Source organism: Brachyistius frenatus, unplaced genomic scaffold (genome assembly GCF_029030835.1).
Source record: "Brachyistius frenatus isolate BFR_SWC_R1_liver_20210118 unplaced genomic scaffold, ASM2903083v1 Contig_255, whole genome shotgun sequence".
NCBI lineage: Eukaryota > Metazoa > Chordata > Actinopteri > Embiotocidae > Brachyistius > Brachyistius frenatus.
The window spans coordinates 118,175-187,575 of record NW_027210854.1 but is presented as its reverse complement, the minus strand read 5'-3'; the positions used below and the strand labels follow the sequence as shown (position 1 = coordinate 187,575).

The 69,401-nt window shown below is 40.1% G+C and overlaps 10 protein-coding genes and 1 pseudogene across 14 annotated transcripts; 8 read left to right on the top strand and 3 right to left on the bottom strand.

Annotated features, from left to right (window-relative positions):
• Positions 1–15,738: 15,738 nt before the first annotated feature.
• Positions 15,739–17,775, bottom strand: LOC138634264 (gamma-crystallin M2-like). Of its 4 annotated transcripts, none has more exons than XM_069721040.1 (3): positions 17,767–17,775; positions 17,098–17,348; positions 15,739–16,003 (listed from the first exon to the last, which is right to left on the bottom strand). In XM_069721040.1, the coding sequence occupies exons 1-3, from the start codon at positions 17,773–17,775 to the stop codon at positions 15,739–15,741; spliced, it is 525 nt and encodes a 174-aa protein (XP_069577141.1). The 4 variants fall into 4 exon arrangements, with proteins under 4 accessions (XP_069577141.1, XP_069577142.1, XP_069577140.1 ...); XM_069721041.1 differs by having other exon boundaries at positions 15,739–16,011; positions 17,106–17,348; XM_069721039.1 differs by lacking the exon at positions 17,767–17,775 and adding an exon at positions 17,704–17,721.
• Positions 17,776–20,416: 2,641 nt separating this feature from the next.
• Positions 20,417–21,199, bottom strand: LOC138634268 (gamma-crystallin S-1-like). The gene is made up of 3 exons (XM_069721043.1): positions 21,191–21,199; positions 20,812–21,054; positions 20,417–20,689 (listed from the first exon to the last, which is right to left on the bottom strand). The coding sequence occupies exons 1-3, from the start codon at positions 21,197–21,199 to the stop codon at positions 20,417–20,419; spliced, it is 525 nt and encodes a 174-aa protein (XP_069577144.1).
• A 3,293-nt stretch (positions 21,200–24,492) lies between these two features.
• LOC138634254 (gamma-crystallin M2-like) lies at positions 24,493–27,584 on the bottom strand. The gene is made up of 3 exons (XM_069721028.1): positions 27,559–27,584; positions 25,228–25,468; positions 24,493–24,768 (listed from the first exon to the last, which is right to left on the bottom strand). Exons 1-3 carry the CDS (start codon positions 27,582–27,584, stop codon positions 24,493–24,495), a joined length of 543 nt encoding a protein of 180 aa, XP_069577129.1.
• Positions 27,585–27,916: 332 nt separating this feature from the next.
• LOC138634256 (gamma-crystallin M3-like) lies at positions 27,917–29,889 on the top strand. The gene is made up of 4 exons (XM_069721030.1): positions 27,917–27,998; positions 28,930–29,012; positions 29,182–29,421; positions 29,614–29,889. The coding sequence occupies exons 1-4, from the start codon at positions 27,917–27,919 to the stop codon at positions 29,887–29,889; spliced, it is 681 nt and encodes a 226-aa protein (XP_069577131.1).
• A 1,512-nt stretch (positions 29,890–31,401) lies between these two features.
• Positions 31,402–33,485, top strand: LOC138634251 (gamma-crystallin M3-like). Of its 2 annotated transcripts, none has more exons than XM_069721022.1 (3): positions 31,402–31,425; positions 32,416–32,664; positions 33,204–33,485. In XM_069721022.1, the coding sequence occupies exons 1-3, from the start codon at positions 31,402–31,404 to the stop codon at positions 33,483–33,485; spliced, it is 555 nt and encodes a 184-aa protein (XP_069577123.1). The 2 variants fall into 2 exon arrangements, with proteins under 2 accessions (XP_069577123.1, XP_069577124.1); XM_069721023.1 differs by lacking the exon at positions 31,402–31,425 and adding an exon at positions 32,318–32,326.
• A 3,036-nt stretch (positions 33,486–36,521) lies between these two features.
• LOC138634263 (gamma-crystallin M3-like) lies at positions 36,522–37,280 on the top strand. Its single transcript, XM_069721036.1, has 3 exons — positions 36,522–36,536; positions 36,672–36,914; positions 37,002–37,280. The coding sequence occupies exons 1-3, from the start codon at positions 36,522–36,524 to the stop codon at positions 37,278–37,280; spliced, it is 537 nt and encodes a 178-aa protein (XP_069577137.1).
• Positions 37,281–42,734: 5,454 nt separating this feature from the next.
• LOC138634262 (gamma-crystallin M3-like) lies at positions 42,735–43,465 on the top strand. The gene is made up of 3 exons (XM_069721035.1): positions 42,735–42,752; positions 42,839–43,081; positions 43,190–43,465. The coding sequence occupies exons 1-3, from the start codon at positions 42,744–42,746 to the stop codon at positions 43,463–43,465; spliced, it is 528 nt and encodes a 175-aa protein (XP_069577136.1). The 5' UTR covers positions 42,735–42,743.
• Positions 43,466–49,124: 5,659 nt separating this feature from the next.
• On the top strand, positions 49,125–49,842 carry LOC138634259 (gamma-crystallin M3-like). Its single transcript, XM_069721033.1, has 3 exons — positions 49,125–49,139; positions 49,222–49,464; positions 49,570–49,842. Exons 1-3 carry the CDS (start codon positions 49,125–49,127, stop codon positions 49,840–49,842), a joined length of 531 nt encoding a protein of 176 aa, XP_069577134.1.
• Positions 49,843–53,710: 3,868 nt separating this feature from the next.
• LOC138634261 (gamma-crystallin M3-like) lies at positions 53,711–54,505 on the top strand. Its single transcript, XM_069721034.1, has 3 exons — positions 53,711–53,785; positions 53,884–54,126; positions 54,227–54,505. Exons 1-3 carry the CDS (start codon positions 53,753–53,755, stop codon positions 54,503–54,505), a joined length of 555 nt encoding a protein of 184 aa, XP_069577135.1. The 5' UTR covers positions 53,711–53,752.
• A 2,443-nt stretch (positions 54,506–56,948) lies between these two features.
• Positions 56,949–57,708, top strand: LOC138634258 (gamma-crystallin M3-like). The gene is made up of 3 exons (XM_069721032.1): positions 56,949–56,978; positions 57,082–57,324; positions 57,433–57,708. The coding sequence occupies exons 1-3, from the start codon at positions 56,949–56,951 to the stop codon at positions 57,706–57,708; spliced, it is 549 nt and encodes a 182-aa protein (XP_069577133.1).
• Positions 57,709–61,940: 4,232 nt separating this feature from the next.
• On the top strand, positions 61,941–62,862 carry LOC138634270 (gamma-crystallin M3-like; annotated as a pseudogene).
• The last annotated feature ends 6,539 nt before the right edge of the window (positions 62,863–69,401 follow it).

Here is a 69,401-nt window from a genome sequence, read left to right as displayed (position 1 = left end):
TAATGTGGTGGAAATTCCTAACCGAGGCCCAGCTTCCCTGGTCCCTTCACACCACTCGCAGTTGTCATAATCAAACAGAGTCTTCAGAATCTGATGCAATGTAGGTTTATTGAAAATCGAGGGTCTCAACAAACTGAGTGATCTCATGAGAGTAACTGAAGTGGAACTGTTGAGTGCTGCCTTATAAAGTGTTTAGGTCCCATGTTGTAGTATGGTTTTCCCTGGGAGCCACAGGCCATCACATGTCATTAATGGGGTCCTATTCCCCCCTATCCCCCCCACCCTCCCATGTGCCTGCTGACCCCTGACTCGCTCATGACTGATATTTGGTACTGTGACTCACTTAAAATCAATACTCCTACTGACTAGGCATTACAATTAATAGTTGAGTACACATATGTGAGTATCAAAATTATCCACCACACTACTTGTTATGTCTCCAAATGGCATAATCTTTGGAAACTCCTGGACATGCCCTCACAAAAACATGTGTAACACCTATCGAGACTCTGATAACAACTTTCATTTTACGGGTATGCCTTGACAAGACGTTTTTAAATTTGACTGGAAGCATAAATTAAGAGGACTTCTCTTTGACCTGGAGTAGCCAAAGGAGTAGCTTCCTTTGGAAGCCTCATCTAAGAGGGAGTACATCTTACTCATTATCTTAAGCTGTTGCTGTTGTTGTCCTGCACATCAATAGCTTGGATTAAAGCAGCAACAACAGACTGTCGTCATCAGTACCGCAACTACACAAAAAGAGGCTGAGACAGACTCAGGAGGAGACAATGAGAGAGCTGGGAGAAAATGTTGGCTCCCTGTAAAGGTAATAATTGGGTTCCCGTTTCCTTTTTTTTTCTCACTGAATTGGATGCACTAGTGTGTGCCGCTGCCTACACACCATAGGAATGGAAAGACCTGACAGCAGCTGCCAGGTTTTTCTCCAGGATCGCTGCGTCTCGGCAGTTTTTAATTAAAATGCTCCATTTGTGCCACCTAGCCCAGCTTCCTGGGAGAGAAAATAGAAGAGAATAAATTACTGCGTCCATCCCTGCTGGCTACAGCTTCACAACAATTCATTAGAACTGATATGCAACTTTTAAATCAAGATCTGAGGGCTTGTTTACTTACAGTTCGACAGTAAATGTAGCTAACGTATTAATTTGAATTTTCAAAGAAGTTGGAAGATGAGGGAATGTAAGTAACAAGGTATAAAAACTGATGTCATATTTCAGTGTCACACCCATTCTGACAGTACGTGCTGTCATCTGCTTGATTGCATGCACTACATTACAACCCTGAGCCTCAATAAGAGTCTTTGGGTTTAACCTTGATGTGTTATTTTAAGCCATCGCAGCACTTTAACATATTAATGAACGTCTTATGATGCAGAATAAGTCATTTTGCAGCCGCAGCGGTAGTGATGGGATGATGAGCCAATAACCTGTCCACAATGTTGTTTGTGATTACTGTTACTGGCAGGGGAGACACAAGTATTTCTGGTTGGAAGACAACTACAAGAACAGTGGTATTATCCTCTATTACGAGAGAGCCCACCAGGCATTAGTCAAGAGCGACCTGACGATAAAAAAGGGAGCATTCACATTATCTGGAAAATTTCCGGCTTGTACAAAGACATACTGCTTCTCTTCAGGTTTGACTTCAGGCCGGTTATCTGGTGCCTCATCAGCTCAAACGTTTTCATTGTGATCTAAGTTCTCTCAACAAACCACAGTGTGCTGCTTTGGCGCAAAATTCTGTTTATATTTCCAAAAAGAGAAGTTGCAACTGCCATGTAATTCACATCTAGTGCATTTTCGTGAAGCAGAGTTTCCTACATTTCTATAAAAACATGAAGGAACCGGAGGGCTGAGATGAAAGGTTGAAGAAATGAAAACATACCAGTTCATCCCAGATATGCCAGTTTTCCACTCCGTGAGGGCTATCAATAGGCCTCGCTTTGGGAACCTCGGATTCCATCATTGGCTTGTTTGGCTGTTTTGTCGCCATGACAATTTCCCTTCAAGGAAAACGGTAAAGAGAAAGCTAATTTTCAAAAATATCCACAGTGAAGCAGCGGGAGTGACGAGGCGTATAAAGATAAGTGTGCATTAACAAACAAACATGTGCCTTGTCAGCCAACATTTATATTGCACCAACAAACCAAAAGTACATAAACAAAAATAAAATAATAATAAAAAAACAATAGAAAACACTTCTCAGACATGAGGCCATGTTTTTACATCAATCCGAAGGGCATGTTGAATCTAACAATTACATCATTTCAGATGGTTTAAACAGACCATATTGCGAGGTTTACATCATCTCATTCCTCCTCTTCATCATCGGTTAAATTGATGTTTCACCAAAGCAGTGAATGGTCCCCAGAGCTTTTCAAACATGTCTTGTTTTCCTTTCCGTCTACAAGTCATTCTTTCTAGAGGGAAGGTTATTAACATTTGTGGAACCCAAATGTAACATTTGGCCTGTTAGTCTTTTTCCAAAACATTGTAATCGATTTTCTATCTCGTAGGAGACACATATCTGTCATTATTCTTTCAGTTTTGGCATGTTTTGGTTCTTTTGGGTGAAGCCCTAAAATAAATGGACCCATTGGAATTTCTTGGAATATAATTTTTTTTATTTACCCATCTTCCCAAAAGGATTTGATTTTACTACACTGCTAAACACAATGAAATAGAGTCCCCCTTCAACTCACTACAGTTTGTGAAGGGACATGAATTTAACCTTACTGGAGTGATGTTTTCATGAGCCATTTGCATTGTAACAGCCTTCATCAGGTATCGATAGATTTAGTATAGGCCTTCTTCAGGGGTTTTTCTCCTTCTAGCTCTGCCCTCCATGCATCCCATTTGTCTCAAGCGTTCTCAGGTGAATTTGACATTACGAGGTTGTGTAGTTCTGATGTAGCACCTTTGCTTCAACTATCCTTAGACACCCTGTTTGAGGGTGACTGTGTGGTAGGAGTGTCAGGCTTATGCAACGTGTATATAGGGAGTGCGTCTGCTGCCGGTTTCATCCGTAGCTCAGTGTATGACTGGATTTTAACAAACCAGCATTACTGCACAGTTCTGTGCTGTTGCTTGCATATCATGGAAATGGAACATTTTCTCCAGACAGCAGTTCTTCATTCTCTTGCTGGGAAACATTCCGCAAAAAGAAATGAAATGAAAGATAGGTGAAAACATTTGTGCTTTTTGGGTGGATTTAAGAACCTACATGGATTTTCTCTGCTTGTGTGAAGCAAACAGAAGGTGTTGTGCTGCCATCCGCTCATCTCTTCATTAGAATGCAGCACCAGCCTGCAGCTGCACTCAGAGCAGAGACTGATGATGAAACCAGAGCTAAAAATAGCTGCCTCCCAGGATCCCCCTCACTGTAAACACTCAGAGAGCCACTGACAAGCAGCACCAGCGCTGTGTGTGTGTGTGTGTGTGTGTGTGCGCGCGCGCGTGCATACAGGGCTTAGGTGTGTGTTGGAAACATTGCAGCCCTATTCGCCCCCCTCCACAGTCATAAAGCAGTGTTTGGTTTGGCAGGCATGCATTATGGAGCTGCTGTGCGACCAGAGCCTTCTGTGGGGTTTTTACTTGAACAAGTGGAGGGAACGTCTGCAGCTCACAGCTGCACAGCACAAACACAGCAATCACGCCGATAAATCAAAGCTCAGGCCACACTCACATTATGAAAGTACATGTTGCTGTCAGGTAAAGAGCAACATTATGCAAGCATACAAATAGTTTCAGTTTGCCTTTGTTTGACAAACCCTGAAGGTCCAATCCTGAAATAATCATTTAATATTCTGGATAAAAACATCTTTAATCTGTTGATATATAAATATGATTTAACTATCTCAAGATGCACAGTCGTAACAACCACAGCTTGAATTTCCCCTCGATGGAGAATGAAGTGCAACACCACTGAGGGTCGCTGGATACAAACTCCAAAAAAACCTCGATTCCTTTTCAGGGTCAACTTCCCAGGAAATACTGATTCAATAAATTCCTGAGGTAAGTCAAAGTCACTCCTGATCTGTGCTGGTCATCAAAGTTCAACTCGGATGTGACTGGCTTGATGGACATGCTGGTCTGGGCCATTTGGGCGATGTGGCCAGGAGGGTCAATTATTGTCTTGATTTTTTTTAATTGAAAATTGACAGTTTGTGTAAATCAGTGCTTTTGTTCACCGTAACTACGGCATGGTCTTTGGTTAATTGAACAACAACAGACCATCTCTCATTGTGATATCCAGCTTGTTGTGTAGGTACATGTTCTTAATGATTGTTATCTATCCCTAAAAAGAGATAATAAATCAGAAGATTATTTCTCTAGACAGATCCTATCCAACCACAACTTAAAAATGAAGATTACATTCAATAGAGTAAATCTGATTCCTCCCGTTGCTCTTTTTCTTCATCACTTCTGCTTTCCCACTATGTCAAGTCTCTTATTCTCAATCTCGTCATCACCGTACTTCACCAATGACCTCTCTCCTGCTTTTCTTTTGAAAGTTTTTCGCCCTTGTTCTTTAAATACCATTGCAGTTCCATCGTTTTATCTTTCAGACAAGGCTCCTCCTCCCCATCACCACTTCATCTCGCTGGTTTTCCTTGGAGCTTCAAGTAAAGTTTCCATTAGTCATCTTCACTTTTCCCTCACCCCAACCGGTCGAGACAAATGACCAGCCACCTCTGAGCCCGAGTTGAGTTTTTCTTTCCTACGGTTGAAGGTTTTCTTCCTGTTTAGAAATATTTTTTCTTTCCTACGGTTGAAGGTTTTCTTCCTGTTGAAAAGGAGTTTTTATTTCCTACTGTTGATGTTATGAGGTGGAGTTTAACAGGACCCAAATGCAGGCTCACAGACTCGGGTATCGACAGACAGAGGAAAACAGGAATCCTGACAGTTGAAGGTTTTCTTCCTGTTTAAAGGGAGTTTTTCTTCCTGCAAAAGGAGTTTTTCTTTCCTACTGGTGAAGGTTTTCTTTCAGTCCAAAAGTAATTTTTCTTTCTTACGGTTGAAGGTTTTCTTCCTATTTAAAGGGAGTTTTTCTTTTCTACTGTTGAAGGTTTTCTTCCTGCTAAAAGCAGTTTTTCCTTTTCTCATGTTGAACGTTTTCTTACTGATAAAAGGAGTTTTTTCTTTCCTACAGTTGAAGGTTTTCTTCCTGTAAAAATTTTTTTTTTCTCTCCTACTGTTGAAGGTTTTCTTCCTGTTTAAAGGGAGTTTTTCTTTCCTACTGTTGAAGGTTTTCTTCCTGTTTAAAAGTTTTTTTTCTTTCCTACGATTGAAGGTTTTCTTCCTGTTTAAAGGGAGTTTTTATTTCCTACGGTTGAACGTTTTCGTCCTGTTTAAAGGGAGTTTTTCTTTCCTACGGTTGAAGGTTTTCTTCCTGTTTAAAGGGAGTTTTTCTTTCCTACTGTTGAAGGTTTTCGTCCTTTTTAAAGGGAGTTTTTCTTTCCTACTGTTGAAGGTTTTCTTCCTGTTTAAAGGGAGTTTTTGTTTCCTACGGTTGAACGTTTTCGTCCTGTTTAAAGGGAGTTTTTCTTTCCTACTGATGAAGGTTTTCTTCCTGTTTAAAGGGAGTTTTTCTTTCCTACTGTTGAAGGTTTTCGTCCTTTTTAAAGGGAGTTTTTCTTTCCTACTGTTGAAGGTTTTCTTCCTGTTTAAAGGGAGTTTTTATTTCCTACGGTTGAACGTTTTCGTCCTGTTTAAAGGGAGTTTTTCTTTCCTACGGTTGAAGGTTTTCTTCCTGTTTAAAGGGAGTTTTTCTTTCCTACTGTTGAAGGTTTTCGTCCTTTTTAAAGGGAGTTTTTCTTTCCTACTGTTGAAGGTTTTCTTCCTGTTTAAAGGGAGTTTTTGTTTCCTACGGTTGAATGTTTTCGTCCTGTTTAAAGGGAGTTTTTCTTTCCTACTGATGAAGGTTTTCTTCCTGTTTAAATGGAGTTTTTCTTTCCTACTGTTGAAGGTTTTCTTCCTGTTTAAGTGGAGTTTTTCCTTCCAGTTTTTGCTCATGTGGGAATTGTTCAATTGCTGGGCTCCTTTTTTAAGTTCCCTGCTGTAAATTGGTGCTACACCAAACAAAAATTGGCTCCAGTGTCTGGGCTCAGGGGGTCATATCTGATCTCCAACATCTATTTCGGACATCGCTTGGTGAGACTTTGCACCGCCAGAGTACAACCTAGTATGTGATTGCATTTAATTCCAGTGATTAGACGTCTCATCAGGACTGTGCAGGTGTGAACAGCTGAAAACATCTTGGTTATTGTACTATTTAGAACAAGGGTTGGTGGTTAATGTGGCCGTTGTTTGTGTTGGAAAACAGCCAGGAATCACTTCAACTTAGTGCTTGAAGTCGGTGATGCCTTGGTTTTCATAAGTTTGTGCACCTATAAATGGGACTCAGCCTCAGTTACACTTCAAACAGGCAATAAAATCTATTTATGTGGCAGTTTGTCTCTAAAGATAAACAAAGATTTTCTAACATTGTAAAATTGCTCCCGTCCACTCGTCCTTTCTGGATTGTGTCACTTTCCACAAAGATGCTTTCCTTTTGCGCATGTCAGTGCGATATTACAGCTTTCCTGTTTTCAGATTCAGGATGAATCAGAGATCATAGAGGAACTGAGGGAGATAGGTTTCCATGGCAATACTATTTCTCTTTCCTTCTCCCGAGTTTGACGTCACTTCAGGATTCCTGGTAAACCTTTAGCTCAAAGGTGTGTGTGTGCACAATGGGGGCAGAAGAGGGATACAGCACTGCAAAGATCCACATTCATGGTGAAGATGGTCATACGAGGTGTGAATCATCTATTGACTGGTCTGCTCGCCATGTGTCTTACATGCGTCTTATCCCACATGTATTTCAAATATATATATATATATATTTTTTTGTAAACATATATATACATATATATATATATATATATATATATATATATATATGTATATATGTGTGTGTGACAGCTGTTTTTATGACAGTAGTGGTGCAGGTCAGTCAGCACAGAGACGTTTTATGCTTGTGTAAAACAAGCACTATCCTCCTTTAATACTCTGTGTATGTGACATTCTGCCACCTCGTGGTTTCCTGTGATCCTTGTACATGTGGCTCAATCAAGCACAGTACATCAGATACTCCAGACAACAAAAACTCTTAAAACTGCTGTAAAAACACAATAATCCCTCTGATATTTTACTGTTTTTACTGACATCATTTACTAAACTGTGACTGTTTTAATCGATCAATTTCAAAGGTTTTTTTGGATCTTTGATAGAGATTTTGATTTTTTTTTTTAAAGGATAAAACATCCAAAGAAATTATTATTGTACTTCACTATACTATGTTATTCTATTAAAAGTAAATTAAATCATGGAAAAAACATGTGTATCATGTACTTATATGTTAGAATGTGCATGCTCACACGTTTGCATGTATTTATGCACAGTAGAAGCATGAATAAATGTGTCATGTTTTTACTGATTAATTATTATAATGCTTGTTGGACTCAGCTGTATTTGAGTCACATCTTCATGTTTTTTTTACTTTGTGCTACTCCAGTACAGTATCATTAATAATTATTAATGATTATTAAACATCTTGCTAGTACAACTTTAACAGTTAAAAATGTTATAAATTGTGTGTTATGTGTTCATAACACACAATTTCAGCTTAATAACAAGTTACTTAATAACAATTAAATCGTAAAAGTTTAATATTATTTTACAACTTCTGCTGAGGTATTTTTTAGTATATCAAAGTAAAGTGCAGACATACACATAGTATACAAAAACATAGTCATATTTACATATTATTTAAATTGTATTAATTATAAATACACTGTCAATAGGCTATTTGCCTTATAGTTCATTTAGGATTTCATTTAAAATATAATTTCAGATATGGTAATTATTTAAAAATGTACTCAAATGGGGTCTGTTTTCATGGCTCTTGAGTTGTAATGAGCATTTTTATCATTCTGACTTCATTTTGTTTTCATTTCTGGTGATTCTGTTTAAACGTTATCACATCATCTGCTGTGAGTTTCTAACTGAGCAGATCAGCGACTTTGTTGAAGAGGCAGTTTAGTTGCATTAGGGGAAATAAAAGTATAAACTCTGGATTTTTAGGAATATCAGTACCATAAAAAGATAGATAAAATATATAATATTCCATTTTGTATATGCTGCATAACACCAGTCTTCTAAAAATAATCAGTAGGGATAAGGATGGAAAATAAAACTAAATTATATGGAGGAAACAGATCAAATCTGGCTCATTGTTGTTCAAACATGGTGAGATTCTTTTCCTACGAAGAAGTCCAAATTTAGGTCCCAGCGGGTCCACCGGAGTACCAGCTGCACGCTCCAAAGGTGTAAACAAAGGTGCATGTGTTAGTTTGAGTGGCAGGTGTGTGATAGAATATTGGCTGGCTGAGGGTGTCGTGGGCAGCGAGCCACAACAGAAATACATAACCTCCCTGCAGGGGGTCTCCTCAGAGGACGAGAGGTGACAAGAGACCGAAAGCAAATTTATCTGGTCTGTCTGCAGCACGAGCTGATTCAAGAAGATGTAAAGGCTCGAGAGATTTTAACCACAGACTGGATATAAAAGTGTTCGTAGCTTCCAGGTCTGAAAAATGGTTCCGATGCAGAAGTGTCTTCAGCTGCAATACCAGCGAGTGCCACTAGAGGTCGTCTCCAAAAAGCCTCCGGCTCCATAGACTCCCATTCAACTTCTCTCATCAAATCCAAAGTGAATAAAATGTGTCCATCAGTTATCTCGGTGTTGTTAGCTAAAGTCATTCCTTCTTCTTAGTTTTCTGGAGGTCCATCTGAAAATAATCCCTCATTCATTAGAAAAGAAGATTCAAGAAGACCTGTTTTTGGGGGCGTGTCTGTTTGATTGACAGGCCTGTGGTGCAGTCAGGTTACAGCTATCGGTGGGCGGGACGTAGTATTGTCAGGTTTCCAATCAGATCGGTCAGATCCACCGCTGGCTCCTCCCCCAGCTCGTCCAAATATGGTCACTTCCTGCTCCAAACCACTCTGAACTAGCAAAGATGGTGACGGACAGAATCTGAACTGGAGGCTTCATAATGTTTACAAAGCAACGGGTGACGTTGCTGCTGGCTGCCACTTGATTTTAATGTTAACTTGGTTATGAAGGTGCTGTTTCATTGGCTGTCAACAAGCAAGCTTTTAAAATGATTATTTGCTTGTGTTGCTTCTCATATTTTCATTTCTTAGAGGACTTTTTCCAGGCAGCCATAGCCAGTTAACACTTCACAATAGAACAAGATTATTTAAAAATATAAAAGTACCTGGTTAATTTTCAGTATCCTGATTTAATTAGTTATTAGTTATGTGCCCTGCCCACCTGGATTCACAAGGTCAAAGACCTTTGCAAATAACCAGCATTTTAAAACTACCATTTTTAAAAATCAAGTGCAAATAAGTTTATTTACATTTTCTTTATTGTGCTTCAACACAACGAAATTGAGCAATAGAAGAAAACCTGTGACAACAAAAAGATAATTCTAACAGCACCCTCCACCTCAGTTGTAGAGATATGGAGAAATGTTGAGGTGCACAAAACATCTTATATGCAACTTTTTCATAGATTAAAAAAGAAACAGAATTATCCTTTAAACATTTGTGCAGAGGATGACATTCAGCAGGAATTTGGGAGGGCGATCTGCAATAAAAAGGTCTGCCTATAAACTTAATGTTAGCCTTACTCTTCTACTGTCACATGCAAAAATAACGTCATGAAACAGCCATCGTAAGAGGACAAACAACAACACTGTACATGTCTTCTTGCAGACTTCACATTTTGATCTAATCACCAAAGTACAAATTTATCGGAGAAATGACATTTTCAAACAATTTTGACAGGAATTACACAAACATGACGAATCTTGTGATGAATGAAACAAGCAATTGTAAAATTGTATTCTTTTAGCTGACGACTGGTCTCAGAATACGAGAGAAGCGTCAAATTGATTTGCGGTATCTAAATAAAAGAAGTGTTTTTACAAAGAGAGGTGAACCGAAAGTGCCTGAATACATCAAAGTTAGTAGTAGCTACAAACTGGTGCTCTAAACCAGTACATACATCAGCTCAGTGAGTAAACTCAGGACACAAATCAATGAATACTGCATCAAATTAGAGCATACAATAGTGCATAAACAAGTACATAAACAAATCTGTGCATAAACAGTTCTTCCGCTGAGACAAAATAAAAAAATATAAAGAAATCCTCAAACATGCCCGATTGAACATGTCACACTTGGTACATAAAGATCAGATAAAATTGTGCGATATATCTCCATATCTTAGTACACTCGTTAAATCCTGGTCTTGTGCTCATGTGCACCGTACATGACGCTACACAACAGAAACAAACATTGCATACCGTGCTGCTTAAACATCACATGTTCTTCAGCATTCATGACAACAACACACCATACTCTTGTATCAGAACAATTATCCTAGTGTGAAATAATTTCTTCTTCTTGCAAAATAAGTTAAAAACTAAAACACAGAAAACCTTTGCTGACCCCTCCCCGCCATCATTATAACATCAATTCAAAATAATTTTTTGGTGATATTGGCTTCATCTGTAAACATCGGGGCAACTAATCAATAACTGTTGGCAACCATGTTAATGCTTACCTTTTGATATTTTTGTACAGAGGTGACAATTTAAGCACATTTCTTTTTTAAAAAAAACGTCAGGAAGCCGCTCATGGACACAGATGAATCACAGGCATGCAAAGCTCTCTGTTGGGGACACCTGAAAGGGAACTGTGCCATCTACTGGATTTAGTAGGAATTTTCCATTTGGCTGCATTAATGAACGTGAACAATGAGGAAGCTTTAAGAAAAGTTTGAACTGTAACTTATTTCTCTTTCCTATGTCCCTCTGTCATCCTGCTCAAGCTGCCCTTGTTACACACTTTCTCTTCAAGAAAAGGAGTGACTACATTTTTAAGGTTTCCTTTCTGCACAATCCGTCATACTTGCTCACTCAATTTTTTTTGGACCACAAACGTACAGTATCATCATTTTAGTGCAGATCAAAGACCTTTTACTTAAAGCAGTTGTGGTACTCATGCATGGCCGCTGTCATCGTGCATCAGCTTCAGGTGAAACATGTTCCTCAATCAGCCTTTCATCACTGGTGCATTAGCAACCATCACTTATTAAACAATCCATTAGGAAAATTGCTGGTTGACATTTCAGGGAAAATTGCTTACATAATAATCTGGCATTTGCTTTTTTTTACATTTACATTTAACTCTGTTTCATGTATTTGACCGTTTCTAAAGATCTATCTTGTCTGAACTCTCCTCTCTCTTCTCCTGTTCATCCATTGTTGCCATACAAGGTACATTTTGCAGCCAGAAACTGCATTATTTCCCCGAGATTAACATAGTTCCCTTCAGCTGCTAAAACAAATCATATCCACTTGAGTTATAAATAACCCAGCAGGAGGAAATGGGTGTGGAGGTTCTAGGGTCCATTTGTGGCAAAACTATGTTGACTGTGTCGACTGAACATGTGGTGAGATATCTGTCGATGTCAATTCAACTTTGAACTGTACAATGTACCCATGTTATCTCATAGCACCCCTTGTTGTTGTGCATGTCGTCCTGACGTGTTGTTCGATTGTGTTGTTGTGGATGGAGTTCTGACGCCTGTACTATTAAGCTGGATTTGCAGTAATCGAGTTAACATCGGGTTTAACTCCATTAAGCTGTTTGACTGGGATACATCGCCATGGTAACTTATACTGCAGACTTTCGAGATAATACATCAAAACATACCAAAGCACCACCTGCTGACCAATCAATTCCCTTGGAATAAAGGCATCACCAATCGTACAACCCAATTTCCCAAAAAGTTGGGACGCTGTGTAAAATATAAATAAAAACAGAACGGGATGATTTGAAAATCATATAAACCCATATTTAATTGAAAATAGACCAAAGATAACATCAAATGTTGAAACCAAGAAATGTTATTGTTTTATGAAAAATATATGAATTTGATGCCAGCAATATTTCAGAAAAGGGGCAGGGGCAGGAAAAGATTGGAAAAGTTGTGTAATGCTAAAAAAAAAATTAAAAAAAAACCTGGTGGAACATCTCACTGGCATCGGTTCAGTAACATGATTGAGTATAAAAAAGAGCATCCCAGAGAGGCAGAGTGTCTCAGCAGTGAAGATGTGGAGAGGTTCACCACTCAATCATCAACAATCTGAGAATAATGTTCATCAACATAAAACTACAAAGAATTGGTGGATTTCATCATCTACGGTTCATAATATCATTAAAAGATTCAGAGAATCTGGAGAAATCTCTGAACACAAGGGACAAGGCTGGAAACCAATATTGGATGGTGGTGATCTTCGGGCCCTCAGGCAGCACTGCATTAAAAACACACTATTCTGGAGTGGAAATCACTGCATGGGCTCAGGAACACTTGTGAAAACCATCGTCTGTGAACACAGTTCATCGCTGCGTCCACAAATGCAGGTTAAAACTCTCCAAAGAAGAAACCAGATACATCGTCTTAGTTTCTCACACCCAAACTGGAAAACACAAATAAAACTATTCTATTTGTTGTTGTTTATTGTCCACCTGATATCTGCAGGTAGTGTGTAACACAGCTATGGAGCAGAACTGACAAAAGCCAATTCCCCAATTTTGTCATGTTTAATTAATAATCATTTTTATGTGGTGTTCAGGAACAGCTGCGACTTCCTCAAACGCCTTTGTTTGAAAATTCTTTAGATTGGTGGTCCCTCAGTTTTCGGACCACTTTCAAGTGCACCAAGCGAGTACTAATAGTTGTCTGCATGTTTCCATACTTGACATAATCACCCCATTTGGAACACAGCACCTGATTTTTAATGTTGAAATTTGTCCCTACCCATCCCAAGGTGTTGGATGGGGTTGAGGTTCAGACTCTCTGCAGCCAGTCAAAGTCTTTGACGCTAAACTGAGAAAACGATTTATTCATGGACTGGTTTTCTGCACAGGAGCACCTTCATTTTGGAACAGGAAGGTAACCTGCCCATAATGTGATTCAAACAGATTCAAACCACTGCTGCAGACTTCATCCACAAGAGGGTGCACACCCACCCGATGAGAGCAGAAGCTCTCTGAAACCGCCTGTCTTTCTCTGTCTTGCTCCCCACTAAAAGCATTCGGGGTTGCAGCAAACAAAGAGGCTTTGCTTTAGAGGTGAATAACCCCAGCTGGGAGAACATGCTGGCTGGACTCCCTTTGTGTTGTTGGGGTCACAGTGTTGTTCCAGCGAGCTGAGCATCAGCACTAACAGAAGCTGGCATGTTCCAGGCTCTTACTGGCAAATCCTACTGAGTCATCAGCGGGCTCTTTGTCCACAGGTTTAGGTGAGCTCTGTGACCTCCTGTCAGCTCTGTGTCATACTGTAGCTCCGCCCGCATCGCAATTCATACACACCAGACTGGGAAACAAACAGACACTCAAAATACAGCTTGTTCTATCAACACTTCTTTCTTTAACGTTGTTTACTCCGTGTGCTCTGTAAAACCTTTGGATCAGTGATGTGTGTGTAAGGTGCTCTAAAATTCAAGTTGAGCTAAGCTGAGCCAACTTCTGAACATCCACCTGCTTTTTCAGTGCACTAGGATTCAACAAATATGCACTTTACACCTACAAACACACACACGCATATATATATAAATATGCATTTGTGAATTCAGCAACATTGGATTGGATTGGATTATCTGAAATGTTTTTATATTATGAACTTTAGATGATGAAATCCACTAATTCTTTGTAGTTTTACGTTGAGGAACATTATTCTTAGATTGTTGAACTATTTTCCCACAGTCTTTCACAGAGTGGTGAACCTCTCTCCATCTTCACTGCTGAGAGACTCTGCCTCTCTGAAATCATCTTTTTACATTCAATCATGTTACTGATCTGTTGCCATGGTAACCTGATTAGTTGTGAGTTGTTCCACCAGCTGTTTCTTTCAGCTTTACACAACTTTTCCAATCTTTTGTTGACCCTGTCACAACTTTTTTGAAACATGTTTCTGCCATCAAATTCCAAATGAGCATAATATTTCTCACAATTCAATTTCTCAGTTTCAACATTTGATATTGTTGTATTTGGTCTATTTTCTATTAATTACATGATTTGCACAGCATTGCATTCAGTTCGTGGGTCGTGACCAAAAGAACGAGGTCACGGCTACAAGCAGCCGAAATGAGTTTCCTCCGTAGGGTGGCCGGACTCAGCCTTAGAGATCGGGTAAGGAGTTCGGAGATCAGGAGGGAACTCGGAGTAAAGCTCACGTCGAAAGGAGTCAGCTGAGGTGGTTCAGCATCTGATCAGGATCCTCCTGCGCTCCTCCCCACTGGAGGTTTACCGGACACACCCAACTGGCAGGAGACCCCGGGGAACACCCAGAACAAGCTGGAGGGATTATATCTCCCGGCTGGTCTGGGAACACCTCGGGATCCCCCAGGATGAGCTGGAAGATGTTGCAGGGAGAGAAGTCTGGGTCAACCTGCTCGACCTGCTGCCACCGAGAACCGATCCTGGATAAGTGGAAGATGATGGATGGATGCATTCAGTTTTTATTTACATTTTTATAGTGTCCCAACTTTTTGGGAACACATTTCTTTACAGAATTTACAGTCCTGTTAATTCCAGTCAACAACCAAAAAAATAATTAATTGTTGTGCAATATATTGAAATTGTATTTCATTCAAAGCAATTAAAATATACCAGACAGGTTAAAAAAAAATAATTAATGCCTGAGAAGGATGGGTTTAGTGCTAACTGTTGAAGTACCAGAGTGCACCTATGATATACGTTGTTGCTGTTCCTGACTGTTTCTACAGTGGCAAGTTTATATTGCTAACTTTATCAAATTAAAGTGAGGGAAATAATTAGTTTTGACTATAATTTGTAATCATTCTGTTTTCAATGGTTGTTCTGAATTAATCAGCTCAAGTTTGATGGTTTGATTTCAGTCAACACAGATTTCATCAAATGTTTCACAATAAAAGCATTGTTAAAAAAAAAAGTGCTGGAGGGTTTTTTAAATTTGAAATGAACACAGGAAGAGTTGAGTTTGTTTTAAAGGGCAATGCAGTGACTTTAACATCACAAACGGAAGCATTCAAATGAGGCTTCAAGTTGACATCGTGACTCAATCAATAACACAATAACATGCTTTAGACCATGCGCCGAAAAAATGTGAACATGTTATTTCCTCACTTGTGGTGCAGCATCAATACGGTGCATTTTGGCAGCACTACACCCGTATTAGCCCATATGAACCCTGGAATAGTATTTGTTGCAGTAATCAATCCTTCTGTTTACACTGGCCATTACAACATCATTTCCTAGAACACGTTCAAAGTATTATGTCCCTTGTAGTAAAAATGTATTTTCTGAAGTCAGCTGAGAAAAAAATGTTTTGGCTGCGACTTTGTGTACGATGAGAATCAGCTAAACAGATGGAAGTGTTGTAAATTGAAAGTTGATTAGTTGGTGGAGGAATATAACGGTAAGTGATGTATTCTAATTAGCATTACAATGTGAAAGTATAAATGCAAAAGAGAACAGGGAGGGATGAACATATTTGGTACAATCCTTTTTTATTAAATGTGCAAAGGGAAGTTTTATGAAACATAGATTGGAGAGAGACTGTCTAAAGGTCGGTGACACGGCGGAAAGACCCCACATTGGGGTTCATGGCTGCCCACTCGCTGAAGCCACGGTACCCTCCTCTCTCCAGCAGGTACTGATGTCCACGGCAGTTGGGAAGCTCGTAGAAGACCCAGGCACCGTCATGGACGTGGGCGGAGTGAACCTCCCGGTGGTGCCAACGGTCAGGCAAGTTGTTTACATCTTCAGTGCACTCCAACATCTGACCGCTGAAGTCAGGACGCTCGTAAATACGAATCCTGAACGCACTAGAGGGCTGCAAGACAAACACCGGTTCAGTTTATCTTTGCAGTAGGGCTTACCCTGCAGCTAACATGACAAGAATATGCAATACGTCTGAAAACACACACACTCTGTATGTACTAAATATGTGTGTATTTGTTGATTCAGCAACAAACTGTGTTCACAGACAATGCTTTTTGGAAGTGTTCCTGGGCCCATGCAGTGATTTCCACTACAGATTCGTGGCTGTTTTTAAGGGGCTTTAAAGGGTTTGAGGGCCCAAAGATTACGGTCATCCGATATTGGTTTTCAGCCTTGTCCCTTGCATGCATGACATTTTTTTCTGTAGTTATTGAAATTTGCTTTACAATAAAGCCAAGCTTCAGTTTAGTTTAGTTTTTGTTTGTTTATCATGCAGTCTCATTCTAGAAGTTACATAATTGCTTTTCCCAGGTATGTTTACATAGGAATCACATCCCTATGAGTTGCAATGCAGTGATAGATAGCACAGGATATCATGGTGTGTTCATGTCATATGTTGGATGGACAGGAACGCTTGGTTTTGAGGTATTTTTGTATTCCTGAGCACCATCTTGGATATATCAAGAATTTCCCACTTTCATTGCTGAATTTATGATTTTGGAAGTTAAAATTAACACATTTACAAGTAGGAAATGCATCTATATAATAACTCTGATACAACACAAATATGACGTAACCCTTCACCCCCAAGACATGGGCAAAAAAAACACTTTGAATTCTGTTAAATGTAAATTAAGTCTCATCCTTCAAGTAATTGGGGACTTATTCAGTATTTAAACAGGACCGCAATATATTCTAAGTAACTATCAATAACCAGAAAATGATTGATACAAATGGACATTGTTTGGGGATCAAAACATGGTACCTGTTTCGTTAAATAATAAATCAAACCAGTTTTCTCTTTATGTTATGTTAGCACTATGCTTCCCTAAAAATTATTTTCAATTGCAAATTAATTAATGAATTTTCTGCATATAGGGTTGAAATATTGGTAAGAAACACACTCCTGAAAGATATTTAAGTGTTTGCCAGGTGCATGTGAGTAAGTGCAGGTTGACTGACAACTTGAACGAAGGACGAACTCACATTTCGTATGATCCGGCATGACCTGATGCTGTCGTTGTAGCCCATCCAGCGCTGATAATCCGGGTACTCTCCCCTTATCAGAATGTACTGGTAGCCCAGGTAGTTGGGCCTCTCGTATAGGACCCAAGCGCCACTCTCCACGCGGATAGAGTTGCAATGGCTGAAGTGGGTGTTGAGCTCGGGACAGTCACTGTTGCACTCATAGTAGCGACCTTGGAAGTTTCTGTCTTCATAAAACACGATCTGTAAGAGAACAGTGGTCCTTAAAAACATATGATATACGATGCACTATATTGTATTGGACAACATATAACAGCAAAATGACGACATGCAAACATTGTCTTTCCAGTAGCAAAACAGCCAACTATGCAAAAAAAACAAAAAAACCCAGAACAAAACCCTCGTCTAAATGCAAATCTGATTTCATACAATCCGTGAGACAAATCAAGAAAACAAGAATTTCGAGCACAACAGATTAAAACCCCAACTCCAGCAGTATTAGGAGAACTTTTCAAGATAAAGGGTACTTGTTCTTATACTTTATTGGTTTTAATGGAAATTTGACTTTATTCAACTCAAATAATACCTGTCTGCCTACCTTTCCAACACGGTCCATGTTTGGGCCTCACACTGACCTTTGATCACCGTTTATTTCTCCCACCTTTCCCATACACAATACTGCCTACAGGACAGGTCCAGATTTATATATACTGTGTATGTGGGCACATTGAAATGCCTTGCGAAGGGCATTATTGTCATTTTAATTGCCTCAGCATTTATATGTGCACAATGGCTGATGCTGCAATTGTTTCAGAAATGCTCGGCTTTATACGGTGTTTACTCACTATTGAAGCAGCTGACCTTTTGATCTGTCAATGCCCGATTCCAGAAACAATTTATTGATCCAATTAAACAGTCTCTTGTGCAGCTGGTACTGAGGCAGATGCAGTGAAGTTGGCTTTTGGCCACATAGCAGTGGGGTACACGCTTTAACTGGATGTGGGTTGGAGAGAGCAGGTGATGCTCCACCCTCTTTCTGCGTCCACACCTCAGTACACACCTGTCTGAAAGAGCTGGTGGATGGAAGACGTGTTATTCTGTATTTGTATCAGCTGCTGTTTGGATAAGTATAGTTCAGCACCCCAATTGGAAGATTAGCTTCATCAGTGTTGTACAATTATGGCAAATAATTTGGAAGTTTTCTCTATGAATTAATTAGATAATGAAAAGATTACATGTTTTGATAATCAAAAGTAGGTTTTTTTTGCCTTACAGTTTCCAAAACTTAATGTCTTTGAGTTTTTTAAGCAATTTAAGGGAATGATTTTCAGCAAGATGTTTTTGTCACTATTTTCTCATTTTTAGGCCACTGTGTATGTGGGCACATTGAAATGCCTTGCGAGGGGCATTATTGTCACTTTAATTGCCTCAGGTCAAATATTGAATCACTTAATGTAGAAAAGATTTTTGACAATAAAAAAAAGCCCTGTGCATAAGAAATTGATATGTTTCAGCTTTGCTTTGGCAGAAATTTTAAGATTTCTTATACTTCTATTTGTGATATAATTTACATACAAAACCAGTGTGGGGTGTGCATTAAATAACACATCTGATGCTTTTAATCTAATAAAATGAACAATTTTAGATCAGAAATGCCATTTAACATTTGTGTACAAACATATTTCAGAGTTGTTTTGATCACATTTTCTTACATTCAGAGAACCTTCAATGACCAGGTGACCCTGCTGCACTGCACAATTAGTACAATATTTATATCAATGATGGTAGATGACACAACTATATCCACCAAAAAAGATCCTGCAGGTGACCAAACACCTTGACAGAATACAAACATCATAATCTGGATTTATTTCAGTTATAGTTGACTGCATTATTTTATACCTTAGTTGCTTAAAGACTAGCAAGTGCACATATATTTTCAATTCATCTGCAACCCCATTTCCCAAAAAGTTGGGATGCTGGGTAAAATATAAATAAAAACAGAAAGGGATGATTTAAAATTCATATAAACCCATATTTAATTGAAAATAGACCAAAGATAACGTCAAATGTTGAAACCAAGAAATGTTATTGTTTTATGAAAAATATATGAATTTGATGCCAGCAATACGTTTCAGAAAAGGGGCAGGGGCAGGAAAAGATTGGAAAAGTTGTGTAATGCTAAAAAACAACAACCTGGTGGAACATCTCACTGGCATCGGTTCAGTAACATGATTGAGTATAAAAAGAGCATCCCAGAGAGGCAGAGTGTCTCAGCAGTGAAGATGGGGAGAGGTTCACCACTCAATCATCAACAATCTAAGAATAATGTTCCTCAACATAAAACTACAAATAATTAGTGGATTTCATCGTCTACGGTTCATAATATCATTAAAAGATTCAGAGAATCTGGAGAAATCTCTGAACACAAGGGACAAGGCTGGAAACCAATATTGGATGGTGGTGATCTTCGGGCCCTCAGGCAGCACTGCATTAAAAACACACTATTCTGGAGTGGAAATCACTGCATGGGCTCAGGAACACTTGTGAAAACCATCGTCTGTGAACACAGTTCATCGCTGCGTCCACAAATGCAGGTTAAAACTCTCCAAAGAAGAAACCAGATACATCATCTTACTCTTAGTTTCTCACACCCAAACTGGAAAACACTTTCAGCAGAACAATGTCCAACCACATTCTGCACGTATTCCAACAGCATGGCTCTGTAGTAGAAGAGTCTGCTGATAAACTGGCCTCTTGCATTCCAGACCTGTCAATCATTGAAAACATCTGGAGCATCAGGACGTGAAAAATATTACAAATATATATCAGGCAAGAATTAGACAACATTTCTCTTTCAAAACTCCGGCACCTGGTCTCCTCAGTTCCCAGACGCTTACAGAGTGTTGTGAAAAGAAGAGGTGATTCAACACAGTGGTAAACATTACCCTGACCCAACTTTTTGGAAATGTGTTGCTGGCATCAAATTCAAAATGAGCTTATATTTTTCATAAAACAACATCATAAAAATTTGATTTATTGTCTTTGGTCTATTTTCAAATGAATATGGGTTTACTTACACATCACATTCTGTTTTTGTTAACATTTTACAGAACTTTTTTGGAAACAGAGTTGTAACTTGTTCATTGTCAAAATAAATAATTAATTGTATCATTTTATCAGCCATTTCTTTTTATCTTCACCATCTTTCATAAAAAGGGAATGTTTGAATCAAACTCGACACGGGCACAAACCAACAGTCAAATAAATTTATTGCAATGCATGACATTTCAAGAAATTCTGGCGGAATTTCACAGCTGCATGATTCTTTTGATGGAGCCCACAGTTGCTTTCAGAGCTCCCCACTCTGAGTGGTGCCGGTACTCTCCTTTCTCCAACAGGTACTGGCGACCGCTAAAGTTGGGATGTTCAAAGAACACCCAGGACCCCTCCAGCACCTTACAGGACTGGACTTCCTGTCGGAGCAATTTCTCCTGGACTGACTTCATGTTTTCTGTCAGATCCAAAGATTGGCCACCAAAGTTCGACCAGTCAAACAGCCTCAGCTTGTATGGCCCTTTGGTCTGAAAGCAAAACAGTCAAAGAAATGTGATCAATTTGATGTATGATGTGTTTTTTAGGGCCCGAGCACCGATGGTGCGAAAGCCCTATTGTTATTTATTGTTTCTTTTTGTTGGAGACTTACATTTTTGATGATCCTGCAGGATCTGACACAGTCATTGAAGCCCATCCAGTTTCTGTAGTCATTATAATCCCCTGGACCAATGACATACTGGTAGCCTGTGTAGTTGTTGCGCTCGTACAGAACCCACCAGCCACCTTTGACCTTGACCGAGTGGCATCGGTGGATGAAGCCATGGAGATCCGTTGAGTCCCCTTTGCAGTCGTAGGACTTTCCTTGGAAGTCCCGGCCCTCGTAAAGCACAATCTGAAAAGAGCACATATAAACAGAATTATACGTCTGCATCTGTGGTTGTAGTTAAATTGTCACTGAGAAAACTATATGTTTCTTGCACCAATTTTAGAGCGTAAGTAGCTACTGCATGAATCTTGTAAATTCTCACCTTCTCCATCTGTGGAGCTTAAAATACTACACCCACTAACCAGCACAGAACTCTTTATACGTAGCAGGGACAATACTAGCAAGTGCATAGTTAGCAGTGCATGCAATATTTATTACAATCCAAATGTTCATCTAGAGACTGCCAATTGTTCTTACTCAATGAAATGCCTTTCCACACACAATGGTTGTTCAGCGGAGCCAAGAATTTCAACTTTGGTCCAAATTGATCTAAACTGCTGCAATACAAGTATTGTGTTTATGTAAGCCCTTTTTATATGCTAAAAACATCAATGGTGCAATTCCAATAAAGTTTATTAATTTTCTTATGTTATTTTCTGTATGAAATTATACCAGTAAGTAGTGTATGTGTACCCTCGAGAATAATACGTCTACATTAACTGAACAAAATACCTTTTACGGGAAAATACAAAATGATATTCAACTGCAGTGATGAAAACACTGATAATATAAAGTTATTTAAAGAGGAAAAGAAAGTTGCCATTGAGTAATTAGTTATAGTTCTGACATTTACCATTGTTAAAGGTTGTGTGAGCATACTATGACAAATCACGTATAATAAGCCAATAAGCAGTGTATCAACATTCTGTATCTAACTTTATATATTTCTACTAAGCCAATACATTCAAATAAAAATCGATGAAAACTAAATTCTTATATTGTTTGTTGAATTTGTAACAATTTTCCTGGTACAGATACTGAACAGACTTTGTTTATTTTGCGCATTTATAATAACTTTAATCATAGACATTATGCTTTCCTGACATTCTTTCCAATCATGATCTATGCAGACATCTTTCAACTCACCAACAAGAGATATTTACTGTCTGTTTCTCATTATGTAATAATTGTGCCTGCCAGTATCTAGGTATTATCAGACATCAGGGTGTTTTGAGATGGAAACTATTTTGTTTAAGTGCAAGTGGCAGTACACAAACATAAGTAGACATACAGTCCATAGTAGATGTATAAGACATTTAGACAAAGCAATACCAAAGAGAAAGGTAAACAGAATACGCATAGACATATTTACATATATGTATACACATGAAAAGAAATAAGAAATGACACATTTTTTTAAGTAATAACAAAGATAAACTATGGACACCAATTATTTTTGCTGTGTGGTTATGTTATGTGAAGAAGGGCACATTTACGTGACATGAATATTTTAATATGATAATGAACAAATATAAAAATAAATGAATGAATTAATATATTCACTACATCTTTGATAATACTAACAACTGCAAAAACAATAACATTAAGCAACATACTAACCAAAGGGGACGAGTTCTGGCTAGTAGGTATTATATGATATAGTAATAATAATAATAATAACAGCGATGATAATAAAAACCAATCATGGTATAGAAATACTAATAACACATAATAACACTTGAATGAATAAACCTGAAATAATAATGGGTCTATTATGTTAATAGAGATGAAACCAAAACGTAACTGCCAAGCTATTAAGAAATGGAATAAACTCCCTGTTAATCTAAAAACCTGAACAGACTTTACCATCTTCTCCTGCGAAGTAAAAAAACAGATTTGTCAAGAATGGTTTTAAATTTGACAATCTGTCTTTAAAAATTTTGTATGTCTGTAATAATCAGATTTTTTCTGTGAAGTGTATCTTGTGTGTCTGTACCCCTGCGGGGGTGAGTGTTGGTGGGCTGTTAGTCAATATGTAGTATAATGTTGTATTGTTGTACAATGTAACATTGTTTTGTCTTTACCTTACCTGTGGAGGGAAATTAGCTGGTAGCTAAATCTGGTCCAGAACATCTCTCCTTTTGAGATTAATGTATTCTTTACATGGTCCCTGCTAGAAATAAACTTGAATTTAAACTTCTGTGGCTTTGAGTAGTGTGTGCAAATATTATTGTTTGGAAATCCTATTTTGTGCATTTTATATGGTGTGTAGTGTACTCTGTGTAAGATTTTATACTGTATGGGTTGTGTTTTAGTGTAGGACGACTTTGAAAAAGTTTTAGATTTGATTCCAGTTGTTGATATCAGTGGTAACAGCTACGTCATGGATCCGGAAGGCAAGGTTGGGAACTAGTTTTGACAAGAGTTTGTATATTTTTAAGAAAGGTTTTGTGGTTAGTTGTTTGAATCGGTAGAAGAGTATTGGTGGATACCTTTATATATAAATATTTTTTGTCAGCATTTCAGTTGTGTGTATTGCAGGAAGCTGTTACCACAGATATCATACCTTCGTCTTAGTGACTCGTACAGTATCAGGGATTTACTTACTTTTACTTTGAGAGTTTAGGTCATGCCATACTGGTATGAAAGCTACGTCAGAGTTTTTAAAACAACTGTGTTTTTGGATTAACTGAAAAATAAATGGGAGATCTGATAGTTCAATATCCAACCATAGGTGTTGTTTTTCTTTGTCTCCTTTTGTATCTGAAATTTGGGGCTGAAAGACGTGCAAGGTCTTTAGGTTTTCTGCCGGATGGATAGATTGATTCCTGTTTTCTTGCTTTACTGTTGAATCGTTAATGGTGGAGTCTCTCGTGTTGCACCAGCGTGAAGTGGGAAAAAAATGTCATGTATTATTAGTAGTACCGACATTTTAACTGCCTCTTATCAAGGAGACGTGTGAAGTCATCCTTAATATTTGTAAGAAGTGGGATAAACTTGAGATAAAGTAACTCTGAGTACTTGGTGAAGAAATTACAAACCCGGGCATCTGAAATTACCTGTCGCTATTGTGAAAGGTAGCTCCTTGCTTCAATGCAGCACTCCAGTCTTGTATATGTAAATGACATTGACATCTTCCATTCGGGAGATTTTAGGGTTTCTTAGATACAGAAGGATATCATCTGCATATAAACGGTGGAAGTGTTTTGTTTGTTGTTGTTTCGGCAGATGGATCCTGAAAGTGGCTCAATGAAGATGGCAAAGTACCTACGTAAGGTACATGACAAGATTAAAACTCTCTGAGGTAGTAATGAGATACAATACAGGCAGAATTGTGATGCATAAAAAGTGCCTTTATTCATTTGAGTGCAACATTTAAGTTGCATAAGAGAAGGACGGGCATCCGCTGGGAAAAAGCAGGTGGGAGGCTGAATGCCCTCTGGAATCCTGGGTATCTGCAACTCTGATGGGTTTCACAACTTCTCAAGTTTCTGGAAGTGTTCATTGCCTGAGAGCTTCCACAGAACTATTCTTTATGAAGCTTTGTTTATATTTAGAATTGTAGAACTTAAGTGTGGTTGAGAGCTCTGTCGGACACAGGGAACCTCTGCGATCACTGCACTTCTAGAACTCTGTAATCATGTGGAAGGATCCCACAGCAGGGGAGTCGGCGCCCCAGTCTGTATAGTTGGGGTACTCGCCGTGCTCCAGGAAGTACTGAAGTCCCTGGTAGTTGGGCTGCTTGTAGAGGACCCACGCGCCATCCGTCACCATGCAGGAGTGGAACTCCCGGAACTTGAAGGCCTCATAAATTGATGGACAATCCTCAACACACTCTGCCACTTGACCTCCAAAATCCTGCTTGTCATAGAACCGGATCTTCCAGGACTTTCCGTATACCTTGAAAGGGTCACATTAGAGAATAGTATTTAGCACTAAATCAGTTGACCTGTTTTCGTTTCCTCACATCTACAGATGGGTCTCTTGGCTACTTTCCTAGTTTCCTTCAATAACTGATGTGCATGGGCATAAAGCACCCTGCTGCCAAATCATGAGCCTTTTATCTCTCCTTTTTGTCTGTTGGCCTTTGACTGATTACTGCTTGGTTGGAGCACTCTGTGGTATTTTGCTGGAGCTGGGAACTCTCCTGCACAAAATTAACCCCAAATTGTTAAAGAACCTTTTTCTACTTTGGTATTATTTTTTACCTAAATTACAACTTGGCAAAGTGAACATATTGAACCTTTAAAAACTGGATAAAATGTATTTTACATAATATATTCCTAATGTAATTATAACAATCAATACTAATGGATGGATGCTGTATTCTGTAAAGCGTCGACAAGTAGTTGAGCTTACATTTTTGATAGAACGGCATGACTTGATGCTGTCGCTGAATCCCATCCAGTGGTGGTGGTTGGGGTATTCCCCAGGTCTCAGGATGTATTGGTAGCCTGTGTAGTTGGGACGCTCATACAGCACCCAGCAACCACTCTCCACCTTCAAGGAGTTGCAGCAGCTCAAGTAAGAAGTCAGGTCCGGACTGTCGGTACTACACTCATGGCTTCGACCTTGGAAGTTCTGATCTTCGAAGAATACACTCTGGATTGGAGAAAGAAAGACAAACAAATCACCCAACACTGTAATAATTACAGCAATAGCATGTGGTTGTGCCCGTAGCTGCAAACTAGACAACAGACAGCTTACATACACTGTAATCTTTGAAGAAAACTCTATTTGCTTCTTACCTTCCCCATTGTTCATGATATTGCTTGTCTCCCATCCGGCTTTAGCAGTGTTGTGGTTTATATCAAAAAGCAGAATGTGCAGACGAGGGAAAGCTATTGTCTGCTAAATTAGCTCGATTTGCATATCAGCAAAAGGGTTTGGGACAGTTTGATTTGCCTTTGTGCACATGGGATGCCCCCAGATCAGAAAAGTACCAAATGTGATATGTAAAACGTATGAAGACCAACGCCTGTACTTAATTAAAGGATTATTTCTTCGTTACTTGGTCTCTGTTAGCACTTATATTTTGTGTGAGTAATTTGAGTTTACTTTTGCTTTTTTACAGGATGAGATAACCGATTATTTCCGTCATAAGGGCAAGAAACAAGGTTGTTTTATTTTACTCTTGGACAAAGCTTGGCTGTAGTGAACCATGGAACTTGGATCTCTTGTATGGAGCTATTTTCCTGCCAAAACCAAATGTTCTGAATAATTTGCTCTGCACAACAGCCGCTGACGTTTTTCTGCCTAAATGCATACCAGCAGGGGTGGACGTACTGCATTAAATTCAAACTGTCTCGCCAAAATGTAGTAAATATGTACTCATTTAATGAATTATGCATTTTCAAATTAAACTGACAACGTGGATGCAGGTGTTAGATGTTTGAAATTCATACTGTTAATCCAAAATGGCCAAAAAGTGTACTCATTCCTGCACTTCCTTCCTGGATACAAGAGAGAAACTTAAAGGTGGGGATGCATTATTCAGCAGAGCTGAGAACATTGGTGCATTTAAGTTCACTCATAATGCCACCTGTGTTGTGTAGAGAGAATTACTCAGGACGTGTGAGAGAACATTTTCAGTTCAATCCTGACAGAAATGTTGGGCCAAAAATAATTTTTTGTTTTTGTGGAATAATATTTTCTTCTGTGTTTGTAAAACATGATGCATTTGTTTCTTAAGCGTGATTTATTAGATATATTTTGTATGTTTGTTCAATAAATATGTTTTTCGTATTTCTTAATGGTGCTTTGTATTTGCAAACCACACTGCATTAGTAAATTAATGATAATTTGTAAAGGACTTTTTGTTTGTTAAGATTTGAAAGTAAATGAGCGACATCGTCTTATCTTTCAAACTTCAGCATTTTGATCTGCCCATCAATCTGTGTATTTTTCAAACTTTAGACGCAATATATTTTGCAAATGGTCTGCACTTACAAAGTGTTTTATCACCTTGGAGTTTACCTCCCATTCACACTCACAGGAGGACCAGGGAATCATAAAATGTTTTAAAATGCAATTTGTAACATCTCTGTTTGTAACATTAAACAACAATCCACACAATATGAAGGAATAACAGTTTTGAAGTTATGTCAAAGACGTCTATGTTTTGTGTTGCACAGATTTCAACTGACGATAGTTTGCTCTCCACCACCTGCTGCAGGGACAGCGGAGCACTTTCTCCAAAAGACTCCTCCAGCTCCGCTGTCACAAGGACAGATACAGGAGATCATTCCTGATACAGGAGATCATTCCTGATACAGGAGATTTATTCCTGATACAGGAGATGGTTCCTGATACAGGAGATCATTCCTGATACAGGAGATCATTCCTGTTACAGGAGATCATTCCAGATACAGGAGATCATTCCTGATACAGGAGATCATTCCTGATACAGGAGATGGTTCCTGATACAGGAGATCATTCCTGATACAGGAGATCATTCCAGATACAGGAGATCATTCCTGATACAGGAGATCATTCCTGTTACAGGAGATCATTCCAGATACAGGAGATCATTCCTGATACAGGAGATCATTCCTGTTACAGGAGATCATTCCAGATACAGGAGATCATTCCTGATACAGGAGATCATTCCTGATACAGGAGATCATTCCTGTTACAGGAGATCATTCCTGTTACAGGAGATCATTCCTGCCGACCGCAATAAGACTTTACAATAACTCACCTCTGGCAAAATCCATCACACAACAATAACACTGTTGTCTCTGTTTCTTGGTTTTTTGTATATAATATATAGAGATATATACTGTACTGTATATACTGTATATACTGTGCATTTTATATTTTATATTTATATTTTATATTTTTTACTGCTATTTTACTGCTATTTTATTGCTTTTCTATTGTTCTATTATTATCTTATTGCTTCTGTAGCGAAAAAATGTCCCCTCTGGGATTAATAAAGTAACTACCTAACCTAACCTAACAAGCTAGCCTGTCCCGTCTCGAAAAAACATCTGGGTCCAATATTAGAAGAAGAAGAAGTGATGTATTCTGAACTCTAAACGCAATGATGGCTCAAACTCTTGACAAAATAAAAGCCCCAGTGATACCATCGGTGTTGTTTTACAGCTCCCAACATTTCCTCTCCACTCGTAAGTAAACAGCTGTTAGTACAAATGTAAACTCTGAAGGAAAAGCTTATAAAGGCAACTAACTGTAATTGTACTGACAGTGTTAATGTGGTAAGTTAGCTGTTTGTTGACATGTGGTTTAGACTAGTTAAAATGTATGTGCTTAGCTCAATTAGCACATTATCAAACTGTCTACAAACCTTTATGTAGCACACAAACCAATCAGACTAACCTTGTTTGGTCAATTCAAGACAGAACTTCGGTGTAACTAATAACAACGAACAACATAAATTGGTGTCAATTTATGTTTTTTTCTGTGGCTGTTTTGTTTTTTCATAAACATGAAGAAAAGCAAATTATGACGTAAAATATTGGCTTAACCAAATGCTTAATTTTTTTCCCACTACTGGATCCACACAATCTAACTTTACAATCATCAGTTAGAAGTTGGCTTTTTTTTTTTTTTTTTTTTTTTAATAACTAAGGGCAGGGCAAGAACATGTAAATTCTACCAAACTGCAGAAACTCTGAGGGCCGCACTTACAGGGAATCACTATCGCTTCTTAGTGTGGAAAGTGGGACTTAATTTGATAACTTGATTCAGTAGCATGCCGTGGCGTTACAAATGTTAACAGAAAATGTAGTAATGCAGTCATTTAAAACGTGGTACACCCATTAAGACACCATGATCTGAACTCTGGCCACACACAGCACAACAAATCAAATAAGAAAGTCACTTCAAATGTGATCAAATGCAGAGTTTTCTTCCACCAGTCTGAGAAAGTTACAAACTGCAGCTCTGTTCTTCTCCCTCCTCTTCTACCTTGTGTCTTCCAACCATTTCTCCTCCTTTGGTTCTGGATCATGATGGCACAAATGAAATTAACAAGCAATTGCAGAGCTGCTTATTCATCAGCTTCCAGAAAATTTGAATAACAAAACCCTGTTACAGTGCGTATAAAGTATAAAAGCTGCCTGGCAGCCACAGGTTGTTGGACAGATTCCCACAAACACAGGACATCGAACATGGGCAAGGTATGTAGAGACTAGACCAGAAAACAATCACTTTTCATTTTAGCATGAACTCTGCGGGCACACAACAACGCAAACAAGTGGAGAGAAATAAAACAGAAGCTCGGACAAACTGAGGCCTTTTCCAAATCAGTAAAAATCTGTGGTATTTTTTTATTTATTTCTTCCACAGATCATCTTCTACGAGGACAGGAACTTCCAGGGTCGCTCCTATGAGACCAGCAGCGACTGCTCCGACATGTCCTCCTACCTGAGCAGGTGTCACTCCTGCAGGGTGGAGAGCGGCTGCTTCATGGTCTATGAGCGTCCCAACTACATGGGAAACCAGTACTTCATGAGGAGGGGCGAGTACTCTGACTACATGTCGTTTGGCATGAGTGACTCTATCCGATCGTGCCGTTTAGTTCCTCAGGTATGTAAGGAAAATGAAAAGATTAACATTTTTCAGAGATCAATTACATATTTTGTGTTTTTAGGAAGTGCTTTTAAAACATAAGTTAAGAGTTAATACCTGAAGTTAATATTCTTGCAAAAGAATTTCAGTTTTTGACACATGCTGAAAATTGGAACACGCTGAGCTGTCCTCTCCTGCTTTTACATACAGCACCGAGGCCAGTTCAGGATGAGGATCTACGAGAAGGAGAACTTCCAGGGCCAGAGTCACGAGCTGATGGACGACTGTGACAACATCCAGGATCGTTACCGCATGTCCGACTGCCAGTCTGCTAACGTGATGGACGGCCACTGGCTGATGTACGAGCAGGCCCAGTACAGAGGCAGGATGATGTACATGAGGCCCGGAGAGTACAGGAGCTTGAGAGATGTGGGATACAGCGGCATGAGGCTCAGTTCTGTCAGGCGTATCATGAACTCCTGTTGAAGCAGAGCGAAATCATGTGCTGTCAAATAAAAATGAAAGTTGAGTCAGATGCCACCTTGTCGTCTTTTCATTTCACGTCATACCAAAGCTTTTTTTTTAAGGGTCACACATCTTATGTCAGTATTTTAATATGCAAAACTCCTGCTAAAAAGCATACTGAAGAGGTATAGATCTATAAACACTAGGAGGATAGCTAAATATACGTCAATCATTCAATCAATCAATCAAACTTTATTTAGAGAGCACTCTGCGTACATTTTGGTGCAGTTCAAAGTACTTTACACTGATGATTGACAGGCCAATAATAAGACAGACCAGAAAACGAACAAATTTGAGAACAAACACGATTAAAAACAAATTATAAGGAAAATGAGACTATTTAAAAACCACTTTGAGACCAACGCAGCAAGACGATAGCGATAAAAGAAATGTAGAAGATAGATTCAAAGGTAAAATGACAATAAGAATGATGAAATATAGTGAGAGAAGAACTAGAAACTAAAAATGGGTAGAAAAATTAGGACAATGCATTAAAAAGATTAAATGTTAGAGTCAATCTGAAGGAATGATTAAACATGAGAAAGGAGAGGCTAGAGGAATTAATACATAATATGCAGCTGTGTTTAATTCACTGCACATACTGTCATCGGCTCTGTTCACTTGCATCTGTATCTTTTATGTAAGTGAAAACACAAACATCATGTTGCAGTCAGTTGCACATTAATATTATTTCCAGCAAAAATGAACTTTTTTGATGAACTTTCTGTTTATTTACAGCACAAAAACATGCATGTATTTCTCACTGCAGAGAGGATTTATGAGAACAAACTGCTGTCTCCGCTGCACTGAACTCATGACTCTAATGCAAAGAGGATTCTTTTGTGCTGCTGTAGCGAAAGAATTTCCCCTCGGGGATTAATAGAGTACAATAAAATTAAAAAAAAAAATTGTTTTAAATAAGACGTCACGCTTTTAATGCATAAAGTGCAGTTGCACATGAAAACAGTTGTGTTCTGAGGCTCTGGAGGCGTTTTAGGACTTGTGAGGAAGCAAATATCATATAGACCTCATCGGTTAAGGTTTAGGGGCTGAGGGCCAGCAAATGTCAATAAATGTGCAAAATACATTCATTTATGTTTTTGTTTTTTTTCTACATTTTGTTATCAATCATATTTTATTTATTCATTCAATTTTTTTTTTTTTTCATGCCATGTTGTGTGTAGTTAGTCAAGTCAAAAATACATATCATATTCGAGTTCCTAAGTTTTTTGGTTGCTACTTTTCTTTGCCAAACACGTCCTCTTGTGCTCCTGGGATTATGTTGTTGTTGTTTTTATTATTTCTACCTCCATTGACAGACATGCACAATATTCCAGTGACCACCACAAAGCACAACAACACACATTCAGACTGTATTACTTGCATGTAGTCCTTACAGTAAAGGTTTTTAAAACATTTTAACTGCACCATATGTAATGTTGTGCATGGTGAGTCCTTCATGTGTTGCTTTGAATGGTGTCATTAAATCTGACCAGAGTTTACAAGTTCTAATTTTTTTTAAAAAAGAAAAATGTCAAAGTCCACAATGTAACCAAGTTCTTTATTTAAGCAAAATGTCATGCCAAGTAAAAATATACAAGTATAATTATAAAAATGCACTGCAAATATCAAAAGCAAAAGTAAGAAAACTTAATTTGTGCAGTGTTTCTATATGATAAAATACCACAGTCCAGAAAAATTGTCCCTTTGAGAGTTACATAATAAACTATATCATTACATTAATTTATTATTATTGAAATTATACCGTTTTACTGTTGTAGCCAGTCCAAGCAGAGCTAGTTTTAATTTTAATCTTTACAAATGCATACCGTATAAATTCATTATGTTTTATGTGAAATGTTAATCTGTGGAGAAGCTCGCAGCTGTAGATGCAAACTGAATATTGAGACAATACTTGAGTAAATGTATTTTGAATATTTCCTCACCAGCTGTTTGTGTTGAATTCATTAGTGTCACTTTGTGTTGGTGTTGTTTGAGTGAACCGTGCAGCTGTCTTCACTCAATCATGAGACAGATCTAGTTTTATGTATCCATATGATGGATTTATTTTTAACCTTTTAATAAATTAGAGTTCTTGTCCCAACACTGACAGCACAAACAGTCCCAGCTGATACACTTGCTGCTGTCACCCAGCTGTACCCCATAGGAGAGCCGTGGTAGTTGGCACTGCACCAGATGCATACAGTCTGGAATAATAACCATTTACAGAGCGATTTAACAAACATTATAGCCCTGTATGCTCCACTGCTGAGTAAGATATTCAAGACAATGGCTCCATAGATGATTTAGGCATCACGATGGGTATAAAAGTGACAGAGCGTGGCTGGACAAAGTAGCAGTACAATCAGGGATAAGATTGAACACCAAAATGGGCAGAGTATGAGAGCATTTTAGATTTGTTCTTGTTGTAATTTGGGCGATAATTACTGGATGGGCTCATGTGTGTTAAACTGCTTTATTTTTCAGATCATCTTCTACGAGGACAGAAACTTCCAGGGTCGCTCCTATGAGACCAGCAGCGACTGCGCCGAGCTGACCTCCTACCTGAGCCGCTGCAACTCCTGCAGGGTGGAGAGCGGCTGCTTCATGGTCTACGAGCGGCCCAACTACATGGGCCACCAGATGCTGGTGAGGAGGGGCGAGTACCCCGACAACCAGCGGCTGATGGGAATGAGCATGAGTGACTGCATCCGCTCCTGCCGCATGATCCCCATGGTAAGAAGCTCTGTCCTGAGTTTCGATCAGCTCAAGGATACAAACAGGAATTCCACTAAACTCCTATTATTGTTTAGATAAGATAAAATAAATTCAAACTTTATTAATCCCACAGTCGGGAAATTTAGTCATCAATACAATTATGACAAAAAGGTAAGTACAAAATATGAAAAAAATTACAAAATACGCACACAACAAATATAAGATGGATAAAAAAGTTGTTTTATTTAGAAAAGTATAAAAGAAAATAGGTCAATACATAACTCTAATTTGTGTTTTTCAAACTCCACAGAGGCCTCTTTCCCACTGCTAAGAAAACACACCCTCATTATATTCATCAGATATGTTTTACAATACAACACAACAAACCGTGGCTACACACAGTCAATCCCATTTAATTGTTGATGTCTTTAGGTTTTCTCCCATATTTCTTTTCTTATTCAATAATCTTGCGAGCACTGTTTTGTTTTGCTAATCGTTTGTGTTTTGTTTATTTTTATCATATGGATTTCATGCTGAGCTGCTCTTTCCTCCAACAGCACAGAGGTCCGTTCAGGATGAAGATCTATGAGAGGGAGAACTTCGGAGGTCAGATGAATGAGCTGAGTGAGGACTGCGACTCCATCCAGGATCGTTACCGCATGTCCGACTGCCAGTCTGCTAACGTGATGGACGGCCACTGGCTGATGTATGAGCAGCCCAGCTTCAGGGGCAGGATGCTCTACCTGAGGCCCGGAGAGTACAGGAGCATGAGAGACATGGGAATGGGTCCCATGGACATGAGGATCGGATCCATCAAACGTATCATGGAATCCTGTTAAGCAGGAGAGATTCAGGACTTGAACATTGAATCAGTAAATAATCACAAGTAGTTCAAATCTATAAGATATTTATCAATTTATCGTCCAGGTTGAGTTCCCTGGGACAACAATTTGGCTGCACAATTCGAGTTCGAATGACATGAATTATCACCATTCAACTGTTCCTGTTTGATCTGTAGTAAATGCTACTATTTTAACTACTGTATACCACAGACTTCATCTTCCTGTACCTATGAAGCGTATTATGTCATATGATGCATTAAAAATGATATTCAAAGAATGAAAAATGATGGCGCATTAATTTCCAGAAGTGAATTTTCCCTGCAACATAAACACAACATAAAGACATGTCATAGCAGGAGGTGGAGGTAATTATGCTCATGAGATGCTAACAATGGCTGCATGGTTCTGATATGTGCATGATGGCTCACTTAAGTAAAAAAAACAAAACGTTAAAGTCGTCACTAAAAACAAACTTTTGGAATAACACAGTCCCTTGAAGCTTTGTTTTAACGTCAGATAGCCATATTTGCAAAGTGGCAGAACATTGTACATTTAATGGAAGGGTACCATCCATCCTTCATCTTTACCCGCTTTACAGTGAACAGGGTTACAGGGGGCCTGGAGCCGATATCAGCTGACTGGGTGAAAAGTGGGGGTCACCCTGGGCAGGTCGCCAGTCCATCACAGAGCCAACACAGAATCACATTCATGCTCACATTCACACCGCTGCGGGTATTCCTGCTCAGGGGAATTTGAGAAGTTGCCATTTCCAATCAATGATGAGGATTTACGATGGTAGGTTTACCGTGTCCTTTGCATACAGGGGGGAGGAAGCAGGGGTCACACGCATAGGGACGTTTCTTGGAAGTTTTCCAGTCACAAGAGAAAGGAGCTAAAATAGTTTGTTTCAGACAGACGATGAACTGTGAACTGAAATGGAAAGCTAGGGATGTCCAAGAATATGTATTAAAGAAAAAGAAAAAGAAAAATGAGCAAAATAGGTCCTCTGAATGTGAACAGGGCTCAGTGAACGTTGTGTTTGTCCAGTAGCTATTTATGAGGATCCAAATTCATGTATAATAACAAATAAAATACTGGAAAAGGGAAATCACATCTTTTAATGCAACATTGGAAGCTGATTTTAACAAGCAACAGTTTGGTGCTTTACCATGTCAAGAATATGTGAAATATTTGAAGCAATAATCTTAAATATCTCCATTTTGTTCCCTTTGGCATTACATTTTTACAGCTATGTTATTGGACGGCACCTTCCTTCACCTGCCGCCTTCGCAGTGTTGTTTCTTTTTTGGGGGATTTGGACTTGGTTTGTTCAGTCTTTTGTCATCGATCTAGTTTGTCTTGTGGATTTGTTTCTTTGGCACACAGACTGGATATAAAAGTGTTCGTAGCTTCCGGCTCTGAAAAATGGGGGCAATGCAGAAGTGTCTTAAGCTGCAATACCAGCGAGTGCCACTAGAGGTCAGCTCCAAAAAGCCTCCGGCTCCATAGACTCCCATTCAACTTCTCATCAAATCCAAAGTGAATAAAATGTGTCCATCAGTTATCTCGGTGTTGTTAGCTAAAGTCACTCCTTCTTATCAGTTTTCTGGAGGTCCATCTGAAAATAAATGAGTCATCTGTTATTTAAATGCAAAAGTAACCTGATAGTTACTTAAGGGAAAGCAAAGTGAATTAAAACTGCAAGCAGTGATGTACGGGCCCTCGCACTCCCGCGTGCTGCCTCCCTGAAGCCGTCTCCCCGACGTGCAGCGCGCGAGGGACTGCGTATCCCCGCTTAAAGTTGCTATTTTTGTCTCGTTTAATGTCTCCAGCAGGGGGCGCTGGCAATCCGTTTGGCCACGCCCACTCACAAAACACATCAGATGTATGGTCTCACCACACCGGATGTATGTGACACGTTTCGTGAGGTTTCAAGCATCCTTTGACCTTAAACATCAACTTCCTGTGTCACGGTGAGCGAGCCATTTGGCCACACCCACTAATGTATTGTCTCACCAAGCCGGATGTATGTGACACGTTTCGTGAGGTTTCAAGCATCCCTTGAAACTATCCATAGAAACTAAATTCAAGTCGGTGTGACAAAATCCCTCGGACTAGTTCGACAAAGTACAACGTGTACAAATCGCCCAAAATGGTGACTAAATTCAAAATGGTGGACTTCCTGTCGCGTTGACGTAACGGTGCAATGTAACTTTTTTGTGCGTCTTGGTGTGATACACGTGTCCACCGGATTTGGTGAATTTAGATAAATGTGGCTGCCGGGGCATCTCTTTAGGGGGCGCTCTTGAGCCATTTGGCCACGCCCACTCGCGACTCCAGCAGAATACGAAATGTTTCGCTGGGAGACAAGTGTGTATCCACTTTCATGAGTTTTTGTATTCAAAAACTCATGAAAGTGGATACACACTTGAACGTGATAAAGCCTCCAAAAAGGCAAATCACTTTACGTAAGGAGGAGAACGTCCAAGAACATCTTTACGAAAAACAATAAGGCTTTCGCACTGATGCTCGGTGCTCGGGCCCTAATAACTTTTCTGCCATGTGTTAGACTATGGTTGGGTTTTAAGTTGGAAAAACAATATTGAAATGTTTGTATGTATATATTTTGTTATATCCTCTGTAACTTTAATAACTATGTTACATTCTGCATGTGCTTTTATCTGATATTCTATAACATAATGTTGAATAAATCCAAACATATTTTCAGTTTTTAGTAAGTGAAATATCCCATCCACTGTGGGAGATAGAGGTGGCTGCCATATTACAGTTGGAAGCTTCTCTTTATTTTACAACAATGCTGCATGTAAACAGTAGGTGTATTTTCACCCGAATGGTATAGTGCTGGATAATAAACCTTCAGCTGCTTAGTAGGCTTCTATGGCATGATGCTGGCTCAGGAGTTTTTCACAATAGAACCTCTACATACTTTTTTTTACATTGAGCTAGTATAAAAGTAACAGTTAGCCCGAACAGAAATACACAGCAGCAGCAGCTCAGTCCTGAGAAACAGCTATGACCATGGGCAAGGTAGGTAAATCATGGGAAATATCCATCCATGAAATAAAATAGAAAAAAATAATGTAATTTAAAATGAATAAATCTCATTAAACTTAATTCAGCTGCACTGAAAATTGTTCTAATAAAGTTCTGTTGTTCTTTAAGATCATCTTCTACGAGGACAGGAACTTCCAGGGTCGTCACTATGAGACCAGCAGCGACTGTCCTGAGCTGACCTCCTACCTGAGCAGGTGTCACTCCTGCAGGGTGGAGAGCGGCTGCTTCATGGTCTACGACCGTCCCAACTACATGGGAAACCAGTATCTGATGAGGAGGGGCGAGTACGCTGACTACATGAGCATGATGGGAATGTCAGACTGCATCAGGTCTTGCCGTACGATCCCCATGGTAGGGAATATCTTCTGTAGATAACGTGTTCTTTAGATATCCTGAAATGGCTGTGTGAACATGATGTTTTAAATGTTTGTTTCACAGCACAGAGGATCCTACAAGATGAGGATCTACGAGAAGGAGAACTTCGGAGGTCAGATGAACGAGCTGATGGACGACTGTGACAACATCCAGGATCGTTACCGCATGAATGACTGCATGTCCTGCAACGTGATGGACGGCCACTGGCTGATGTACGAGCAGCCCCACTTCAGAGGCAGGATGATGTACATGAGGCCCGGAGAGTACAGGAGCTTCAGGGACATGGGAATGAGCGGCACCAGGTTCATGAGCATGAGGCGTATGATGGACTCCTGCAACTAAATATCACTGAATTAAGTGACCCACTCTTGTATTCTGACTTTGTGTTGCACAAGACTAGTTGGTCCACAACCACAAAGAGATAACCATGAGGTGCATCCTTATATGTGACAGTCATCCATGCAAATAAGAACTGCATCATAAAAGAAAATAAAGATTATATTTCATACAATTTGTATTAAGAGTCTTGTTATCCGTTATCTGTATTTAATGCAACTGTATTTATCTTGTTGGTGTGATGAACATAACTTAAATGACCTTGTTTGTTTCTGCCTAAATTTGGTCTAACTCAAAGTGTTACAAGTAATTGAGATTAGTTTTGGTTTGTAGAATTTAACAAACTGTGAAAATGAGAAGGGAGATGTCAATAGATTTATCTCGGTTTAAGCTTAGACACCACAAAACTATTGATCATTTGAAAGCAAAAAACTGAATGGATGGGATATGAAAAACAAGAAAACTGAGGATTTTCTATATTCTGATTTGCATTATACAGTCCTTTCAGGTTTTGCTGTGTTTTTTTGTGATTGTTGCGATCAATAATGTTTGACTTTGTAATTTGTCCAGTTTTAGGGAGTTTTTTTGCGTAAAATTGCAGGAATTAGAAAAAGTTCCAAGTTCAGAATGAAAAATTTGACTTTTTTTTTTAAGCACTACCTGATAAAGGAATAAATATTTAATCAATTACTGTGATAATAATCACCACAGAAATATTTGAGTTCTTATCGTATGTTTCCAGAACAGACCGTCTGTGACTGGAATATAGAAACAAGGACTACATCAGCTGTCAAAATAAGAGCTTTAGATGCTGTTTAATTCATGTTCATTCAACACATAGACCTGCTGGATGAAACCAACAAAGAGACGTCTCTGACAACTGGACGTGTGGAGAAAACTCATTTAACATCCAGTAATATGGAATCACTTCTTTTGATCACAAACATTTAACTAGAACATTTTATTGTGAAGGCCACATTTCCCACAAACCCCGTCACTTCCTGTTTTCCTTTTGTTCTGGTTTCCTCCAGTGAACAGTTTTATTTGGTGATGAAAATGGGAGCAGAGACTTTCTGATTGGAAATGGAGTTATTGTTGTTAATAAAGTGAGTTTTGTTTGAAAAGACATTTTATTCTGTTAATACTTTCAGCACAGCTTCTGCTGATGACTTTTTTTGCAACAAAAAAAAATCTGAAGTTTAAAAAAATTGCAAACTCATGCAAATATTGCATCAGTGTGTTCACACTGTTCGTAGAGAAACATCAGAACACTACAAGTACCAGGAAAAAGCACTCGGAATGCTCCAGAAAAGAAGAAATGTGAAACTCTGGACACTTTCCACCCTAAACAGGGGCCATCTTGGCTCCGTAGAGGAAGGGGCGGGGCCACCGACTTAAAGAATTTTCAAATTAAAGCGTGTGAAGAAGCTGCAGCTGTTCTTGAACACAGTGTTTCTTTTCCACTGGATAGAAGAATCAGTGTGTTTATTGAGTGTTAAACAGAGGACACAAAAACATGCTGATTTCTCTGTAAAATAATTAAAGCTGCAGATATTTTGGAGGGTGATGTGTTCACGTGATGAGATAATTTCCTGTCCGTGCAGAACACCAGTGATTTGAAACAACACGACTCCGTCTAAATTCCTGCAAGTCGTGTTGTTGTAGTACAAGTAAGTGTCCGAACATGGAAGAGAACTATTTGTTAGTGTACCGAGGGAGATAAATTGATTACATCAAATGTATGTAGTAGAAGTGAATATGCTCGTAACTACACAAGAATGGACAATGCAACAGCAATAATATGAGGACTGTGATGTTCACCAACATTTTTTTCTGAAATAAATGAACTTTTCAATATTGAATTTAAGTTGTATTGTTTGTCTGTGGAGGGGGTACCAGCATTGGTCATGCTAACCACAGGGGAACTCAACTCCAATGTGCTGTGGAAAGAACCAAATCCATCCCAGGCTTAAGATCCCGGAGCCCTGATTGGCTAGCTCTACCCAGCAGCAAATGGAGCCCTGGACCATCGTCCTTTGGGATAAATAGAATAAAAAAGAGTCCTCATTTCCTTCCAGGGCATCCAGCTGGCAAGCAAATTTAACCACCTCAATTAACTGGATTTTCCCCCACTGGGAGGAAACCAGACCTCCACATCTATGGGCACCGCTGTTAAGAGGTAGCCTTTGAATGGACTCAAATGCACACACACAGCAGATGACTTGATAGAATACAGGTTTATTCTCAACACAGAACAGGTGAATAGTCCAGGGGATTGTGCATGAGCACAGAGGCAAGTCCAGAATGGCTGTAAGCCAACAACAGTCACCACCTACCCGGGATCCTTCGGAACTCCGGAGGCGGAGACCTGAGACCAATGCATGCTGCTGGTGAGAGCGTCCCCGTAATTCTTACCGGAGCTGAGGTAGGCGGTTCCAAGCCAGCTAGTGAGCGTGTCCCCGCGCTCCACACCGGGCAGCGTAGATTCAGGCGGAACCGCAGCGGTGGCAGGCAGGCGGGTGGTCTCCGAGGACCCACCCTGAGAAGGGGGGCTGGATACCTGGTGAGCTCCGTGGACCAACGCAGGGCAGCGGTTGGGTCGACTGTGGTTTCCTGTGGACCGACACAGGATTGGCAAGACACGTCAACTGGTGATCTCCAAGGAATGACATGGGACGGCAGGTACGTACCAAAGGGTAGCAGCCAAGCACGCTGGTAGAACTGCAGTAGGCAGAAGAACAACAAGTGGTCAGAACCGGAATTACAGAACAAACACAACGGACTTACTGAACTGCAGCGTGGTACCAGGGGAGATGATGGATAGACTGACACAGGTGGAGTGCAGCACCTGGGTTCATATACTGCCAGGTGGTGATTACTGGAATGAGAACCAGCTGTGCCAGCTGAAAGAGGAGTGGTAGTGGGAGGAGTCTGGAGGCGGGTAGTAGAATGAATCCACACCCTCCAGACACAGACATAGAGCACATGACAGACAAAAACAAACAGGGGAGAAGACAGGAAACATGAAGAAAAGAATGATCGGGGAAACGACAAACAAGGACAGGCGGAGATCCTGACAACCGCAGGGCAATCAACTGGACCACCCACCTGTAGGAACTGTGGCTCTGCAAAATGAATTTGCATCACATGCCGACTTCCTCACTCCCACCTTCTATTTGCATAGTACCCAGGTCCAACTCAGCTCCCACACAGTCACACTCAAAGACTGTGGTTATTAATAAAAACATACCATTTTCCTTGTGTGAGCATCCAGGATAAAGCCAGCAGAATCCCAATGATTTTACAAAACCATCCTAAGTTGGAGCAATTTGTAGTCCACGTAGGAACAAAATGACACCCCACATTAACAGTCTGAACTACTAAAATGGACTCCATCAACTTGTTGAACATGTTAGTAACACATAGCTTCCATGCTTACATCTGTGGCCCAATCCCAAGTCTTGGCTGAGGGGTGTATTGCTGTAGACACTTGTTCAGCATTGGCTTGCAGCGATTATAAAGTGACTTTTATCGATGATTTTAACTTGCTTTTGTTATGAGGTGGGTGTTTTTCCAGGACCCAAATGCAAACTCAAAGACTCGAGGTATAAGTTCCAAAATACAGTCTTTATTGTCCAAAAACAAACAAAAAAAAAACGAACCAAAAGGTGGCACCGAGCGTGTCCACTTTACGTCCAGTCGGGAGGACAACTCAACCGACAGCTCCAGGGGGACACGGGTAACAGGGCAGCCGGCAGACCAGCGGAAGGGACGGCGTCAACAATCTTCCAAGCCGGGAGGGCAACTCCACCGACTGGTGATTTTGACAGGGAATATCCGCAGGAGACACAGAGGCCGGAGGAACGGGAACAGGAACAGGACTGACAGAGAGCTGACGGGGAGCAGACGGAAGACGGACGGGGAGCAGACGGAAGATGGACGGGTGGCTAACAAAAAATGAACCGACAACCAGAGTTGTGCAGGGGCAGGTTACATATAGTCTGGGGAGGTGATCAGGGAGATGCAGCACACCTGCAGGTGGTGATCAGGGGTGAGTGGCTGCATCTGCTGGGACTGGTGAGGGGCGTGGCCACGGGAGGTGAGGGGCGTGGCCGCAGACAAAGACAGGGGACACAGGAGGAGAGGTGATCGGGGGCAAAACGGAGGAAAAAACTGGACTCCTGACAGCTTTGGGAGTGAAGACAACTTTAAGGATGGTCTCCACCCAAATGCAACTGCCTTATGTTAACGACAAACACCTCCTGTTGTACACAACACTCACTTTTTCTTATGCTTCCTACCCACCCACATGCCCACCCTTCGTCAAACTGACCAGACCCACAGTATCGGACGTCCCCTGGGTTACCAAAGACTTTGGCAACATTATTAAAAACGGAGAAATAAAACATATATATATATATATATATATTTGTTAAATATAAATGTCTGGATGAGCAAAGTTAAAGTCTTTATTTAATCCTAATAGTATTTTAAAGGGACGTAAAACATAAACACATGCAGAATGAAGAGCACATTGAGTGAATGTGGCAGTACAATTTGAGCCGTTGATTCAAACTAGCTTGTTTAGTTCAGGTGCTTCATTAATTCTGTTCCATAAAATTATTGCCAAACAATTTCTTTCTATTTCATTTAAAAAACTTTTAAAATATTTAGTATTCCATGTCAACTTCCTTGTTAAATACCACGCGGTCGTGGCAGCCTGCTGCAGCATCTCCCCCCTGAGAGCCCCCCTGCTGTAGTGAAGAAATTTCCCCTCGGGGATTAATAAAGTGTATAAAATCTAAAAAAAAAAAAAAAAAAATTAAACATGCAAATACACTCTAAAACTGTTAAAAATCCCAACTCAATAATCATCACTCCATTTATTTTAATTTTTTACTCAAATTCTCTTGACAAACACCAACTCAAGGGCAGTGGGACGTTGGTTGATATCACTGGCCTTCAGGTGGTCACTGTTACATATCAAATGACAATTAAATTATTTTTAAGCCACAAATGATGGTTATAATGACCACTATTTAGCGTTGGTAAAATGACAGCTGGTTAGCTCCAATTGTTTGAGGGGAATTAAAAGGGAAATCAAACTGTAACTGAATTGGCTGTTGACGAGTCGGTTACAATTATTAGATGCGTTGTGGAGTTTGCAGCAACAATTTTTACACTATCCATAATTCACTTACATACAGGCATGAGTTCCTTTTCCATTCTTTTGAAAATATATGCACGGTTCTTCTGAAAAGGAAAACTCTGTTCAGAGGTTGTGACCCTGTTGATAAGCAACTCCAAACTCTATAGGCTTCTATAGTAGGTTGCTGGGTCAGGCCTTTGAACAATAGAGGGGCAAACAGTCTTTGTCCCTGGCCAGGTATAAATGTAACCTGTTCAGACCAGCAGGGCATCAGCTCAAAAACAGTTCTCTGAAAGATCTGTCAAACCACCACGATCACGATGGGCAAGGTAGGAAACCGTCACAGTTATTAAGTCAACATTAATTTAGTGCAACTGTGACTTTGGTCATTAAAACCCCTTAATATGTTTTTCAGATCATCTTCTACGAGGACAGGAACTTCCAGGGTCGCTCCTATGAGTGCATGAGCGACTGCTCTGATATGTCCTCCTACCTGAGCAGGTGTCACTCCTGCAGGGTGGAGAGCGGCTGCTTCATGGTCTATGAGCGTCCCAACTACATGGGAAACCAGTTCTTCATGAGGAGGGGCGAGTACTCTGACTACCAGAACATGATGGGAATGAGCAGTGGTATCAGGTCTTGTCGTATGATCCCCATGGTAGGTATAAAACACACTGTAAAGTTGCTCTTACTTCTTCATAATACCCTTTTAAAATTCATCTATTTCTTAAATTAATTATTTTGTTGTCATGTTTCTTTAAAACAGCACAGAGGCCAGTTCAGGATGAGGATCTACGAGAGGGAGAACTTCGGAGGTCAGATGAACGAGCTGATGGACGACTGTGACAACATCATGGATCGTTACCGCATGAATGACTGCATGTCCTGCAACGTGATGGACGGCCACTGGCTGATGTACGAGCAGGCCCAGTACAGAGGCAGGATGATGTACATGAGGCCCGGAGAGTACAGGAGCTTCAGGGACATGGGAATGAGCGGCACCAGGTTCATGAGCATGAGGCGCATCATGGACATGTGCTAACTGTTTTTTTTTTACTTCAATAAATGATATAACATTCTAAATTCTGGTGTCAGTTGATCTAATTTCATTAGTATAACCTTTTTAGAAAAGCTAATTTACAATAAACACAAACACATTAAGCTCTAAGTTAAAAGAGGGTTATAACATTGAAACCCATCAAAATCCTCCACCACAGTAACAGTTCAATTATATTTCTTTGTCCCTTTAAACATTTGGTCAAGCCAACCAAAGCCTAGAACAGGTTCTGTATGTGAAAGATTTATGTAATAATTATAGTGATGAGTGTTTTTATCTTTTTTTTTTTTTTTTTTTTCAATAAATCACAGCAAATTGAATGTATGGGGTAGAAAATGAGCCCGAGTATATGTAGAGGTCTTGATTATTGTGATGAGGTGCACTTTCACACCTGCAGACAATCAACCCACAGAGAGAAGGAGGGGGAGGGGGAGCTGCTCTGAGGAGACCTGAGGGTAACCTCTATTGAACATATGATGTTCAGGGGCCGATGACACAAACCCAGAGGATTATATGGAAACCCATGAGATTACTTGTAAAACTCATGTATGTTACTGTACGAAACTATATTTACCAACGTGATACTCATGTGCATTGTCATGTAAAATCATTGGAATAAAAACAAACCTCTAATTTTTATTTTTAAACATGCATTACAAATGTATGGTCAAAAATGGTCATAAAGAATATGAAAAGGCCCCAAAACTCAAATTAAGGTCACTTTGATTTTTTTTCTCCCCCCGACAATCCCTTTTTCCTGTGATGGTGTGCTGTATGCACTGTTTTTACACAGGTTCGGTATGTATTTATATCACTTATCAATATTGCTGAACCTTTGTGCTCACTGCACTTGTTTAAAATGTGTTGGTGAAAATTTGCAGTATTTTTGACACCATACATGATAACATGTTTTAAATCCCGGGGCGAGTGACACTTCTCTGCAGGATTTTCTGCAAGGTGACACTAAGGGTCCTATTTTCGTCTGCCTTGGCGCAACGCAGCACCTCAATATTTTCTGGTGAGATACATATAAAAACAAAACAACTTCAAAAAATGAAATTATGATGAAAGATCTGGATAGCCTAGACTGTCCTGAAAAAAACAAAATATGGCCCATCCTGGCATCCCAGTACTGTAGTGCATGACACCTTGACAAGGTGCATCTCAGACTGGGGGCTTGAGTAGAAGTGAGGCACCTGGTCATCAAAGAGGCCATCGTTTGTGCTGCCTGTCCAACAGCAAACTCACTTTGTCTGACAATTGAATATTGATGTGTATTGATCATTGTCTGTTCAGTTCTTTAGTCTAGTGTCTATGCATAGCTATAGTAGACCTATATGCTAGCTTTACCTGGCAGAGTTTGTACTACATCTCACCTTCCTTTATTTCATGACGGAGTTCCAACACAAAACTTTTTCACAGTTGCGGTCCCTTTGAATGTTTCTCCTGTCACACAGTGGCATCTAATCCCACAGCCCCTCACAGTGGTAAAAATCAACAAAAAGCAAACATTCATAAGCCTTAGTATCCTCCAAAGTGCATAAGAATCAGATGGGTGATGCTGTAAACAGCACCATAAGTACATTTTCTTGGTCTGTAAGCAAATTCGAAGGGGTCTAACATTGGATTTATATCTGCTTTAAGTAGGGAGACCATGGATTTTTCTAAGCTTTTCATCATAACTGAAGTCACGCTATAGGTCTGTAATTGTTGTTATTTGATGGGCATAGTTTCTTAGGGACTGGTGTAATGACAGTTTTTTTTCCAGAGGGAAGGGACAGTGTGTGAGTCCAGTGACTATTGGAAAACAGGGTACCATGCTGCACTCAACTCCTCTGCAAAGGTCTTCAGCAGGAAGGCAGAGATGCCATCTGGGCCTGTGGACTTTTTGGTTCACTCCTGACGGAAGAGTGACTGGACCTTGTTATCTTCAGTCAGTCTGATGCAACAGTCAATTGAGATAGTTTGTAGCATCGTGTTAAGTTTCTGGGAAAAGTCCTCGGTCTCAAACCTGAGTTCATTTAATTCTTTAGCTTTCCCAAAATCATCCATTGTGATAAGGTGCTTCTCACTGGGCTCCATGTTGGTTATGGCTTTCACAGAGCTGTTGGAATGAAGTTTTGTATGATCATATTTTGTTGCCGCTTTTTGTTTTCCGCTGGTCCCGGTCGTGATTTCTAAAGACTACTTTCTTACTGTTAATACAATATTTCAAGTTTTTGGTTGTGTGTGTTTCTTGTTGGAAAACACAATAATGTCCTTTTTAGCAACAGCATAGTCAACACAGACCCAGCAGATGATAATGTTTCCCAAAATCCCTCAGGAGATAGAACGGTCTGGTGCTCCGGCAGACAATTTCAACGTTGGAGTTACAGACCATTTCTCTCACTGTGTATTGTTTGCACCAGTTGTTGCTCACAAACACACAGACACCTGCGCCTCTGTTCTTCCCTGACGAGTTATCCTGGTCGGCCCGGATGACAGAAAATCCCTCAACTTCAAGCAGAGAGTTGGGAATGTCCTTGTTCAGCCATGTGTCTGTGAGCACTAAAACACTTGATTCTCGATGCCCTGGTGGAGATGCAGAGTTCTTCTGAGTGACCTCACGTTGCACTGTATCATGGAGAGGAGTGGCGGTTTGGTTCTCCTTCGTTTCAGTTGCTGTCTTACTCCCCCTCGTCAACCTCTTTTACGCTCGCGACTGTCATTCAGGCTGCACAGTTTTGGGCATATCCACGGTGGGAGTAATCCAGCGGAACGGAGAAACAGCAGTGTCTCCGGTGTACGTTATCGGTAGCACACGCTGGAATTCTTTGGCATGTTGTAAAAAGTTCCAAAATAATCAGCATCAGGATTAGAACTTGCGCAAAGGTTGCCATAGGTCCTTAACATGATGTGTCATTCACAATCCACAAACAATATTTTTTAAAACACAGCACTTGTCACCTTATTGAAATGAAAAGGGTAAAATGCAGTAGCAGCAGCACACACAGGCCCCGGTCCCCAAAAGAGCCCAGAGAACAGTACAGTAGTTTGATTCTGGGAGTTAATACTCTCAACATACTGTGCTAAATTAGACGATTATAGTCAGAAATCATTCCCTGAGACATTACCAGTATGCCGAGCCTCCTTCTGGGACTGCGGACTTACTGCTCAACAGCGGGATACCAACGTAGCACATTGGACGGACTGACGCCGGTGGAGAGAGGCCAGGGTAGATAAACTGCTTGGTGGTAATCACTGAAACGAGGAGCAGCTGTGCCTGCTGAGAGAGGTGTGGTAGGGGGAGGTGACTGGAGGTGGTGAGTGGAAGGAGTCCACTCCATCCAGACAGACCACAACAAAGAACACGTGACAGACAACAACAACAGGGGTCAAACATGAGGAAGGGAGTTCTTGGGGAAACATACAGGATCAAAACAGCGGGACAGACGGGGATCCTGACAGAGGGGCCGCTGCATCTGAAATGCGCCACCATGTTGGTTGCCTTGACAACCCACATCCCTCCTATGTCAGATGTTGTTGTTGCCAAGCCCTGTGTCCAACCGATCTTCCAGTGTCTTGTAAGTTTTGTGTCTGTCCCGAGTTATTTCCCTTTGGACTTGGGTGTCAGTATTCTTCATAGTTTCTTAATTACAGCTATAAGCGCTTCTGGCTGTTGAACTGACCATTTCAGTAAAAGAACCTTACTTCACTAGTCGAGTCTGAAAACTGGACACCCTCAGCTGCCGTCAGCTATGATAAACGTCATGGGATTAAACTATCAGCTGTCATGTCCAACACCTGACAGCTTTTTGTTTGGGCTGTTTTCGTGCTAATTTGGTGCCGTCTGAACTGACAGAGGAGATGCAGACAGAGTTTAGAATTATAAAGTCTCAAACCACATTTGTTGGCCAAGTATGTTTACACTGATAAAGAATTTGGCTCCAGCAGTTGGTGACTCTGTTGTGAGGTGTATTTCCAACGAACCCAAACGCAGACAACAGCAGAATCTCTGGTGAACCAAGTTCTTTATTTCTCCTCAGTCTGGGTAATAAACAGGATGCAGAGAAACAGTTCGTTTGCGTGGGTCCGCGCAACTCCACTCTGCGATGCAGCTGGCAGGCTGACGAACAGGCAGGCGGCCAGCACGGGGCGTTGTTCACCGAGGGAATCCCGGGGTTCTCCTCAGCACGTGACGTAGTCGGACGGCGGTGCTCTGCTGGGGAATCCCGAGTCTTCTCCACAGAGCAGCAGGCTGACCTGGCTTGGTGGGAATCCCGTGGTCCTCCACCAGCGCAGCTGATTGGCTGGATCGACTGTGTGACATCCGTGACTCGACACAGGATAGCCAAACCTTCGACAGATGATCTCCGAGGAACGAACTGGAAGGTCTCTTCATGCAGGTGATGCCTGTGGCTCGACACTGAACGGCAGGAAACAGATGGGGTCAGAACCGGAATCTCAAAACAGGGAGACGGACAGACTTACGGGACGGGATGTCGGGTAGGCAACGGACGAACTGACACTGGGAAGGCAGGAGACCGGGGTATTAGTAGCAGCTGGAGGTGATCACCGGAATGCAGCACAGCTGTGCTGCCAGAGAGAGGCGCGGCAGTGGGCAGTACTCAGAGGAGGGTACTGCGGAGGAAAAAACAGACAGGGGAATGACAGGACACCGGAGGAGAGGTGATCGGGGGTTAAACAGGGGAAAACACACTAGGAACAGACAGGAATCCTAACAGACTCTCAAGTAAAACAACCTAATTCCATGATATTTATCAGGGTGACGCTTGTTTAACATTCAGCATTTATAATATTATATTGTATGAGCAGTATAATCATAATTTATGATAATCTATTAATTATTATGTATCTGCAAGATATAATCATTTAACACACCAAAATGTATATTAAATATTTGTTTACTTCTTAACAAACAAACAAACTGCAGGCTGGAATAAAAAAAAAGATAATAAACGATAATATAGAAAAACACCAGTTGTAATAAAGTTTCACAAAATACATTAAATACAATACATTAATAAACACCATAATTGAACACATCTGTAAGGACATGTAAAGTAAATTATAGTGTGTTACACTTATAGCTCAATATCCATTTAGTCATACAGATAAAGGTGCTTTGCAAATTACTTACAGAAATGAGTATTATTAAAAAAAAACGAAACTGTACAAAAACTACAACAATTTAAATATCAACCTAACTTATCTAATAACACACTTGTAATATGGCAATAGTCATGTCTGTACAAAAAGCTGGACTATTGTGATCACAAAAAAGGATACTCGTGTATAATTTGTACACTTATTGATCAAAGGGCCACACAGGTGTTTGGAAATGTGTGAAAGAGACTATTGTACATAACATTACTGTATTGTAACTTTGAAAAAAATGCTCATTGTATTGACTTCCCTATGGAACAATCCATTCTAAAGTCTTCTAGGGGATCTAGTCACATAGAAACGTAACAAATGCCCCTCAGCCCTCTATAGGCCTCTATACCATGTTGCTGGGTCAGGGCTTTACACAATGGGAGCCACTGATTCTTTGGGTTTGGTCAGGTATAAAAGTAACAGTTAAAACAGGACAGACATCAGTGTAGCAGCAGAACAAGTTCTCTGAAGAACTCACAGAACAACCATGACCATGGGCAAGGTAAGAACGCTTTCCTCATCTAATATTTTTGAATGATTATCAATTATGTGGAGCTTATTCCTCATATTTTGTTCTTTTTCAGATCATCTTCTACGAGGACAGGAACTTCCAGGGTCGCTCCTATGAGACCAGCAGCGACTGCTCCGACATGTCCTCCTACCTGAGCAGGTGTCACTCCTGCAGGGTGGAGAGCGGCTGCTTCATGGTCTATGACCGTCCCAACTACATGGGAAACCAGTACTTCATGAGGAGGGGCGAGTACTCTGACTACATGAGCATGATGGGAATGAGAGAGTGCATCAGGTCTTGTCGTATGATCCCCATGGTAGGTTAAAAACTCTATTCTTCTGTCTTTTTAAACAGAACTAAACAGTCATGGGTTAAAAAAATAAAAAACACTAACCATTTCACGTTTGATGTTTTTTTACAGCACAGAGGCCAGTTCAGGATGAGGATCTACGAGAGGGAGAACTTCGGAGGTCAGATGCACGAGCTGATGGACGACTGTGACAACATCCAGGATCGTTACCGCATGAATGACTGCATGTCCTGCAACGTGATGGACGGCCACTGGCTGATGTACGAGCAGGCCCAGTACAGAGGCAGGATGATGTACATGAGGCCCGGAGAGTACAGGAGCTTCAGGGACATGGGAATGAGCGGCACCAGGTTCATGAGCATGAGGCGCATCATGGACATGTAAAAACAGTTGTGTATGTTCAAATAAAGAGTAAATAAAATATTTTGACAAAATGTTTCTACCTGTTGTGTCAATTCGTATTAATTTAGTATATTCTTGTAACATACGACTAGAGTTGTCCAGTGATTTTCATCACACATCAACTACATACTTGGCATGTTATTGGCATATATATATATATATATATATATATATATATATATATATATATATATATATATATATATATAATATATGTAATGTATAAATACACACACAAAACTCTTTTACATGTGAGAATTTTAAGTAGTTAATTTCATCCCTGTTTTATTTAACATTATACAATGTATTTATATTTTATTCTTGAAATTAGCATTCTTAAAATAAACTATTCTTTAATGCAAGTTCTAGGATCATTGAGAGCTGTACAGACATGCTCAGCTAATTGCAGAGGCCCAAAAATACGTTAATAACCATGATTGCAGTTTTGTAAATGTAACCACTAATTTCATCCCAAAAAATTTACATTAACTATAAAAGAAAGTTTTCCTCAGGGACTAAAAAAATCATTATGAAACATTGGCATACAATATAGCATAATTCAAGAACAGAATGATGATGTTAAAGATCATCACTGCTTTTATTTTTTTAAAGATATTGTATCTGGACAACTGAGCAGACTAAAGAGATTTAGTGAGAATATTCATGATTACCAGAGGATGACTCCAATAACTCTGATGACCCTTTGACCTTTGCTTGCTGTCATTGTCAGTTCAAAAATGTAACTGACCAACACTTTGTTTACATTGTCCAGAGTATGAACCAAGTTGCTTTTGTTAATCCAGACCTTTGCCAACCTTTTCTCTGGCACCACCATGAGTACACACAAAATATTAACAGCTAATTGGCTGACAGGCTTACAACCCCAATGGATGACCCTTTTCTATGTTTGCATTAAAATTGTACAAACCATTTTATTTTTTAGAAGCAGTGGTAGCTTTCTTCTAGCGCCAACCAAGGGGGAAACTTTTTAATATGTACAATGTCATTTTAGAAACATCACCCCGGCTTTGAGAACTAAAATGTACTGGGTTTGACCAGATGACTACAAATTTCAAATGTTTTGTACCACTTCAGTTATTTCATACATATTTAAAGGAAACCCACCACCTTTTCTGTATTTGTGTTTCCCGTTATAGACACTTTAATATTTGTTGTAGCTCCAATATATTTTTCATACCTGTATTTAATAGGATATCTTAATAATACAAAAACTGATTACTGGTGAAATTCTATAATTAGACTGTTTGTGGTGCACAGAGAAAACGCCAAAGTCGATACAAAACAAAATGTAAATAAATTACATGGATATTTCGATTACATTCACTCTTTTCTTGACTCTGCACTCCACAATGTGATAACACGTATTTTGACTAAAAGATGGTAGCTACTAATGCTACACTGTAAGCAGTACCAAGCTCACATTATGATCTCTCACTACTTTGGCATAAAAACATATTGTTAGCAGCTACATTTGCCTAAACACGATATTATAGCTATATTAGCTTACACTACATGATTCAATTAAAATTAATTCAACTTTATTTATTTAGTAGGAAATCACAACACAAGTTGTCTCAAAGCACTTAATATAATGAGCTGTGGGCAGAAACATTTAAAATTTCATTTGAATTGCTAACCTTGAATATTTGGATCCACCCATCCATTATTCAGTCTCTCCTCAAATTCAAGCAATCTCCACAATATCTGCAGGAGCCTGCAATTATTTTAAATTCACAAAATCTTTCTGAAAAACATGTTGTCAGCATAAGCTGTGCTGAAAGTGTTACGGCATAAAGTAAGTCTTTTCAAACAAAACTTGATTTATTAACAAAAATAGCTCCTCATTTATAATCAGCACGGTTCTCCTCTCTTTTCAGCACCAAAACAAACTGTGCAGCGGAGGGAACAAAGATGAAAACAAAATATATTTCTCTGATGTGCAACATGAATATTGTCATAGGCACTTATTACATATCATTGTTTATCAGGTAATGCTAAAAAACATTGCATTTTTTTTCTTGACTTGCATTTTTATTTTAAGTTGCCACAGTTTTACCGCAAAAAACTCACTTAAAACTCCCCAAATTACATCACAATTTTTTTTTTTGAAAATCTACCACAAAATCAAAAAATTTTGGTCGCAACAATGACAAAAAACGTAAACCTTCTTCTCAAACTGGGCCCAATGCAAAAGTTCTGAGACTGCTCCTGTTCCATATAAATGGAGCATTGCACGTGCACATTTATATTCAGAGTTTGCTGACACATATTTCTGGCGATAGTAAAGACCATAAAACAAAATCCTCACAGCATTACATGTTGGTGTCATTGACCTGTATCTCCAGCAACTGCAGGCTATATGGTACTTTAACTTTAACCATAGAAAAGCAATTACGGTCAGCTGTTCAGGATTTTAGCATTGTCTTGGTAGCCTTTACCCCAGATTACTGGGCACCCAGCCTGAGCTGCAAATTGTATATAATATACTGTATATAGATATATACTGTACTGTATATACTGTGCATTTTATATTTTATATTTAATATTAATATTTTTACTGCTATTTGATTGCTTTCTATTATTCTATTATTATCTATTGCTTCCTGTATGCTGCTGTAGCGAAAAAAATTTCCCCTCGGGGGTTAATAAAGTAACTACCTAACCTAATCTAACCCAAACACTCTTCTTATTATCTCCCCTACCACACACTCATGGCAAATCCTTCCTGCAGCTCATCTGGACACGGTACAGGTCACTGAACAGAATGCACTCACTCCGAATAAACAGTCCCTGAGCCCAGACATCTCTAAACTGCTAACCATGACCCTGCAATTCTGCTTTAATAACCTGACAAAATCATTATCGAGATAACTGAAAGACGATGGCTCTGCTGTGATTTTGGCTGCATTTACACATAGAACAATCAGCGACAGAATACCTTTCGTATATTGTCTCTCAGTCGGAACCACAGACTGGATAAAAAGTGTTCGTAGCTTCAGGGTCTGAAAAATTACTCTTCTGCAAAAGTGTCTTAAGCTGCAATACCAGCGAGTGCCACTAGAGGTCGGCACCAAAAAGCCTCCGGCTCCATAGACTCCCATTCAACTTCTCTCATCAAATACAAAGTGAATAAAATGTCTTAGTGTATCGTCAGCTTTCCAATCAGATGAGTCAGATCCTCCCCCAGCTCCTCCAAATATGGTCACTTTCTGCTCCAAACCGCTCCAAACTTGTAAAATGGCGACAGCCAATTCCCAAACATTCACTAACCAACGGGTGACCTCACTGCTTGCTGGCCACTTGGCCGGAACAGACAAAACTCAGAAAAAGGTGTTTCTCTTGCTCACAGTGCCGTACTGGCGACCCTTTAAAGGAAAGTATCAAAGATTTTACCAAAAAAGTGCTTTGAAAATAAGTACTACAGGGGTCGAAAACATTTTTAAATCTGCGTCAACACTTTTTTAATCTGTTGCTGAAGAGCGCTGAATTTGTTGTTACAGAAATACAGTATGAACAAGATACTGTATGTTTGTTAACTATTGAATACAAGAAATCTAAACTTAAATAACAATATAGAAACATTATGCACCCTACGGCTCATACACACAATTCACATTGGCCAGCCTATTCATGTATTACAAGCCCTGTTGAAAGTGCTCTCTGTAATGAGAGAAAAGGCCTTTCTGCCAGGTACCCAGTCCCTGAAAAAATAACCTCGGCCTTCTGTGGGCCTCCATGGTAAGTTGCTGACTAAAGGTTTCTCTGGGGGGAGGGCCCTGGTTCTTTACGTTTGGTCAGGTATAAAAGGAAAGGGTTAAACCAGGTAGGAAGGCAGTGCAGGAGCAATAGCAACAACTCACCTACAGCCAACATGAGCAACACCGGCATGAACATGAGGGGCAAGGTAGGAAAAGTTTATCTAAAATGCAGAAATTAGTGTTTGAAAATCAACTTTGGTTGGTGCTTTTTTGTTAACAACCTTTATGATTAAATATTTTTCAGATCATCTTCTACGAGGACAGGAACTTCCAGGGTCGCTCCTATGAGTGCATGAGCGACTGCTCTGACATGTCCTCCTACATGAGCAGGTGTCACTCCTGCAGGGTGGAGAGCGGCTGCTTCATGGTCTATGACCGTCCCAACTACATGGGAAACCAGTACTTCATGAGGAGGGGCGAGTACTCTGACTACATGAGCATGATGGGAATGAGAGAGTGCATCAGATCTTGCCGTACGATCCCCATGGTAAGCGTAATATAATAATGGTTTCTTGTGTGCAGGGTGCACCGACTTATAGTATGATGCAATTATTTACATTTTCCTGAAATTGTTTCTGATATTACAGCACAGAGGCCAGTTCAGGATGAGGATCTACGAGAGGGAGAACTTCGGAGGTCAGATGAACGAGCTGATGGACGACTGTGACAACATCATGGATCGTTACCGCATGAATGACTGCATGTCCTGCAACGTGATGGACGGCCACTGGCTGATGTACGAGCAGGCCCAGTACAGAGGCAGGATGATGTACATGAGGCCCGGAGAGTACAGGAGCTTCAGGGACATGGGAATGAGTGGCACCAGGTTCATGAGCATGAGGCGCATCATGGACTCCTGTTATTAGAGCACCAATGTATGAAAGCATGATTTTTAATAAAATCTCCTGATTTTCTTTAAAATAATTCCAGTATTAAATATTGTTGAGTGATCTGAAACACACAACTAAGTCATGAAGTGGATGAGGATGAGACGTATCATGGTCTTGGGCTACTAGATAATTGACTACCACTAAATAAAATAATTGTGCACTATTTTAACTTTTATCAAGCCTATTGAGCGAGTGTTGCCATGAAACAGCATGCTGTATCATACCAAAATATATAATGAGACATGGACTTTAAGATACAAAATATTTTTAAGAAAAAACATAATAGAAAACGAATTTTAACTCTACATTGCACTTGATCTGATGAGAGTTTTGCCAATTATCGTAATCTATGAGAATAAATGCTCTCGGCATTTAACAACTTGTGAGCATTAGGCTATAAATAATCAGAAACTGAAGGAATAAAAAAGCTATTAAATATTTAAAGAAAGGCAAAATAATTGTATTCTCTTCACAAGGCCTTGATATTTCGATACCAACTTGGTTAGCCAGGATAATTTAAAAAGCGCTGGTCATACTATAATAAAACAAAATTTTAAAAAATAAAATAAATGCACAATATTGGTATTTGGCTATTGCTGATAGATACCAGCCTCTCATCTGCACAACATACAAAACATGGGAGGCATTTTGGACTTCAAATAAATCTACTATATCTACATACTGATGCAGAGGAGAAGCTGTGGTCAACTGTGATGTAGGTAGCTACCGTTAGCATACTGATTTTAGTTGATGGTTGTTACAGTGGCATAAACAACATAAACTAATCTAAATAGACATTATCTCACTAGCTTTGTTGTTTTTAGTGTGCAAGAGGGAAACTGGGCTAAAACTCCCAACTACCGCTTTGGTAAGAAACATCCAAATAGCTTAAAATGCATGTGTGCATGTTAGCAGGGCAGGAAACTATCAATACCTTCACTGAAACCACACACACTTAGTAGTTTAAGGCATTTCTTTATTACTCATATAGATCTCCTTTTTAAAAAATGTTAGATGAATTCAGAAACTCTGTGCAATGTTTTGTTCATGACTACAGTGACTGACTAATAAAGCACTTTGATAACATCAGCTGAATTTGCTTCTTTGTAGGAATGTCGCCTGAGTCTCATCCAGATACTAAAATATTTAGCTTAATTTGTAATACCAAAGTGACAAGGCTTCTTGTTTGGAATATAAAAATTGATGACCTTAAACAGAAAACCTATAGTTTGCTGAACTTTTGAGAAGATATTAGGGTGTTGTTAGCGGGAACCAGAAACTCCACCTTCTCTAACTTTGGAACAATTAGCATTGGTTAACATACAGAAAGCAATGTAATATTTACTGCAGTCTTTAATGCAGTATTTGTTTGTGTTAATAAAGATAGAACAACACAAAAAATGTTTTAAATTCATTTTAAGTCTTCATGCTGTACCTTTCAGTCAGTTACCGCTTTGCATATAAACTGTTAATTTTTAACAAGGCAGATTGGTAAAACGCTTGAATTTAACTACCAAACGTGTTCACATGTAGGAATAATATGCATAATTAAATATACACAGCAATGTCCTGTTATAGTGTTTCAGAATTGACTATGGTTGTCATGAACGTTAATTCACGAATAAAAGAGCCTCACTACTCTTAATTCTAATAGGTAAATGTAAGCAAACCGAAAAACTCAGATATCAGTTTGACAACATACTGTATATTTCTACTGTGTATATGTCCATATAAGTGATATAAACAGGTGTAGCAAGTAGAGGCCACACAAAAACACTGCAATATACTCACAATGGCAAGTCCATATTGCGGATAATATCCAAATAATCGAAACAAAGTGTTAATAAAATACCAGACATTGTTAGCCGATTTTTCAATATGTTATGCATCCAAACATGTTAATACTTTGTTGATTAAATGACCTGAGGCATATTATTATAAAAACTTTTTTTTTTTGTCTGAAAAAAGTCTCTTGTTTTTTCAGTTTCTAAGTTATTTTTTTCCAAAATAAAATCCACATTAGATTCTGTAATACAATCTACTATTTAAACAATACATTTTAGTTGCAGTGCCCAACTAATAATACAAATATTTACAAAAACCTAAGACAGGATGTAAATTCAACATTTTAATTACACTGCCTCTAGATAATACACTGAAATGGTCATGAATGAGAAAATAGGCTTTGCGAAACATTGTCAAAGGCAAACAATTTCTAAAGTCTTTGAGGGCCAAGTTATGTGATTGTATGACACACTACCACAGGCCAATACAGCGCTCTATACCATGTTGCTGGGTCAGGGGTTTAAACAATGGGGGCCCTCTGACCCTGTAGGTTTCAGTCAGGTATAAAAGCAAGGGTTGTACCACACTGAACAGCAGTAGCAGTAGCAACAGCAGCAGCAGCTCACCTACAAGTATGTCCACCACTGACATGAGCATGGGCAAGGTAAGCTTCAGAACACAGTAAAATCTTAATTGTAAAAACTATAAATGTTGTAATCGATACAGAATATAGATCAAAGTAAAGGTACATTCTCTGTGTTTTTCAGATCATCTTCTACGAGGACAGGAACTTCCAGGGTCGCTCCTATGAGTGCATGAGCGACTGCTCTGATATGTCCTCCTACCTGAGCAGGTGTCACTCCTGCAGGGTGGAGAGCGGCTGCTTCATGGTCTATGAGCGTCCCAACTACATGGGAAACCAGTTCTTCATGAGGAGGGGCGAGTACTCTGACTACCAGAACATGATGGGAATGAGCAGTGGTATCAGGTCTTGTCGTATGATCCCCATGGTAGGTATAAAACACACTGTAAAGTTGCTCTTACTTCTTCATAATACCCTTTTAAAATTCACCTATTTCTTAAATTAATTATTTTGTTGCCATGTTTCTTTAAAACAGCACAGAGGCCAGTTCAGGATGAGGATCTACGAGAGGGAGAACTTCGGAGGTCAGATGCACGAGCTGATGGACGACTGTGACAACATCCAGGATCGTTACCGCATGAATGACTGCATGTCCTGCAACGTGATGGACGGCCACTGGCTGATGTACGAGCAGGCCCAGTACAGAGGCAGGATGATGTACATGAGGCCCGGAGAGTACAGGAGCTTCAGGGACATGGGAATGAGCGGCACCAGGTTCATGAGCATGAGGCGCATCATGGACATGTGCTAGACATTTTCATTTTGAAATAAAAAGTGAAACAAAATCTTGAACCTGTGGCTTTTTTCTGTTCTTTTGTCTTTTCTGTAGAACACAGAATAAAATACAATAATAGATAAAGAGGTGTCCAAACCAGTACATTCACAGCTTTACAGCAAAATTGTTATCTTGACACATTTCACAGGAAAAAGAAGAAAAATTATATTCATAACATCATATGAACAACACTGTGTGAAAATGTACATAATCACAAAAGCATTGAAGAATTATGTTAATAAAAAAAAACAGTATTCTGCAGCAGAAAATGTCATAAAACACAAGACACCACAAATATTTGCGGGTATCTACCTGTAGCCAATACATTTGCTTATTTTGACATACCGAAATCATAATTTTATTTGAATTTAAGAGACATTACAAACAGTGATTCATCTAATTTAACAGGTTATGAAGCTATTGAGAGAAATGGCATATACTGTATAACTGAACACAGAGAATAAGCTAAGTGGTTGTGAAACTTTTGTTGGTATATTGATTTTATCTAAAACCTTAACCACTGTTATTATTTTAATTTATATAACCAAGTCATAAAGATTCAAACTTCATTAAGACATGCTTCACTGACAATTATTCTGCCCCATACTGAACTAAAATTATTCCACAATGAATTATAAAAAGTATATTGAATGCAAGTTGTAAGCCGCTACACGCATTGCACAAAGTAAGGCAAGGCAAGTTTATTTGTACAGCACATTTCAACAAGGCAATTCAAAGCGCTCCACATAGAACCGTTAAAAGCATCAAAACATCAGGCAAAAGAAAAGGACATTTAAAAACAATTAAGAACAGTTATTAAAACATTAAAACCAGTTATTAAAACATGAAAGTAGCTAAAAATAGAATGAAAGTTACAGTGCAGTTTAAGAAATAAAATATAGTTGTAAAATGCAGAAATGCAAGAAATTAATCAACATCCTTAAATCTGGTTCAGTGAAAAGCAGCAAACAGGTGGCTATTGTAATTATGCAAACAGTTGATGCCATGGGCAGGTCGGGTGTGTGTGTGTGTGTGTGTGTGTGTGTGTGTGTGTGTGTGTGTGTGTGTGTGTGTGTGTGTGTGTGTGTGTGTGTGTGTGTGTGTGTGTGTGTAAAAACAGCAGATAACATCATAAAACAGGTAGTTTGTCATTAATCAAAGATATTTGCTGCAGTATTCACAGAATTAATGCACACCTTTAGAAACGCTGAGTAACTTGAAAGTATTTTTTTGTTCAAAACCAGGAGGAGAAAGTCCAGCATCAACAACAACAACAACAACAACAACAACAACAACAACAACCAAAATCCCTGACATTTAAGTGATTCAGATTCAGATGTACTTCTGTTTTTGTTTTTTGTTTTTTCAATATATTGCTACAAAACATGGAAGTTCAATCATATCCAAGGTAATCACGGATGTAAATTATATGGGAGCCATTTGATCTAGAATGATTGAGCCTGTGACTGGATGCAAAACAACTTTCCTATCAGCATTCACAAACAGAGGAACTAACATTGAATGCTGCTGACTCATGGACTCTGTACAATAGTGCCAGTGATTGTTTGGATGTCACGTTGGGTATAAAAAAAGAGTTGAATCCGGGATGGGATCGCTATAGCCTCACTCAATCTCTCAGCCACCATGCACGGCAAGGTAATTTCCTAATAGATATTTTACCATAATTGTTGCTCCTGTGATGTTTGTGCACATTTAGTTCTTGTCATTAATTTATTGTATTTCTTGAAGAAATTGTATTTTCTTGATTCTTGTTGTTCTGGTTTTGTACCCTCATGGTTGAAATGCACTTATTGTAAGTCGCTTTGGATAAAAGCGTCAGCTAAATGAAATGAAATGTAATGTAATGTATTTAATCAAATGCATTTCGGAGAGGACATACCCACCGGGGAGCTCCCAAAAGATGATGTAGCTTTATGAGGTTTGCAGTGGCGCTGCCAATACAAAAGGCTGAGACGTCATAAGCTGGCTAGCAGTTGGCAACATCTCTTTGGTGCAACATACAATAACAACTGTCCATTTGTTTTTGATATATTTAGTTTTTTAAGGCTAACGTTAAAAGGACACTTTGGATTGTTGGATGTGAGGTTGTGTGTGGTACTTATCTGTAGTCAGTGTGTTAACAGGAGTGGATGGGAGTCGGTACGTCCCTAGTTTGGAAAAGCAGCTAGCTGTGAATGGGGTCAGCAACAAAAACGTATTTTAGCCACCTAAAAAAGGCCCACTAAAAATATACAGTGGTGTGAAAAAGTGTTTGCCCCCTTCCTGATTTCTTATTTTTTGCATGTTTGTCACTTAAATGTTTCAGATCATCAGACAAATTTAAATATTAGTCAAAGATAACACAAGTAAACACAAAATGCAGTTTTTAAATGAAGGTTTTTATTATTAAGGGAGAAAAACAATCCAAACCCACATGGCCCTGTGTGAAAAAGTGTTTGCCCCTAAACCTAATAACTGGTTGGACCACCCTCAGCAGCAACAACTGCAATCAAGCTTTTGCGTTAACTTGCAATGAGTCTTTTCCAGCTGTGGAGGAATGTTGGCCGACTCATCTTTACAGAGTTGTTGTTGTAATTCAGCCACATTGGAGGGTTTTCCAGCACCAACCTCCTTTTTAAGGTCATGCCACAGCATCTCAATAGGATTCAGGTCAGGACTTTGACGAGGCCACGCCAAAGTCTTCATTTTGTTTTTCTTCATCCATTCAGAGGTGGACTTGCTGGTGTGTTTTGGATCATTGTCCTGCTGCAGAACCCAAGTTGGCTTCAGCTTGAGGTCACGAACAGACGGCCGGACGTTCTCCTTCAGGATGTTTTGGTAGACGGTAGAATTCATGGTTCCATTTATCACAGCAAGTCTTCCAGGTCCTGAAGCAGTAAAACAGCCCCAGACCATCACACTACCACCACCATATTTTACTGTTGGTATGAGGTTCTTTTTCTGACATGCGGTGTTACTTTTACGCCAGATGTAACGGGACACACACCTTCCAAAAAGTTCAACTTTGGTCTCGTCAGTCCACAGAGTATTTTCCCAAAAGTCTTGGGGATCATCAAGATGTTTTCTGGCAAAAATGAGACGAGCCTTAATGTTCTTTTTGCTCAGCGGTGGTTTTGGTCTTGGAACTCTGCCATGCAGCCAGTTTTGCCGAGTCTCTTTCTTCTGGTGGAGTCATGAACACTGACCTTAACTGAGGCAAGTGAGGCCTGCAGTTCTTTGGATGTTGTCGTGGGGTCTTTTGTGACCTCTCGGATGAGTCGTCGCTGCGCTCTTGGGGTAATTTTGGTCGGCCGGCCGCTCCTGGGAAGGTTCACCGCTGTTCCATGTTTTCTCCATTTGTGGATAATGGTTCTCACTGTGGTTCTCTGGAGTCCCAAAGCTTTAGAAATGGCTTTAGAACCTTTTCCAGACTGATAGATCTCAATTACTTTCTTTCTCATTTGTTCCTGAATTTCTTTGGATCTCAGCATGATGTCTATCTTCTGAGGATCTTCTGGTCTACTTCACTTTGTCAGGCAGGTCCTATTGAAGTGATTTCTTGATTGAGAACAGGTGTGTCAGTAATCAGGCCTGGGTGTGGCTTGAGAAATTGAACTCAGGTGTGATAAACCACAGTTAAGTTATGTTTTAACAGGAGGGGGCAAACACTTTTTCAGACAGGGCCATGTGGGTTTGGATTGTTTTTCTCCCTTAATAATAAAAACCTTAATTTAAAAACTGCATTTTGTGTTTACTTGTGTTATCTTTGACTAATATTTAAATTTGTTTGGTGATCTGAAACATTTAAGTGTGACAGACATGCAAAAAAATTGGAAATCAGGAAGGGGGCAAACACTTTTTCACACCACTGTATGTCTCAATTGAAGAGCATGCTAGATATAGAATATCTTCACTGTTTTACCTTGCTGTCCAACAAGAAACTATGCCAGTATACTGCTGTCTTCAAAGCCTCCAAACTCCCTTCACAAAAACAAAAATTTTACCAGATAGAACAAGCGGGTTTCTAGTGTGCTTCAATTGGTTAGTTTGACGAAGTGAATGTGGGACTTTGATGTCAGTTCTGATCCAAGCTAACAAGGTAATACACCAGCAAAGTCCCATATTAGGTCAAACAATCTAACTGACCGGTGCACTGGTATACCAGCTACTACCGTGCTCCGTCAGGTAGAATTACTGTGAGTGATGTCATGGCTGCAGTTCCCACAATTGAAAGGTCTGTTTGACTGCAAGATAAAGCAGTGAGCCAATCACAAAAAGGGGGTACTTCCTCCAATACTTCTTCGATCTTTTGGTTTGTTCGGTCCAAAAGCGCATTTTGCTACATTGAAAGCAAAAAACAAAGGCTACATAGATGCAGTAATTTGGTCGTAAGATTCAATAGCGAGAACTATTTCCATCAGGTTTAAGATTGGTAATCGAGCTCTGTTTGCTCTCTTGGATTCTAGATCATCTTCTACGAGGACAAGAACTTCCAGGGTCGCTCCTATGAGACCAGCAGCGACTGCTCTGACATGTCCTCCCACCTGAGCAGGTGCCATTCCTGCAAGGTAGAGAGTGGCTGCTTCATGGTCTACGACCATCCCAACTACATGGGTCAGCAGTATTTCCTGAGGAGGGGAGAATACTCTGACTACCAGCATATGGGTTTTGGTGACTGCATCAAGTCCTGTCGAATGATCCCCATGGTATGGCACTCAGACAGCAAGACATTCAGATATACAGAAATACAAAGTATGTCTCTCACATAATTTGGCAACTAAAAGATGTCCATCAAATTGACTCATCAGTGTATTGTCTCATAACAGCACAAAGGATCCTACAAAGTAAGGATCTACGAGAGGGAGAACTTTGGAGGTCAGATGCACGAGCTGATGGACGACTGTGACAACATCCAGGACCGTTACCAAATATCCGACTGCCAGTCGTGCCATGTGATGGACGGCCACTGGCTGATGTACGAGCAGCCCAACTTCAGAGGCAGGATGATGTACTTGAGGCCCGGAGAGTGCAAGAGCTTCAGGGACATGGGATATGATGGAATGAGATTCAGCTCCATCAGACGTATCACTGACCTCTGTTAGCATTATAGACAAATCTGTTTTATTTAAATCTGACCACAGAAATAAAACATTTTCATATTTAACATGCCCTACATTAATTGTGATGTTGGTTATCTATTAACTTGATTTTTTTTTTGTGTGTTTCTATATTGTATTTGAATGCAAAATTAGAAAACTCAATGGAAAACGAGATCTGTTGACTGGTTTCATGACCTCAAATGTTATAATTATTTTAAATCTAAGATGCTTGTGATTATTCAAAAACATATATAGCTAAGGTATATCTGTATATCAAAAGACACTTATGCTTCTTCTGTAGAATGAAGTAAATTTGTAGTTACAGCTGATGTTGTAGCTGTTGCTGATTGAAATTTTGACAAAAAAATTATATAAATGAAACTGGCTTTAAATATGGAATTATGGAATTATCTAATGCACTTTCAGCAGTATTACACAGGGAGGAGAAAAGTGCAGTTTTCCTTGTTATATGTAGCATTTTTGATTCAAGCACAAACCATGAGGAGTGCTCAGCACACTTGGATGAGTATTTAAATAAGGAATATTTAAATGAAATCGACTAACATGAACTGGCCTTTAAAAATGATGCACATATTTAAGAAGCACGGGAGACTCTCGTAACTGGAAAATCAAAAAGTAACTTCACCTTCAACTTCTTTAATGTCAATCCACCATATGACATACAGACATACAGATGGATTGAAAAAAACTTTCTCCATCCCACTGTGTGCAAACAAAAAAGACAAAACAAGAAAAGCATAAATATGCAACAAAACAAAAATAATTAAAACTGAAAGCAGTAATGTACAGGCCCTCGTACTCCGGCGCGCCGCCTCCCCGAAGCCGTCTCCCCCAAAGCCATTTCCCCGAAGCCGTCTTCCCGAACGTGTGGCGCGCTAGGGGCCGCGTATCCCCGCTTAAAGTTGCTATTTTTGTCTCGTTTCCTGTCTCCAGCAGGGGGCGCTGGCGAGCCGTTTGGCCTCCCCGAAGCCGCCTCCCTGAAGCCATCCCTTGACCTTAAACATCAACTTCCTGTGTCACGGCGAGACATCCAACTTTGCCGCATAGTCACGGCGATGCCCATTGACAAAGTCGAACGAATGTCTCAATATATCATCAACTACATGTTTAGGTTATTGTGACCAGACTTTAGGTTCATGTGATCAACCAGCTTGACGTAGAATGTGAAAGTATGAAGTGTCATTTCCAGTGGCCAACAGGGGGCGCTATGACTATGATCAAATATTACCCCACAGGGGTCTTCAGGGTGGGGCTGTTATCATACCTGTGATGTTTGGAGAAGGTCGGTCCATGTACATAAGATTTAAAGCAACTCAGTTTCATGGTGAGGCCCTCAAAATGGCCACCATGCTACGGGCACACACATCGATGAAAACGAATTATTTTCATAAGATTTAATCCCAAACATGTTAACTATCCATAGAAACTAAATTCAAGTCGGTGTGACAAAATCCCTAGGAGGAGTTCGACAAAGTACAATGTGTACGAATCGCCCAAAATGGCGACTAAATTCAAAATGGTGGACTTCCTGTTGAGTTGACGTAACGGTGCAATGTAACTTTTTTGTGCGTCAAGGTGTGATACACGTGTCCACCGGATTTGGTGAATTTAGGTAAATGTGACCACCAGGGCATCTCTTTAGGGGGCGTTCTCAAGCCGTGTGGCCACGCCCACTCGCAAAACACATCAGATGTATCGTCTCACCACGCCGGATGTATGTTACACGTTTAGTGAGGTTTTAAGCATCCTTTGACCTTAAACATCAACTTCCTGTGTCACGGCGAGACATCCAACTTTGCCGCATCGTCACAGCGACACCCATTGACAAAGTCGAACGAATGTCTCAATATATCATCAACTACATGTTTAGGTTGTTGTGACCCGACTTTAGGTTCATGGGATCAACCAGCTTGACGTAGAATGTAAAAGTATGAAAAGTATAATTTCCGGTGGCCAACAGGGGGCGCTATGACTATGAGCGAATATTACCACACAGGGGTCTTCAGGGCGGGGCTTTTATCTGTGGGTCTGTGATGTTTGGAGAAGGTTGGTCCATGTACATAAGATTTAAAGCAACTCATAGTTTCATGGCGAGACACTCAAAATGGCCACCGCGCTACGGGCACACACATCGATGAAAATGAATTATTTATACAACTTTCAATCCCAAACATGTTTTCTATCCATAGAACCTAAATTCAAGTTGGTCCGACAAAATCTGTAGGAGGAGTTCGACAAACTACAACGTGTACAAATCGCCCAAAATGGCAATTAAATTCAAAATGGTGGACTTCCTGTTGAGTTGACGTAACGGTGCAATGTAACTTTTTTGTGCGTCTACGTGTGATACACATGTCCAACGGATTTGGTGAATTTAGGTAAATGTGGCCGCCGGGGCATCTCTTTAGGGGGCGCTCTCGAGCCGTTTGGCCACGCCCACTCGCGACTCCACTAGAATATGACATTTTTCGCCGGGAGACATATGTGTATCCACTTTCATGAGTTTTTGAATATGATAAAGCCTCCATAAAAGCAAATCACTTTACGTAAGGAGAAAAAGAAGTACATTTTCATGAAAAATTAAAACGGTAAGCAGTGATGTACGGGCCCTCGCACTTCGGCGCGCCGCCTCCCCGAAGACGCCTCACCCAGACGTGCAGCGCTCAGGGTACCACGTATACCCGCTTAAAGTTGCTATTTTTGACTCGTTTCCTGTCTCCAGCAGGGGGTGCTGGCGAGCCGTTTGGCCACACTGACTTGCAAAACACATCAGATGTATCGTCTCACCACACCGGATGTATGTGACACGTTTCGTGAGGTTTGAAGCATCCTTTGACCTTAAACATCAACTTCCTGTGTCACGGCGAGACATCCAACTTTGCCACATCATCACGGCGACGCCCATTGACAAAGTCGAACGAATGTCTCAATATATCATCAACTACATGTTTAGGTTGTTGTGACCAGACTTTAGGTTCATGTGATCAACCAGCTCGACGTAGAATGTGAAAGTATAAAAAGTGTCATTTCCAGTGGCCAACAGGGGGCGCTATGACTATGAGCGAATATTTCCCCACAGGGGTGTTCAGGGCGGGGCGGTTATCATAACTGTGATGTTTGGAGAAGGTCGGTCCATGTACATAAGATTTAAAGCAACTCCTAGTTTCATGGCGAGACACTCAAAATAGCCACCATGCTACGGGCACACACATCCATGAAAACGAATTATTTATACAACTTTTAATCCCAAACATGTTTTCTATCCATAGAACCTAAATTCAAGTCGGTCGGACAAAATCCCTCGGAGGAGTTCGACAAAGTACAACGTGTCAGAATCGCCCAAAATGGCGACTAAATTCAAAATGGTGGATTTCCTGTCGAGTTGACGTAACGGTGCAATGTAACTTTTTTGTGCATCTAGGTGTGATACACGTGTCCACCGGATTTGGTGAATTTAGGTAAATGTGGCCGCCGGGGCATCTCTTTAGGGGGCGCTCTCAAGCCGTTTGGCCGCGCCCATTCGCAACTCCACTAGAATACGAAATTTTTCACCGGGAGACAAATGTGTATCCACTTTCATGAGTTTTTGAATATGATAAACCTTCTAAAAAGGCAAATCACTTTATGTAAGAAGAAGAAGTAGAACATTTTTACGAAATACAATCGGGCTTTCACACCGATTCTCGGTGCTCGGGCCCTAATTAAAACAGACAATGTAGTGCAACTACAGATGTAGCAGGTGTGTGCTTCCGGGGTTCCTCCTTGTCACAGATGACTCACTGAGTCACACTGTTTGTGTATAAATGCTTTTTATTCACATGCAGATTAACCTGTTGTTAAGTGCAAAAATACCAAAGGAACAAAATAGGTTTAGCAAGCCAGCTATTCTCTATTGCCTGCCAACAGCTATCTAATTAAATAGCAATTCACCTCTAATACTACAGTACATTTTTGTACTTACAACTTAAAAGGAAATGGCGTTCCACTAATTTAGAAGAATTTCACCTGCCTGGAAGGATAGTCTAATATTATATAAGAAAGCTCTTCGTAAGACCAGAACTTTATATTATCCATCATTAATAGAGGACAACAAGAACAACCCCAGGTTTCTTTTCAGCACTGTAGCAGGCTGACAAAGAGTCCCAGTTCTGTTGAGCCCTCTATTCCTTCAGTTCTCAGCAGTAATGACTTCATTAACTTCTTTACTAATAAAATTCTTACTATCAGGGAGAGAATCATGCCGACCCTTCCTGACACCATCACTGATGTGATGTTAAACACAGCAGCCCTGAAAGCAACTGTAGGACCAGATGTAAACTTGGAACATTTATCTCCTGTTGTGAGGTGTATTTCCAACGAACCCAAACGCAGACAACAGCAGAATCTCTGGTGAACCAAGCTCTTTATTTCTCCTCAGTCTGGGTAACAAACAGGATGCACACAAACAGTCAGAGTTCGTTTGCATGGGTCCGCGCAACTCCACTCCGCGATGCAGCCGGCAGGCTGACGAACAGGCAGGCGGCCAGCACAGGGCGTTGTTCACCGAGGGAATCCCGGGGTTCTCCTCAGCATGTGACTAGTCGACGGCGGCCTGGGGAATCCCGAGTCTTCTCCACCAGCGCAGCTGATTGGCTGGATCGACTGTGTGACGTCCGCGACTCGACACAGGATAGCCAAACCTTCGACAGCTGATCTCCGAGGAAACTGGAAGGTCTCTTCGTGCAGGTGATACCCATGGCTCGACACTGGACGGAATAGGCAGGGTCGACTGTGTGACGCTTGAAGCTCAACACAGGATTGCCAAGATTGCAGCAGATGATCTCCGTGGAACGATCTGGAATCTTCTTCATGCAGGTGATGCCCGTGGCTCCACACTGAACGGCAGGAAACAGATGGGGTCAGAACCGGAATCTCAGACAGGGAGACAGACAGACTTACGGGACGGGATGTTGGGTAGGCTTATGACCTCATAATACTTATGACCATGTGATATTTCAGTTTTTCTTTTTTAATAAATTTGCACAAATTTCGACATTTCTGTTTTTTTCTGTCAAGATGGGGTGCTGAGTGTACATTAATGAGAAATAAAATGAACTTTTTTGATTTTAGCAAATGGCTTCAATGAAACAAAGAGTGGAAAATTTAAAGGGGTCTGAATACTTTCCATACCCACGAAACACCTAGGAGATGCTGAGGGGGGGGGAAATCACCAATAGGACAGACACAAGGCTACTGACCCATGTAAAAACATCATGACTACAAATGTAAGATACAGCTGGGGAAAGTTGTGTACGAACCAACGCAGCCTCCAGATCGATCAGGCCAGAATGACATGGCTTGTCTCTGCAGAGCCGAGTAGCACAGGAAGAGGAGGAGGAGGGAGAGAGCCAGGATGCTGCTGCATTCCTTCCCAACTTCTTTGGCTTTACTAAAACGCTACTTGGGGACAAGAGCAGTGCCCATCAGCAGAGTAAGTAAACCAATTTCTCTACGACACCATGAGCAATCCAATGAGGGAACAGGAGCTCGAACCCAACAAAGCGCTCATCAGCCCAGCTCCTCCAAACAAAGATTTCAGCTTGAGGGAGCCAAGTCTGAAGGAGGTTGAGGACGCCATCGAGCCTCCTGCGCCAGGGCCAAGTGGCATACCCTACATAGTGTATGAGCATTGCCCGGTGCTCCTCCGACACTTATGGAAGATCTTAAAAGGTGATATTGCGTATGTGGAGGGTTGCCAATGGTGGAGTTGCCTGAGGGAGTTTGGATCCCTAAAGAGGAAAAGTCAGACAATATCAACCAGTTTTGCTCAATCTCACTGCTGAATGTCAAAGGGGTTTTTCAGCATCATCTCCCAAAGACTGTCTGAGTTTCCCTCTCCTGCTCCTCATCTTTTCTTGATCTCATGATGTTTTCCACTGGGGGTTAAAGGATAGCGCTTAGGAGGTAATTCTTTGACTATTTGACTGCATTCTATATATACACTATATACCCTTTGTTCATTCTTTTTGACTCCTGCCATGTGGGGTGTGCATTGCATGATTTCAATCATTATTAAATTAAATTCTCAAGTAACTTATGATCCCCAAGTCTACTTCATCCATCTGCAATGGGTCTCTCAGTCACTTGAGCCTCCCCAAAAGTTTTAAAACTTGACATTGTGCAAACCAACTGTTGCATCAGCTCTGGGTGGCTGGTCTTACACAATCTTGCAGGTGACGCTGCCAGATGTGGTGATCGGGAACTGGCGTGGTTACAAGTGGTCTGCAGTTGAGGCCAGTTGGAGGTACTGCCAGAATTTGGCAAGTCTAGAAACAAGTTAAGGCTCTACAAATAGGCCTGCAATCTGAGAGTGAAGTACTCTGTCATTTTCTTACAGACCTCACAGTACTCTACTATCCCAACAGAGCTTGGTCATTGATGGCTTTGTACTAGTTCCTATCAGTGCTCCTGTTGCAGCATTTTGGATGAACTGGAGGGAATTATTGGGATATTCTGATTTAAAAAAAAAAAAACTACAAGTCCAGCCTCAAAGTGTTATGAGATTGCAGG

What these genes read in the sequence shown, in the direction of transcription:
- LOC138634264 (XM_069721039.1), bottom strand. An exon ending in ATCATACGAAATGTGAGTTC is followed by an intron (nt 16,004 to 17,097) that starts GTCCTTCGTTCA and finishes GCAGCCCTCTAG; the next exon opens with TGCGTTCAGGATTCGTATTT.
- LOC138634268 (XM_069721043.1), bottom strand. An exon ending in CCTGCAGGATCATCAAAAAT is followed by an intron (nt 20,690 to 20,811) that starts GTAAGTCTCCAA and finishes TTTTGCTTTCAG; the next exon opens with ACCAAAGGGCCATACAAGCT.
- LOC138634254 (XM_069721028.1), bottom strand. Translation starts at nt 27,584, where the DNA reads ATGGATTTTGCCAGAGGTGAGTTATT. An exon ending in TTTGCCAGAGGTGAGTTATT is followed by an intron (nt 25,469 to 27,558) that starts GTAAAGTCTTAT and finishes TCCAATCCAGAG; the next exon opens with TGTATTCTTCGAAGATCAGA. An exon ending in CATGCCGTTCTATCAAAAAT is followed by an intron (nt 24,769 to 25,227) that starts GTAAGCTCAACT and finishes GACCCTTTCAAG; the next exon opens with GTATACGGAAAGTCCTGGAA.
- LOC138634256 (XM_069721030.1), top strand. Translation starts at nt 27,917, where the DNA reads ATGGCTCAAACTCTTGACAAAATAAAAGCCCCAGTGATACCATCGGTG. An exon ending in GGACATCGAACATGGGCAAG is followed by an intron (nt 29,013 to 29,181) that starts GTATGTAGAGAC and finishes TTTCTTCCACAG; the next exon opens with ATCATCTTCTACGAGGACAG. An exon ending in CGTGCCGTTTAGTTCCTCAG is followed by an intron (nt 29,422 to 29,613) that starts GTATGTAAGGAA and finishes TTTTACATACAG; the next exon opens with CACCGAGGCCAGTTCAGGAT.
- LOC138634251 (XM_069721022.1), top strand. Translation starts at nt 31,402, where the DNA reads ATGGTGTCATTAAATCTGACCAGA. An exon ending in TGTCATTAAATCTGACCAGA is followed by an intron (nt 31,426 to 32,415) that starts GTTTACAAGTTC and finishes TTTATTTTTCAG; the next exon opens with ATCATCTTCTACGAGGACAG. An exon ending in CCTGCCGCATGATCCCCATG is followed by an intron (nt 32,665 to 33,203) that starts GTAAGAAGCTCT and finishes TTCCTCCAACAG; the next exon opens with CACAGAGGTCCGTTCAGGAT.
- LOC138634263 (XM_069721036.1), top strand. An exon ending in CTTGCCGTACGATCCCCATG is followed by an intron (nt 36,915 to 37,001) that starts GTAGGGAATATC and finishes TTTGTTTCACAG; the next exon opens with CACAGAGGATCCTACAAGAT.
- LOC138634262 (XM_069721035.1), top strand. An exon ending in CTTGTCGTATGATCCCCATG is followed by an intron (nt 43,082 to 43,189) that starts GTAGGTATAAAA and finishes TCTTTAAAACAG; the next exon opens with CACAGAGGCCAGTTCAGGAT.
- LOC138634259 (XM_069721033.1), top strand. An exon ending in CTTGTCGTATGATCCCCATG is followed by an intron (nt 49,465 to 49,569) that starts GTAGGTTAAAAA and finishes GTTTTTTTACAG; the next exon opens with CACAGAGGCCAGTTCAGGAT.
- LOC138634261 (XM_069721034.1), top strand. Translation starts at nt 53,753, where the DNA reads ATGAGCAACACCGGCATGAACATGAGGGGCAAG. An exon ending in GCATGAACATGAGGGGCAAG is followed by an intron (nt 53,786 to 53,883) that starts GTAGGAAAAGTT and finishes AATATTTTTCAG; the next exon opens with ATCATCTTCTACGAGGACAG. An exon ending in CTTGCCGTACGATCCCCATG is followed by an intron (nt 54,127 to 54,226) that starts GTAAGCGTAATA and finishes CTGATATTACAG; the next exon opens with CACAGAGGCCAGTTCAGGAT.
- LOC138634258 (XM_069721032.1), top strand. Translation starts at nt 56,949, where the DNA reads ATGTCCACCACTGACATGAGCATGGGCAAG. An exon ending in CTGACATGAGCATGGGCAAG is followed by an intron (nt 56,979 to 57,081) that starts GTAAGCTTCAGA and finishes TGTGTTTTTCAG; the next exon opens with ATCATCTTCTACGAGGACAG. An exon ending in CTTGTCGTATGATCCCCATG is followed by an intron (nt 57,325 to 57,432) that starts GTAGGTATAAAA and finishes TCTTTAAAACAG; the next exon opens with CACAGAGGCCAGTTCAGGAT.